The 72,089-nt window shown below is 47.3% G+C and overlaps 1 protein-coding gene across 1 annotated transcript; it reads right to left on the bottom strand.

Annotated features, from left to right (window-relative positions):
* Positions 1 to 12,643: 12,643 nt before the first annotated feature.
* On the bottom strand, positions 12,644 to 50,856 carry LOC137525562 (mitogen-activated protein kinase kinase kinase A-like). Its single transcript, XM_068246699.1, has 5 exons — positions 50,746 to 50,856; positions 42,326 to 42,515; positions 28,542 to 28,674; positions 13,827 to 13,934; positions 12,644 to 13,735 (listed from the first exon to the last, which is right to left on the bottom strand). Coding segments are annotated over exons 2-5 (669 nt in total). The 5' UTR covers positions 42,328 to 42,515; positions 50,746 to 50,856; the 3' UTR covers positions 12,644 to 13,309.
* Positions 50,857 to 72,089: the final 21,233 nt, after the last annotated feature.

The raw sequence follows: 72,089 nt of genomic DNA, 5'->3' as shown, positions 1-72,089 counted from the left end.
TCATTGCCAGCTTGTTCTACAAGTGCTGCATCCTTTACGCCTTCTGTTGAGTTGGTAACAGATCCGCCACTTTGTGCCTGTACCGAGGGTCGAGAAGCATGGTCACCCAGTACAGGTCATTCCCCTTGAGTTTTTTGATACGGGGGTCCCTCAACAGGCTGAACAACATGAAAGAGGCCATCTGCACAAAGTTGGATCCAGACGTACTCTCCATCTCCTCTTGCTATTCCTGAGTGAAGTCACGCAAGTCCTCTTCCTCCCCCCAGCCTCAAACAATACCACGGGAACGTGGAGCAGCAGAAGCCCCCTGTGACGGCTGCTGCGGTTGACCTTCTGCCGCCGCCTCTTCCTTCTTCACAGAAATACCTTCCTCATCCTCATCCGAGTCTGACTCCTCTCCTTCCCCACACAACTCCTCCTCTTCCTCCCCCCCCCCCTCTGTGCTGCCACAGGTGTCGAGGAAACATCTGGTTCAGATGAAAATCGCTCCCACGACTCCTCCTGCCGTAACTGTTCCTGTTCACGCTCCTCCACAGCGTCATCCACCACTCGACGCATGGCACCCTCCAGGAAGTAAGCGTAGGGGATCAAGTCGCTGATGGTGCCTTCAGTGCGACTCACCAGGTTGGTCACCTCCTCAAACGGCTTCATGATCCTGCATGCATTTCGCATCAGTGTCCAGTTGTTGAGCCACAACATCCCCATCTTCCCAGATTGTGTCCTTCTACTGTAATTATACAGGTACTGGGTGACGGCTTTCTCCTGGTCTAGCAGGCGAGAGAACATGAGCAGGATGGAATTCCAGCGAGTCAGGCTATCGCAAATGAGGCGTCTCACCGGCAAGTTGTTTCTCCGCTGAATGTCCGCAAAGTGTGCCATGGCCGTGTAAGACCACCTGAAATGCCCACACAACTTCCTGGCCTGCTTCAGGTCGTCCTCTAAGCCTGGGTATTTTGAGACAAATCTTTGCACGACCAGATTAAGCACATGTGCCATGCAGGGTACATATGTCAGCTTTCCAAAATTCAACGCAGAAAGGAGATTGCTGCCGTTGTCACACACACCGCGTTGCTGATCTCCAGCTGGTGCGGGACAGCCATTGCTCCTCCTCTTTGTTAAGAGCAGCCAGGAGAGCTGGTCCAGTGTGACTCTCCGCTTTGAGGCAAGACATGTCTAAAATGGTGTGACACCGTCGTACCTCGCATGCAGTGTAGGCTCTGGGGAGATGGGGCTGTGTAGCTGGAGAGGAGGAGATGGCAGCACCACTAGAGTTGAACTGCCACTCAGCCAAGGAGGAGGAGGATGACAGCGAAGAGGATGTAGCAGGAGGAGAAGGAGAGGAGGTGGCAGGAGGCCTGCCTGCAAGCCGTGGAGGTGTCACAAGTTGGTCCGCTGCACAGCCACGCACTCCCTGCTTGCCATCGGTCACCAGGTTGACCCAATGTGCTGTGTACGTAATGTAGCGGCCCTGCCCATGCTTGACAGACCAGGCATCCGTGGTCAGGTGGACCCTTGACCCAACGCTCTTCACAAGAGATGACATCACTTGCCTCTCATCTGCACGGTACAGTTTGGGTATGGCCTTTTGTGAAAAATAATTGCGGCCTGGTATCTTCCATTGCAGTGTCCCAATGGCCACAAATTTACGGAAAGTCTTTGACTCAACCAGCTTGTAAGGTAGTAGCTGGTGAGCTAATAGTTACGCCATGCCAGCTGTCAGACACCGGGCAAGAGGGTGACTGGCAGAAATTGGCTTCTTCCGCTCATTAACTTCCTTCACGGACATCTGGTTACTGCTGTGGGCAGAGGAGCAGGAACCGCTTAAGGGCAGAGGCGGTGTGGAGGAGGGTGGCTGTGAAGGTGCAAGGGAGAAAGCGGATGAAGACGATGCACCTGAAGGAGGAAGAGGAGAAGGAGGGTGGCTTGTCTTTTGGGTGCTGCTTTTCCTCAGGTGTTTTTCCCATTGGTGTTTGTGCCTTTTCTCCAGGTGCCTTCGTAAGGCACTTGTCCCTACGTGAGTTTTGGCCTTTCCACGGCTCAATTTTTGGAGGCAGAGAGAACAGATGGCTTTGCTCCGATCTGAGTCTTTCATGGACTCTTCTCCTCCTACTCCTCTCTGGCTCCCCCTCTGAACTGTCCCCCTGGTCATCTCCTCTATTGGGAACATACGTGGCATCTGTATAATCGTCATCATAATCCTCCTGCCCAGCTTCACTTTCCTCAGACACCTCCACAACTGCACCAACATCAGGTGCTTCATCATGCCCCTCCTCACACGTTACATCCATACTATCGCCACCTAACTCAGACGTATGAGGTGGGGTAACTTGCTTGGCGCCTTCATCTTGTTGTAGCAGTAGTGGCTGTGAATCAGTGCTTTCCACACCAAATAACTCCTGTAAGTGTGTCAAATGCAGCGAATGTGGTGCTTGTTGCAGCGCTGGTGGCTGCGGGAGATGAGGTGTTCTGTGTTAAATACTCAAGCACGTCCTCACAATTTTGGGAAGTGATGGCACGTGCCATCTTTTGAGCACTGTACTTTGGGCCAGGTCCGCACGAAATCACAGCAACACCACCTCGCACAGACCTGCCGGTGCCAGGTGGCCTTCCTCTGGGTCTGCCTCTACCTCTTCCTCTACCTGGTTTGTCCATTTTGTCCATCTCGGGGGATGCTAGGTATATGCAGTGACGTGGGTTCACTCAACCCAAAGGCAGTTATATGCAGTGAGGTGAGTTCACTGAACACAAAAGGTAGTTATATGCAGTGAGGTGAGTTCACTAAACACAAAGGTAGTTATGTGCAGTGAGGTGAGTTCACTGAACACAAAAGGTAGTTATATGCAGTGAGGTGGGTTCACTGAACACAAAAGGTAGTTATATGCAGTGAGATAAGCTCATTGAACACAAAAGGTAGTTATATGCAGTGAGGTGAGTTCACTGAACACAAAGGTATTTATATGCAGTGAGGTGGGTTCACTGAACACAAAAGGTAGTTATATGTACTGAGGTGAGTTCACTCAACACAAAGGTAGTTATATGCAGAGAGGTGAGTTCACTCAACACAAAGGTAGTTATATGCAGTGAGGTGAGTTCACTGAACACAAAAGGTAGTTATATGCACTGAGGTGAGTTCACTCAACACAAAGGTAGTTATATGCAGAGAGGTGGGTTCACTCAACACAAAGGTAGTTATATGCGGAGAGGTGAGTTCACTCAACACAAAGGTAGTTATATGCAGTGAGGTGAGTTTACTGAACACAAAAGGTAGTTATATGCACTGAGGTGAGTTCACTCAACACAAAGGTAGTTATATGCAGTGAGGTGAGTTCACTCAACACAACAGCTAGTGATATGCAGAGAGGTGAGTTCACTCAACACAAAGGTAGGTATATGCAGTGATGAGGTGAGTTAACTAAATACAACAGGTACTAGTAGGTATATGCAGTACTGTGTAGTACAATGTGCAGCTCCCTGTCACACACACAGATAGTCACTGAATGTGCTGCTGGGCTGCTGGCAGTGGCACACACTGTATGAATTGGCAATGCTGTCTATGCAACAATACAAGTGTCAGTTTGACACACAGAAAAAAAAAACACTGCAGGATTAGCTCTGAAAAGAGCTGTTGAATGAGGGGTGCTATTTAAGCAATAAGATTCAGCCAGGAGCAAGTTAACAAGCCAAGAGCCTGACTAATCTGTCCCTAGGAGAACAAGTCTGTAGCAGCTTGCCCTATTCTGACTAGTAGCAGGCACACAAGTGAGTGTAATGGCCGCCGGAGCCTGCCTTATATAAGGGGGGTGGGGCTCCAGGGCAGAGTGTAGCCGGATTGGCTACAATGTGCCTGCTGACTGTGATGTAGAGGGTCAAAGTTGACCATCATAGAGCATTATGGGGCGAATCGAACTTCCGGGAAAGTTCGCATTCGCCGAAGTTTCGCCATCCGAAGTTCGCCTGGAACCGTTCGCCGGCGAACCGTTCGGGACATCTCTATCAGACACCTCCAAAAGTGCACCAAAACCAGGTACTTCGTCATCATCACACCTTACGTTCATAGTGACGCCTAACTCAGACATATGAGGTGGTGTTACATTCTCAGCGCCTTCATCTTGTAACAACAATGGTTGTGAATAAGTTAATACCCCACAGACATGTGTGAATGACTCCTGTGAATCTGATGTTGTGTGGCTGTGGTGCTAGTAGTAGCAGGGGTGACTGCCGGCTGAGTGTTAAGTGGTGTGCCAGCATCAGAGCAGGAGGAGGAAGATATGTCATGGTTAGAGGCGGAAGCTGAGGTGTTCTGTGTTAAATAGTTAGGTACGTCCTGACAATATTGGGGGTTGATAGTCCGTGCCTTCTGAATAGTGATGTCGCGAACCCTGTTCGCGAACTGCAATACACTTCAATGGGGATGTGAACTTCAAAATTTACAAAAATTTCTACTGGCTAAAAAAATGATAGAAAACATGTTTTATAGGTTCTAATACCTGGAGCACCCTTTATCTATTTCCTCCTCCCTCATCTGCCAGGGATTTCCAGTATTTCAAAAGCCAGCTTACATACTGGGGCTGGGGATTGAACCCAGGTCTCAGTGTATGGTAGGTAACTAACATATCCATTATACCACCAACACTTCTAGCTGAAGCTAGCTGAAGCTAGCTGAAGCTAGCCTAGCATGTACAATTTATGCTCAATCCAAAAGAAAAATAACATTTATATCATGCTTTTCTCCTGGCAGACTCAAAGCACCAGAGCTGCAGCCACTAGGGCACACTCTATAGGCAGTAGCAGTGTTAGGAAGACTTGCCTAAGGTCTACTACTGAATAGGTGCTGGCTTACTGAGCAGACAGAGCCGAGATTAAAACCCTGGTCTCCTGTGTTAGAGGCAGAGCCCTTAACCATTACACCATCCAGCCACTGCTTAAGGGTATGTATGTATGTATGTATGTATGTATGTATGTATGTACGTATGTACGTATGTCCGTATGTACGTATGTAAATTAGACAAGACAAATAACATTTATATCACGCTTTTCTCCTGGCAGACTCAAAGCACCAGAGCTGCAGCCACTAGAGCACACTCTATAGGCAGTAGCAGTGTTAGGAAGACTTGCCTAAGTTCTCCTACTGAATAGGTGCTGGCTTACTGAGTCAACAGAGCCGAGATTCGAACCCTGGTCTCCTATGTCAGAGGCAGAGCCCTTAACCATTACACCTTCCTGCCACTGCTTAAGGATATGTAGCATGGCCTTGCTTTTCGTGTTCAACAGTTGTCCAATGAGAACCCCAGATAGCCAGGTAGATTAATCTCTCTCTCTTTATCTCTCTCTCTCTCTCTAGTAGGGATGGTCACTCACCAATCATGAGCCCCCTAAGAGTCCCTACAATGCTAGAAAATTTGCCACTGCTGAGCCATTGCCCTTTGAAAAAATGTGAGATTTTGGAAAGTGAAATAGGAAATTTGGAAAGCCAATGGCAAAATTCAGCACGTTTGCACCCCCATAACTCTTTTGATTTATCACCCACTGACTTTAGCAGTTAATAGCACAGGTCCCTTACATCCTAGCAACACCAAATTTGCAGGATATGTTAAAAAAGATAGTGGGAAACAATATTTAAAAAAAAAATTAAAATGTTTATTTTTGGGAAATGTTCTGAGTGTGGGAAATCTGAAAAAAAAAATGGCGTGGGGTCCCCCCTCCCGAGCCTCTGTAACCCCTTGTCCCGCATGCAGGCTGGGGTAGCCTGCATAGGAATGCAGAGCCCTGGCTGACTGGGGCTTCGCACCCTGAGCTATACCAGCCCGCATGGTCCATGGTATGGGGGGCTCTGGGGGAAGGGGTGGACAAGCCTCCCCCTCCCCCCGGAGCGCTTGTCCAATCCATGGATAAGGGGCTCTTCCCCACCTCCGGTGCCCCAGGATATCCGCATCCGGGTGGATATCTCCGATACTGGGTTTGGATATCCGATTCTATTCGGATACCAAAAAGTTCGGATTCGGATATCCAATTCGATCCAGATTTCTAGGTATCCAGATCTGAATTCAACTTGAATGTTGAAAAGGGGCATCCGAGCAGCACTGGTGTGGATCCGCTCACTCATGGTGTGATCGAGCGAGCGGCCCACGTTCGCCATAGCAAATCGGTGCAGTGCTGGGATCACCGTGCTGAAGAAGTAGTGGCGGCTGGGGATTTGCCACTCCGGGATCCTGTAGTGTAGGCGTGCTCTCATGTCACTCCCCTCCTGCACAAAGGAGTATGGCAGGAGCTGGGAGCACATGGCCTGGGCAAGCAACGCGTTCAGTGCCCGGATGCGCCTGTTGGTGGGAGGCAGAACCTTGGTCACACCGGGGAACGACTCGCTGAGCAGGGTCTGGCGGCGTTTGAGTGCATGGGAGGATGACGAGGCAATTGTGGAGGGCTGCCCAGGGGGGGAGGAGTGCCTTTCTGTGCTCCTGCTGCTGATGTTGGATGAGCAGGAGGGTGGGATGCTGCTGCTGCTGAAGGCTGTGCAGTGGCTATCTGGCTGTGAGCACTGCCTGCGCCACTGTCTCTCAGCCTCAGAAACTCAGTGCAGTCATCAAGATGCCTGGTGTCCAAGTGGGTCTGCAGGCACGAGGTACCCAACTTGTTCAGATCACGACCTCTGCTCAGGCTGGCACCACAACTGTGGAAAATGGCACAGGTCTTATCGTCATCGCACACAGTGAAGTACCGCCAGACTGGGGATTTTAACTTGCCCTTCAAGCTTGAGGGCTGAGGAGGTTTTTTGCCTTTGGAGGGCTGTTTTTTTTTCGCTTTGCTTGGAGGAGGTTTGGTGCGGGTGGTGGTGGTAGCGGCTGAAGCAGCAGGCCGTGGCTCCTGCCTTCCATGCCCTGTGCCGGCCGCCATGCTGCTGCCGCTCCTCTGTGCCTGAGATGCCTCCTCCTCCGATGATGAGCTGCCTTCACCCAACTGTGGTGGTGACACATAGGGACAGTCCTGCACCTCCTCATCATCATCATCCCCAAACATCTCCTCTGAGCCCCCAACCAACTCTTCTGCCCCAGCATCCTCTGCAGCATGCCCCTCTTCCTACTCAGGAAATTCAGATTGTTGTGCGCTGACAACAAACTCCTCCACCTCAAACTCCTCCTCCTTGCATGTCCCCATCATCTCCTCCTCAAACTCGGCAACTACATCCCTCAAAGCGCTTGCGGTCCCTGGGGTGAAGAGCGAGCTCAGTGAGGGCAGGCTGGTCGCTGGGGTCGACGTGACCTAAAGCGGTGGTGGAGGCCTGCTGCGGACCGGAGTGCTGGTGGTGGTGGCACTGGTCTCGCTGACGCTGGAGGTCTGGCTGGAAATGGTGGCTTGCTGCTCTGCCATCATTTCCAACACAGCTTGTGCCTGACTCTCCGCAATGGGCCGGGGGGATGACCTGTCTCAAAGATGGGCGCAACACGCTGCTGTTGCGCCTCTGCTCCCTCCTCCACAACTCTGCGGTCCAGTGGCGGGCGGCGGACCAGTCACAGACCTGCTGGTGCTGGAAGTGGCTGCAGCAATGGCACTGCCTCTCCTGGTGGTGCCCAGACATCTCCATCTGTCAGTCATTGTACAATAATAGACTAATACAATAAGGAAAAGAGAGAAAAATATATATATATATATATATATATATATATATATATATATATATATATATATAGAAAGGGCGTAAACTTTTATAAAGAGTCTGGGTTGGTGCCAAAAAAAAAATCAAAGTGTTTTTTTTTCTTTTAACTAGTAGTACTAGTAGTAGTGTAGTAGTCAAAGACTAGTAGTCAATAACTAAGTAACTAATGTGACAGACAGTGACAATAAAACTTCTGTCACACAATAAAGCCAGGCAGACGCACGCAGGCGCAGCAGTCAAAATCACAACAGATGCTGGCCTGTCTGCTAAGTAACTAACAAAACAGTACTGCAGCTGCGTCAAAAAATCAACTCACAGACTAGAAGTACAGATTAACTAAACTAGTACACAACTACTACAGTGGTTTGCAAAAGTATTCGGCCCCCTTGAAGTTTTCCACATTTTGTCATATTACTGCCACAAACATGAATCAATTTTTTGGGAATTCCCATTGAAAGACCAATACAAAGTGGTGTATATGTGAGCAGTGGAACGAAAATCATACATGTTTCCAAACATTTTTTACAAATACATAACTGCGGGTGTGCATAATTATTCAGCCCCCTTTGGTCTGAGTGCAGTCAGTTGCCCATAGACATTTCCTGATGAGTGCTAATGACTAAATAGAGTGCACCTGTGTGTAATCTAATGTTAGTACAAATACAGCTGCTCTGTGACTGCCTCAGAGGTTGTCTAAGAGAATCTGCCTCAGAGGTTGTCTAAGAGAATATTGGGAGCAACAACACCATGAAGTCCAAAGAACACACAAGACAGGTCAGGGATAAAGTTATTGAGAGTTACTAAAGCAGGCTTAGGCTACAAAAAGATTTCCAAAGCCGTGAACTTCCCACGGAGCACTGTTCAAGCGATCATTCAGAAATGCAAGGAGTATAGCACAACTGCAAACCTACCAAGACAAGACCGTCCACCTAAACTCACAGGCCGAACAAGGAGAGTGCTGATCAGAAAGGCAGTCAAGAGGCCCATGGTGACTCTGGACGAGCTGCAAAGATCTACAGCTCAGGTGGGGGAATCTGTCCATAGGACAATTATTATATGCACTGCACAAAGTTGGCCTTTATGGAAGAGTGGCAAGAAGAAAGCCATTGTTAACAGAAAAGCATAAAAAGTCCAGTTTGCAGTTTTCTACAAGCCATGTGGGGGACACAGCAAACATGTGCTCTGGTCAGATGAGACCAAAATGGAACATTTTGACCAAAATGCAAAATGCTACGTATGGCGGAAAACTAACACACCATCCGCACTGTCGAATATGGTGGTAGCAGCATCATGCTCTGGGGGTGCTTCTCTTCAGCAGGGACAGGAAAGCTGGTCAGAGTTGATGGGAAGATGGTTGGAGCCAAATATGGGGCAATCTTGGAAGAAAACCTCTTGGAGACTGCAAAAGACTTGAGACTGGGGCGGAGGTTCACCTTCCAGCAGGACAACGACCCTAAACATAAAGCCAGGGCAACAATGGAATGGTTTAAAACAAAACATATCCATGTGTTAGAATGGCCCAGTCAAAGTCCAGATCTAAATCCAATCGAGAATCTGTGACAAGATCTGAAAACTGCTGTTCACAAACGCAGTCCATCTAATCTGACTGAGCCAGAGCTGTTTTGCAAAGAAGAATGGGCAAGGATTTCAGTCTCTAGATGTACAAAACTGGTAGAGACTTACCCTAAAAGACTGGCAGCTGTAATTGCAGCAAAAGGTGGTTCTACAAAGTATTGACTCAGGGGGCTGAATAATTACGCACACCTCACTTTGCAGTTATTTTTTTTAAATGTTTGGAATCATGTATGATTTTCGTTGCACTTCTCACGTGTACACCACTTTGTATTGGTCTTTCACATGGAATTCCAATCAAATTGATTCATGTTTGTGGCAGTAATATGACAAAATGTGGAAAACGTCAAGGGGGCCGAATACTTTTGCAAACCACTGTAAATATAATCCCTAGTAGTAGTAGTGTAGTCTATACAGTAGTCGATAACTAAGTAACTATGTGACAGTGTGAAAGTAACAGACAGTGACAATAAGTCTGTCACACAATAAAGTCAGACAGACGCACGCAGCCGCAGCAGTCAAAATCACAACAACAGATGCTGGGCTGGCCTGCCTGCTGCTAACAGTAACTAACACAGTACTGCAGCTGCATCACTAAATACACTCACAGACTAACAGTGCAAATTAACTAAACCAGTAGAACACAACCACTAACTATAATCCCTAACCTACCTAAGCTAGTAGGCTAAGGCTACCTAGGCTAGCAGGCCCTAGCCTGCACATAGACCTAACCAGGGCAGCCATCAGGGAGGGGACAACTGACACTGCAATGAGGGGCCCAGGGCTTGTGGGGGCCCTGCACCCCCCCCCCCCCCCCCAAAGCGCTGGAAGGGCCGCATGTGCTGGCTGCGGGCCTGTGGCTCATTAACCAGCACACCGTGTTCCAGCACTGAGAGAAGAGTGACATCAGCGCTTGAACGTGGGGAGCAGATGAGTGAGCCCGCTACAGCGAACTTTCTATACTGGGGCACCACCTATATCTGGCTACAGGCTACTTATACTGGGCCACCACCTATACCTGGCTACCTTTACTGGGGCTGGAACCACCTATACCTAGCTACCTATACTGGGGCACCTCCTATACCTGGCTACCTATACTGGGGCACCTGTACCTGGCTAACCTATACTGTGTCTGCAGCACACTTCGCGCACGGACATGGGGGTGGGGTGGCTAGTGGGCGGGCACAGCAACCAGTGAGTAGGCCCGGGGGGGGCCAAGCCTGATGATGTGTGAGGGGCCCCAAATTTGTGATGGCGGCCCTGGACCTAACACTAGCCTAGCACAGTACAGTATATACACTACACTAGCTTACTGAACTATAACAATCAAATCACTAACTATCTAATAATCAGTACAATAAATGTGTTCAGGAGGTGTAAAATTGCAAAAAACGCGGTGTCAAAAACAGTAGGAAAGCACTTGCTCTGACGAACAGCAGCACTGGAGATGCTCTCAGTACCGCAGAGTCACAAGCAAGGACGGGCTCCTCAAGATGGACGCCGCCTTTTATAAAGGAGGGGAGGGTCAGGCTCCCCTCCTATGATTGGTTGCTAGGGCCTTGGATGGGGTCCTTCTGATTGGCCCAATGACGTCATCCCCTGGATACCGCAATCCGAATTCATGATCATGGGTTAACACCGTGATCATGGCCAAATTTGAGTGTAGAACTTCGGGTACATTCGAATTCGAATTTGTGATCGGTATCGATCTCCGGATTTGAATTAGAGTCCAGATTCATGAAAAACAAGCCGTGATCACGGGTAATCCGTGATCACAAATTTGTGACGAGCAACCCTGGTTGCTAATATAAGTGTAAATGAGTGATTGTGACATTACAGGATCATTTAGCATTCAGAGCATTTTTTTTTTTTTTTTATAAATGCTAAATTTAAAACAACCTGAGATTATTAAGAAAAAATTACAATAATAATAAAAGTAGTTCCTTTTACATTCTCCATGAGATTTCAATAACCCAAGTGGTATTTTAACCACTTCAGCTGGCTGGCTGTTTTCACCTTAAAGAGACTCTGAAGTCTCAAGAAAAATATCTTTTTATTTAAAAAATTTGCTTAATATGTTTGCTTTACCTAAACCGCCATATTCCCGCTGCTGTAATGTATCTAAATCCCCCAAACTCCCTGGGGGGCAATACGGGCAGCGCTTCCATGAGAGACAGAACTATGAGCCGAAGCTCTGCCTCTCAGCGCATCTATCAGCCTGGATTGCCGCCTTTCCCCGCCCCTCTCAGTCTTCCTTCACTGAGAGGGGCGGGGGAGAGGTGGAGATACGCGGCTGATTGACGCGTAAGGAGGCAGAGCTGCGGCTCATAGCTCTGCCTCCTATAGTAGCAAAATCCACGACGAAGAAAGTTGTGAATTTTGCAGGGAGAGGGAGGTGGGAGTTAGGGGAGATTTAGATAGATTACAGCGACGGGAATGCGGCGGTTTAGGTAGGGCTAGCATATTAAACACATTTTTTAAATAAAAAGATGTTTTTCTTGAGACTTCAGTGTCTCTTTAACTGCTTGCAGACCATGTTGGTTGGAAACTACGTCCTGTAGAGGGCTGTGCAGCTCTGGCAAGACGTAGATTTCAACTTGTTTACCTCCAGCTCCCGCTACTACCGACGATTGCGGCACTGTGCAGTTGCCGCAGGCCCCTCTCTCTGCTGTCTCTATGACAGCAGAGCTCTGTGAGCCAGTCAGGAGCCGCTTTCATTGGCTCACTTTCCAGGTACTTTAATTGGCTCAGTTGCCATTCACCAATTACTGTTGTTTAACCACTGACATATCTATGTCCCGTAGGACTTCAGTTCCTGCCCCGGGACATAGATATTCATCTATTGTGGTGAATGGCCATCGCACGTGCCCACGCTTGCTCCCACATGCATTCTCATTGCCACCCGTTAGTGGGGAGAACAATGAATGGGAACACAGCGTCAATGATCGCCAGCATCAATGAGATGCCTGCAGTCATTTTAATAATAATGAAAGTAACACATACGTGCATTACTTCCTGTTAGCGTACTAACAGTATGCACAGGAAGATAATGTGCAAAAACATCTTGTGACCAAATAATAAAACTACACCTACAGTACATACATTTATTTTAATAAAAAGACCAACACATACATTTAAAATTAACCCCTTACCTCCCACAGTCTCCCATAGTTACCCTAATAAAACCTTTGCATAAAAAAATGACAATTAAAAAAATACATAAATAGTTACCTTAGGGATTTATCATCTAAAATGCGAAAAATTTGATGCTGGAGTCTCCAAAGAAGCATCAGCACCTCCAAGTATTAAAGCTCTTAAAACATACAGTAAGCGCTTTTATTCAAAATCCATTAAAAAAGATGCTGACCCTTCTTTGGAGACTGCATGGTACCGTCTGAGGGGTACTGAAGGACGGCCAGGTCATAGCACTCCATTTCCTTTTGAAGTACATGGGTGCTGATCATACCAGGAAAATTTAAAGCATAGGACAGTGTTTGAGACATGTTTATTTACAATTAAAAAATATCCTTCACAAATATAAACCAGACACAATTAGGGCGTACTTCACAAGCGTTTAGTCGTGTCTGAAGATACCTCAGTAAATAAGATCTCCGTGTGTTTGAATAATGTATAATGTGCTTACACACACCTACAATGTAAGAAGGTACATTGATCGCCACATTGACTTTAGTGAAAGAAAAAACTTAGCAACACTAAGGCCTGGGGCCCACTAGAGATTGCAAATCACCCTCAAAAACACTAGCGTTTTTTAGAACAATTTTGCTATTAAAAACAACAATTTCCAGAGCGTTTTCAGAGAGCACAGTTTTGTCCCCTGTGTTTTTGGCAAATCGAAATGGCCGTGTGGAGTCACTGCCATGGGCTTTCCTTAGCCTAGCGCTTTTGGAATCACAGGCAATTCCTAGAAAGGAGAAATTGCTGCTGAAACACCTCCAGTGAGCCCCAGGCCTTACTCATAATTAATTACAACTGAATTCATATTTTATGTATTTGCTCCATGATCATGTTTGGTTGAATTCAAGCTTTGGAAATCGTCCTCACATATGACCATGGCTGGTAACCTCATTACCATGCATAGCCATAGCGTTTTACAAGATCCACGCCTTCCATATTTTTTATAGCGACAACCATGTCGGCGGCAGATGGTCGCTGCTTTGGTTCATAAGAGAAGCAGGATTTCAAAAGAGGCAGCTGTTTTAAATTCATTAAAGCTAATGGTCGTGGTACTTGTTTCAGGAACATATTATGAAACATTTCTGTATATGTTGTCCAAGGTTTTTGCTTAGTGAAAAGTTCAACAACTGTAGCTCCAATTGACCACATGTCAGACATTTTGTTTGCTGGCTTTCCTTGCATGAGGCATTCAGGGGCCATGTACGCAACAGTCCCTCCACTTGGTCCAATCTTCTCATACATATCTGGGCAAATGGCTATTCGAATATTAGCCATGCCCCAGTCTGTTAGAAGAGTTTTTTTTGTTCTTGCTTCAACCTATAAAATATGATAAATATGTTGTCTCCCAACAGTATTGGAAATAAATCTACAGTATAAATCTATAATTTAAAGGCAGTGCTACACTTACTAGAATATTAGCAGGTTTAATATCTTGATGTATTATATTTTTTGAATGGATATATTGCATGGCTTGCATCACCTCTAGGCCAACATATAATTTATCTTCATTTGAGATCTATAAAAAGAAAGAAAAAATAAAAAACAAAACATAAAATATCCAGCTCCTAGCTTGTCCCTCTGGTGGCCAGACCAGAGTATTTTTTTTTTTTTACTTGTCTCAAGCTCCAGAAGACTTGAGAGATAATATTTAGATCACCTTAGAAAAGCACACAGAGGTAAAGGGAGACCACATGGTGTAATATTGTCACATTGGCAAGTATGAAGATGTGAAGGAGTACTCACAAAATTAGGTTCCCATTCCCCCCACCCATATAGATAGCCAGATGTGCCCCTTCCCAGTACAGGTAACCAGTTGTGCCCCCAGTATCAGCTCCATTTAAAAAATAGCTAGGTCCCCCTCCCCATATAGATAGCCAGTTTTGCCATTAGGTACACACCATAGCTTGATGTGTACCCTGGTATTAGATCCCTCCCATACCAAATGTGCCTCCAGTCCTCCAGTATTGCCAGCCCTCTCTCCAGTGTGCCCTTTACTATTAGGCAGCCCCCCCCCCTCATATTTACCAGCCCCCGCCACATTAGGCAGCCCCCCTGCCCCGATCAGTAAGAAAAAAAAAACCTGTATAGAAAAGCAGGACTCACCTCCCAGGATCTAGCAGAGATCGTGCAGCAGGAGGCACTGTTCACAGCTCCGCAGTCACAGCTCCGTATTGCTGTTTACACTGGGTCCCTGCTTGATGACGTCATCAAGCTGGGACCCACTGTACACGGCAGTACGTGGTTGGCTGCGGAGCGGTGAACAGCAGTTCCTGCAGGATGATTGCCGATAGATCCTAAAAGGTGAGTCATGCTTTTCTTTGCAACTTTTTGTTTACTGTTTGTGACATGGAGCAGGGAGGAATGATCAATGCAAATGGGCATAGCATTGATCATTCCTCCGTAGGAAGTCCACTAATTGGCTAAGAGAACTCCAGTTCCCTCAGACCAATTAGTACAGAAGCATGCTGTGTCAGGAGCGCGCCCGATCGTCCACAGCACTGCTTCTGCTAAAAATCATATATCTACATCCTAGTGGCTTGGATGAAGTTACACAGGATGTAGATATACTATAGTAGAGGAAAAAGTGGTTAGTCAGTGATGTAGAATGGGAAGATGGATGGCTTTTATGCACAATAAATGCACAGTTCTTCATACTAAAATAGACTATTCAAAAGAAGCAGTTAAATTCTAGGGGCCTGATTCACAAAGCGGTGCTAACAGTTAGCACGCTGGTGAAAAGCCCTTTATCACGCCTAAACTCAGTTTAGGCATGATAAGTTTAGGTGTGATAAGTTTAGGTGTGATAAGTTTAGGCATGATAAATTTAGGTGTGATAAGTTTAGGTGTGATAAGTTTAAGCGCCAACTGGGTTAGCACCACAGTGCACAGCTGATCAAAAGTTTTGTGCTAGCAAAGTCTGGTGCACTTCGCATAGAGTTTATTGGCGCTGCTTTGCGTGCAGGGCTTTATGCGCAATCTAAACATATCTAAACTTAGCATGCCTAAACTTAGCATGCCTAAACTTAGCATGCCTAAACTTATCACACCTAAACTGGCTTTTCACCAGTGTGGTGCAATGGTTATCACGCCTAAAGTCTCTAACTGGGTTAGCACCGCTTTGTGAATCGAGCCCATGAACTTAAAAGAAGTAGTTAAATTTTATTTAGAAAGGGATGGTTACATGTGTCAAGAACAAATAGAGTTTATATTGAATTCTACAGTTATAACATCTATATCGACTCATAACTATTTCTTGTTTGGGGATAAGTGCCATCTGCATCATTGTGTTGGGAAAGATATGGGGACCATATTTGCACTTGGGTTTACCAATCTGTTCATGCCTGCATGGGAGGAATCGCATACCTGGTCACATGTAGTGTCGCTTGTGAATTTTCGTCAAAGTAATTTTGCATTGAAAATGCTATTTTTGATTTTGAGAATATATTTGCAAACATACATTATATTTTTTGGAACATGGTCAAAGGAAACACATTTTTTTCCCGATGCGTCCATTTGCAAAACATTTGAAAATCACACCTTTTAACACAAAAAAAAAAACCACAAAAAAAAAAAAACACAAAAAATGACGGCCTTTAATGCGAAAAGTCAAAATTATTTTCAAAGGAATTTTTGCTGAAAAGTCCTTATTTTGAGGGAAGGGAGGAAGAGGAGGAAGAGGTCGGCACTACAGTACACTAGGCAAATAGGAGGGGTCTTCGGCAGGAGCTTCAGCCTCTACACACGGAGACAGCGTGCTCTGGCTTGTGGAAAGGAACAATTGAAGGCAGGTAGAGAAATGCAGAAAAGTCGGCACTGCTGGTACTTCGTACATTTATTCTTCACAAGTGGCAAACATCATGAAATACGTGCATGAAAAAAGTATTAGACATACCATATTGTTGGAGGCTGTGACAAGTGGTGGGTGCAGGGCACAGAGTAGCCTTACGGCCGTTTCGCGCTGGCAATGCGCTTCTCCGTAGAAGCGCATTGCCAGCGCGAAACGGCCGTAAGGCTACTCTGTGCCCTGCACCCACCACTTGTCACAGCCTCCAACAATATGGTATGTCTAATACTTTTTTCATGCACGTATTTCATGATGTTTGCCACTTGTGAAGAATAAATGTACGAAGTACCAGCAGTGCCGACTTTTCTGCATTTCTCTACCTGCCTTCAAAGTCCTTATTTTACATTATTTTTGCGGAAATAATGCAAAAAGGATATCAGCATTTTTTTTTCTCAGCGCTGGTTACATTGCAGGATTTTATAGATTATATAATACTGATGGGGGAAGGGGATCTACCATCCCTTGGTGATTACTGCAATTGGCTGAATGGGCAGGATGGTCTGAAATGTGTTTTCTTCAGTTACTGTTTTTCAAATATGGTGTAGAAGCTTGAAGAGAGGCACCAAAGTAGGGTAAAACAGTGTTAAAACTGTTTTAAAGAGGAGGTAGTGGTGGACTTACCTCCCCAGTAGACCAAACAGACACAATTCTGTTATTTCATACAAAATATTGCATTTAATAGGTATTCCAAATTGCAACACATTTCACAGGCACAATCCTGCTTCATCAGGCAAATTGAGGAGAACAAACTAGTAAGGGTCTGGTATACAGCCAAGCATCTCTGATAGAGGCGCTTGGCTGTATACCAGACCCTTACCTCTGTTCAAGCTTCTATCTACACCATAGTCTAGTCCACCCAAGGTGGTGGGGCGTTACCCTTTTTTCCTGTCTACAGAGAACGACTTCTTAAACCAGAGTGGGGTCGGATCATAATCTCCCCACCCGCCTATACAGTGGTTGCCTGTGTGGTAACCCACTCTTGTGAGTATAACTGCCCTAAGTCATAAACTCTGTTTATTTGTGACTTGCAAACATACTACACCATATTGGGCTCTTGGTCTCCTTTTCTTTTTCCTGCGTGCAAGCTTCCTGACCTCTTCTATTTTTCAAATAGGCAGTGGCAGTAAATTTACATATTGAAAGTGTCAATGTAAATATGTGTTTGAGACAAGAAGTCAGTTTAGTTCTGATCTGGTGGATGAGGACATCTTCTCTACATTGTACTTCTTATTTCACCGGGGAAGGGGGGCATCTGGGGTCCCCTTGATATTAAAGAGGGCTTTCAGATTTCAGCACAAGTCACTGGCCTCAATTCACGGAGCATTATCAAACGTTTACCAAACACTTTATCAAACGTTTGATAATTTACCTCATGGGTAAAATCTCACTAAGGTGTTATATATTTGTTGAACGTTTTATCGGTAAAACATTCGATAAATATATAACACATTAGTGAATTTAAAATGAGATTTTACCCATGAGGTAAATTATCAAACGTTTGATAAAGTGTTTGATAAACGTTTGATAGTGCTCCGTGAATTGAGGCCACTGTGTGGGGCTTACTTCCCTAGCTGCACCACTTTGAAGGAGGTGGGGATGCACCTCTTATATATAATGTCAAGTAAGGGTATTCTTCAAATGGCTCTATTTGCAGAGTATCTTATAGGAGATTGCCGGAAGACATTCATGGGGACAAGGCATTAAAAATGTTGTTATTTTGTATGTACTTTGAATTCCAGTCAATCCAAATGTAAACACCATCTCAGAAACAAGCCTTAGTGATTCTGTCCTAGCATGTACAGCTTAATGAAATCCCATGCAGCTGTAAATTGGCGCTTTGAGTCCGCCAGGAGAAAAGCGCAATATAAATGCTATTTGTCTTGTCTATTTGTCTAAATTAAAGGATCTACACCTTCAGAGCCCCACAATGTAAGCTATTCTCTTTAACCATGTGCAGTCTTGGGACCACCTAAAAACTTAGTTTTGGTGATCGTTTAGGCACAGTGCCCTTAAACCAAACATGTAAGATAACATGCCTGCAATTATTAAACATTGTTTAACATAAATTAATTGTTCTTTTCTATTCCTCTTTCAGGGGGTAAATGTCCCATGAGGAATGAATGTAAGGACAACATGACTTCAAGTGTCCAAATGTGGTTATGGTCTTTTTGCTCCATATCTTACCACAAATTACACAGCACCATAACCATTCATATCAGTTAAAAAAAAAATGGATTTAATTTGTTCCTCTGTGTACAGAGCACTTTATCAAGCTGGTATAATTCATTCTTTATACTAGTAATAATCACCACAAATACATTTTGCACACACAATCTCATTGCTGGATCAGTTCAATACTGATGGGTTTTTCCCCTTATGGACCACGGAAATTTTCCCCTTTCAGGGCTCGTTCCTTTCATTCACCAATAACTTAATCACTACTTATCACAACAAAATGATTTATGTCTTGTTTTTTTTTTTGTCACTAATTAGGCTTTCTTTGGGAGGTACATTTTGCTAAGAATTATTTTTTCTTAACCACTTTCCCCACCACTACAGTATATCTACGTCAGCTGTGGCACCCTCCAAGCCACAGCGACGTAGATATACTGACCTGCTTGCAGCACTTTTGTGCAGGAACAGGTGCGCTTCAGAGCACACCTCCCGGCACTGTCAGCTGCCTTACTAATTTGCAAAAGGGAACATGTTCCCTTGTAGCCAATTAGTGACCCCCACGTGGATGAATGATCACCGCTGTAGCAAACAGCGTGATCATTCATCTCTCCCCCTCCGTGGTCGGAATGTAAAAAAAATGCCCCTGCAAGATGAATATCTTACTTGAACTGGTTCCTGCAATCATCATGCAGCTCCAGCCTCCATGCACCGCTCTTCACTCAGCCCTGTGACACTGAATATCCGGGTCCCGGCTTGATGACGTCATCAAGCCGCGACCCGGTGTTCGGTATCACAGGAAGCGCGGTGAATGGAGGCTGAAGATGCAGGATGATCGCAGGAACCAGTTCAGGTGAGCTATTCATCTTGCAGGGGCTTTTTTTTAACGATCTGGCTGGGGGGCATAGTGCTAAGGGGGGGGGGGACATCTGGCTGCCCATAAGAGGGTGGGGCTCCAAATCTGAAGGGGGGGGGGGGGTTGAAATTATTATTGGGTCCCATCAGGGTAATGGGGTGGGGGATTTCATAATGGGGGCACATCTGATGGTCCTGAGGGACATAACTTAATGCTGGGGGGCACATATGCAATAATGCGGGGGCGCTAATCCTGGGGGAACATCTGGCTATAATGGGGAACACTGATCCTGGGGACACATCTGGCTATAATGAGGGGGGCTTTATTGGGATACGCAGCTGTATATATATATGTGGGGGGTCGCAAATGCGGGGACATATCTGGCTATAATGGAGGCTGATATTGGGGGGCACATCTGGCTATACTGGGGGGGTCTGATACTGGGCACACATCTGGCTATCTATCCTTGGGGGACTTAATACTGATGGCATGTCTTTTACCTACTGTAGCACTTTGTATTTTTTACTAGAATTGAAGAAAACCTGAGAAATAATGCAATTTTAACGGTTTTCCCTCTTTTTTCCCGCTAAAATGCACAGAAAAAAAAAATTCTTGGGACAAAATATCCCCCAATGAAAGTATTTAGGTGTCGTGAATAGGGATAAAGTTATTGCTGATTGAATAGGGACATAGCTAAAACGTCAAAACTGCTCTGGTCAATAAGGGGAAAACAAGTTCTGGATGCAAAGTGGTTAATGCTTTTTAATGGGAATAATAAGAAAATATTATTTCTCAGTTTTCAGCCATCATAGTTTGAAAATAATACATGCTACTGTAATTAAATCCTACATGTTTTATTTGCACATTTGTCCCAGTTATTACTCCATTTAAATTATGTTCCTGTCACAATGTATGGTGAAAATATTTTATTTGGAAATAAAGGTGTATTTTTTTTTCAGTTTTATGTCCATGACTAATTACAAGCCCAGTTTTTGCAAAACTGATAGTAATATACCCTCATGATATACAAGTTGAGTCCCTAAGTTAACTATTTATGTATTTAAAAAAAAATAATAATAAAAGTGTTTTGTTTTGGTAAGTATGGGAGAGGAGGTTTGGGGTTAATTCATGGGTATTTTATGTATTTTCATTTAATGGGATGTGTATGTAGGTGTAATTTTACTACTTGGCCACTAGATGCCCCCACTTTATTCTGATTGTGTAACATTTACTGCATACACACGTTACAGGAAGTAATGCGTGTATGCTTTCACTTTCTGTTTTGTCAATGAACACAGCATCTCATTGATGCCAGTTTCCTTGATAATGGGCACTTAGATCAATGAATGGAAACCGTACTAACAGGTGGCGAATGTGCATGGGAACATGCGCAGGGATGTGCACATGCAGCGGCAGTTAAGGCGAGATACGTATATCTATGTCCCTGAAGCTAAGATGAAGTCTGCAGGGGCGTAGCTATACTGTATCTTTTTCATTAAGTGGTTGAAAACAAGCCCCCTAGTACTATCTTTTCTTGCAATTTTGCATAGTGTTGTGTTGATTTAATTTAGTAATTTATTTAAAAAGAAGAAAATGAAAAGAGAAATGCGAGAAGGTTCTTCTGTGAGCCAATATAGTGTAGTATTTATTTATTTATTTATTTTATTTATTTATTTGTTGTATTTATAAAGCGCCAACATATTACGCAGCGCTGGACATTAATTTAGGTTACAGACAATATTTAGGGGTGACAAACAGCAATATGACAATACAGGAATACAAGAAAACCAGATCACACAGCACAGTATGAGTACAAGGTAATGCTTAGTCAGTCACTGGATGGGAGCATGGAGTTAGGCAAGTTAGGTTCACTCAAATGCATAGCATGGGTGCACAGTAATAGAGGTGCATGATCAGGTAGGACACAAAAGGAGTGAGGACCCTGCCCAAAGGCTTACAATCTAGAGGGAGAGGTAGGGACACGAAAGGTAGGGGACCAGAGTTCGGCTGGGTTTAGAGCAATTGTGAGGGGTGGTAGGCAAGAGTGAAAAGGTGAGTTTTGAGGGCCTTCTTGAAGGTGTTGAAGGAGGGGGCTGCCCTAATGGGTGGAGGTAGGGAGTTCCATAGTGTCGGAGCGGCTCTTGAGAAGTCTTGGAGGCGTGCATGGGACTGGGTGATGCGGGGGACGGTCAGGCGAAGTTCATTGGAGGAGCGGAGTGAGCGGCTTGGTGTGTATCTCTGAGTAAGATCAGAAATGTAGGTTGGACAGGTTTTGTGGATGGATTTGTAGGTCAGACACAATATCTTGAATCTGATTCTGGACTGGATAGGAAGCCAGTGGAGGGATTCACGGAGGGGAGTCGCCCTGGTGGAGCGATGGGAGGAGTGGATAATTCTGGCAGCCGCATTCATGATGGACTGCAGTGGGGCTATTCGGGTCTTAGGGAGTCCAGACAGAAGGGCATTGCAGTAGTCGAGGCGGGAAATTATGAGGGCATGGATGAGGAGTTTGGTGGTGGCAGGGGTCAGGAAAGGGCGAATCTTACAGATGTTACGAAGGTGGAAGTTGCAGGACTTTGTGAGGTTTTGGATGTGGGGAGTGAAGGAGAGTGCGGAGTCCAGGGTGACACCCAGACAGCGGGCTTGAGAGGTAGGGTGAATAGTAGTGTGGTTAACAGTGACCTGCACATCTGGGAGGTCCAGGGATGACCGGGGTGGGAAGATCATAAATTCCGTTTTGTCTAGATTTAGTTTTAGGAACCTAGCGGACATCCAGGAGGAGATGGCAGATAGGCAGGAGGAGACCTTGTCCATGGTAGTGGTGGATATGTCAGGGGTGTGGAGATAGATTTGGGTGTCATCTGCATACAGATAATAGTTAAAACCCATGGAGGAGATAACCTTGCCAATGGAGGATGTGTATAGGGAGAACAGTAGGGGGCCAAGGACCGAGCCTTGGGGGACTCCCACTGAGAGGTGGTTGGGGGTGGACGAGGACTCATTGAAGGAGGTCGTGAAGGAGCGGTTGGAGAGGTAGGATGAAAGCCAGGTCAGGGCGAGATCGTGAATGCCCATGGATTGGAGGGACTGGAGGAGTAGGGGATGATCTACTGTATCAAAAGCTGCTGAAAGGTCAAGGAGGAGGAGAATGGTGTATTTACCTTCAGCTTTAGCTAAGGCAAGGTCATTGACCACTTTGGTGAGAGCCGTTTCGGTTGAGTGGGCAGGCCGAAATCCAGATTGCAGTGGGTCTAGTAGTGAGTTGGCATTGAGGTACTGGGTCAGGCGTTTGTGAACCAGACGCTCAAGGAGTTTTGAGGCGAAGGGGAGGGGGGAGATCGGGCGGTAGTTGGAGGGTAGCGAGGGGTCGAGGGAGGGTTTCTTGAGCAGAGGCAGTACAGTGGCCTGCTTGAAGTCTGAGGGGAAGGTGCCTGTGGATAGGGAGAGGTTAAACATGGTAGTGAGGACTGGGGCCAGATCCGTGAAGTGAGGCTGAAGTAGATCAGAAGGGATAGGGTCAAGGGGGGAGGTAGTGGTATGGGAAGTCTGCAGTAGGTGGTTGACCTCCTCAGTGGTAGTAGGAGTGAAGAAGGTGAGGGGAGGATAGGGTGGAGAAGGAGTAGGTTGTGAGCAGGTGGGAGGTGAAGATTGAAGATTGGATATTTCCTGACGGATGGAGACTATTTTGTTGGTGAAGTGGGTGGCTAAATCTGTGGCAGAGAGGGAGGAAACAGAAGGTGGGGGGGTGGGTTTAAGCAGGGAGTTGAAGGTGCTAAAAAGACGCCGGGGATTGGAAGCTTGTGCTCCGATGAGCTTGGTAAAGTATTCCTGCTTCGCATGAGCAAGGGCAGTGTGGAACTGCTGCAGGTTAGTCTTGTACTGTAGGAAATCCTGGTTTAGTCGAGTTTTCCGCCATTTTCGTTCAGTGGCGCGTGTTTCCCTCTGGAGGTTGCGAGTATGGGTAGTGCGCCAGGGCTGGGGGTTAGGGGGTCGGTTGCGGCGGAATATTGATGGAGCAGCTTTCTCTAGGGCTGATGAGAGAATTTGGTGATACTGAGCTGCAGCAAGATTAGGACAGGTTAGGGTGGGGAGAGTGGAGGATAGGCCATGGAGGGAGTCAGCAAGGACGCCAGGGTTGAGCTTGCGTAGGTCTCGCTGTCATCGACCAGGTGGGTGGGCGGGTAGTTTGGAGGTGCCTTCCGTGAGGAGGTTGAAGGCGAGAAGGTAATCAGAAATCAGAAAGATCAGAAATCAGAAACTTTTATTTCGCCAAGCACGACTGGGTCGTGCCCGGAATTGGGCTTGGCACTTACAGGGTACTGATACACGGTACACAGTAGTTACAGATAGAGGACATGCAGTAGTAACAGAACATTATACAGAAAAACAGAGCATTAAAGAACATGTATGCAGAGGGAGACAATGGCATAAGTTACAATACAATAAAAAAACAACCAAAAAAAGTACGCTTGAGCTATGTGCAAAGTGCCTCAGTGCGTCTTGGTATTTTGGGGTGGGGATAGGCATTTCCATGGCGAGAGTTCAGGAGGTTGACAGCAGAGGGAAAGAAACTGTTCTTATGTCTTGAGGTCCTGGTGTAGATGGATCGGAACCGGAGCTTCCGGCTCGAGGGGAGCTGATTAAAGAAGCGGTAGCCTGGGTGTGAGGGGTCGTTGGCGATCTTTAATGCTCTGGTGTTCAGCCTGGAGTGGTAGAGGAGGTCCAGAGTGGGAAGGGATCTTCCGATGATCCTCTCTGCAGATTTGATGACCCTCTGCAGTTTGAGCTTGTCGCTGGCGGAGGAGCTGGTGTACCAGACCAGGATGGAAGAGCATAGGACGGATTCGATCGTGGCTGAGTAGAAATTTGTCAGCAGTTTTTGGGCCATACCGAACTTTTTCAGTTGGCGGAGAAAGAAAAGTCTCTGTTGGGCTTTCCTCTGTGTTGAGGTCGTGTTGGTGTTCCACCTCAGGTCATTGGAGATAGTTGTGCCCAGTAGGCAGACACTGGGGACTCTTTCCACTTCCATGCCATCCATGTGGATTGGAGGCGGGGTAGAAGCGCTCCTCCTGAAATCAACAATCATCTCCACCGTTTTTGCTGTGTTTAGGACCAAACCGTTCTCTCTGCACCAGCTGCATATGCTTTCGACCTGGTGGCGGTACGCCTTCTCATCGTTTTTGGTGATGAGACCCACAATGGTCGTGTCATCGGCAAATTTGATTACTTTTACCGAGTCCGAAGTGGATTTGCAATTGTTCGTATACAGAGAGAACAGGAACGGCGACAGGACACAGCCTTGTGGGGCCCCTGTGTTGGTGATCCTAGGTTGTGAGGAGATGGTGCCTAACCTAACGACCTGGGACCTGTTGGTGAGGAAGTCCGTGATCCACAGGCGTAGGGTGGGGTGGACTCCTAGCGCAGCGAGATTGTCCTGAAGTATTTTAGGGCTGATAGTATTGAATGCTGAGCTGAAGTCCAGTAGGAGGATCCTGGCGTAGGAGTCCGGTCTATCCAGGTGATCATAGACGTGCTCCAAGCAGATGTTGATGGCGTCATTTGTGGACCTGTTCGCTCTGTACGCGAACTGGTGCGGGTCCAGCAGTCCCTCAGTAGAGTGCTTAAGGAGAGGTAGCACCATGCTTTCAAAAGCTTTCATGATCACGGATGTAAGTGCCACGGGCCTGAAGTTGTTGAGGTCGAGGATGCCCTGCTTTTTGGGGACCGGGATAATGGCAGACCTCTTAAAGCACGCAGGAACTTTGCCTTCCTGGAGGGACCTCGTGAAGATGGAAGAGAGGGTGGGAGCGAGCTGGCGAGCACAGGTTTTCAGGCAGGCTGGCGACACACCGTCCGGACCTGAGGCTTTCCTAGCATTTAGCCTTAGCAAGTGTTTCAGTACATCCTCCTCCCTCACTGATGGTGGGGGTGAGTAAGGGCCTAGGGCTACCGTGGCAGATTGTGCAGGTGGCTGTGGGAGTCCTGCAGGTGCTGGCTGACTCTCGAATCTGCAGTAGAAGTCACTGAGACTCTCGGCAAGCTCAGAGCTCGGTGTGGCGTGCTGAGGGGGGGGCTTGTAGTTGGTGGCAGCCTTCAGTCCCTTCCACACGGCTCGTGAGTCGTTTGAGGAGAGGTTCTGTTCCAGCTTTTCCGCGTAGCCCCTCTTAGCGGACCTCAGTTCTCTGTTTAGGTCGTTTCTTGCCTTCTTGTATTCCACCTGGTTGCCGGACTTATGTGCGGCTTCTTTGCTACGACGTAGTTGTCGTAGTCTTTTTGAGAACCACGGTTTATCATTTGGATACAGTTTGAAGGTTTTTGTTGGGATACAGGAGTCCTCACAGAAGCTAATGTACGAGGATACATTGTCTGCCCACTCGTCCAGGTTAGGCGATTCCAGAGCCTTCCAGTCTGTGCAGTCAAGGCAGGCCTGAAGTTGAAGTTTAGCCTCACTTGACCACACTTTGGAGGACTTAGTGACAGGTTTTGAGGTTTCCAGGCGCCTTTTATAAGTAGGTACCAGGTGGATGATGCAGTGGTCAGATGAGCCTAGGGCTGCCCACGGTGTCGCTTTGTATGCATCCTTCAGGGCCGTGTAGCAATGGTCGAGGGTGTTGGCACTCCTGGTGGGGCAGGTGATGTGCTGATGGAAGCGGGGCAGCTCTTTGCGGAGGTTTGCCTTGTTAAAATCCCCCAAGATAATGAACAGCGAGTCCGGGAGGGCCGTCTCCCACTGCATGATGGTATCACTGAGATCACGCAGGGCAGCATTTACCTCTGCATCAGGAGGGATATACACACCCACGAGGACGTAGGAGGAGAACTCCCTGGGCGAGTAGGTTGGCCTGCAATTGATGAGGAGGAGTTCAAGTTCTGGTGTGCATTTCTTGGCCAGTACAGAGGTGTTTGAGCACCAGGCGGAGCTGACGTAGAAGCAGATGCCACCCCCTTTCTTCTTCCCAGAGAGGGTGCTGTCCCGATCTGCTCGGATGAGGCTGAAACCTGGGAGCTGGAGGGCACTCTCAGGGATGTCGTCGTGGAGCCACGTTTCAGTAAAGCAAAAGACTGGGGTGTTGTTACCGAGTTCCCTCTTGTCGCTGAGGAGTCTCAGCTCATCTAGCTTGTTGGGGAGGGAGCGGACGTTAGCGAGGAGGACCGCAGGGATGGCTGACCGCAGGCCCCTCCTCTTCAGCCTTGCCCGGACGCCTGAACGACAGCCCCTGCGGCGCTGGCTAAAGGGAGGCCAGGGCGCAGAAGCAGTGATTTCCTGGACGTGGCTCCCAACAGAGTTGTACAAGAGCCCATCCTCCGGGTGTGCGGCTGTGATATGTTCCCATTTCAGGAGCTGAGCTCTGGAGTAGGTGGTACGAGGGGGGAGGGGTAGCATATGGGGCATGGATGGTAAGCAAAACTTGTGCAGGCGAGTGCGATAACTGACTATCAGCAGTGTGACACAGATGTAAGAGGCGAGTGCAATAACAGTCTATCAGCAGTTGACACAGATGTAAGAGGCGAGTGCAATAACAGTCTAATGGTAATGGTAATGGTAATGGTCTGAGGGTGGAAATGGTGCGATGTCGAGGTCTGCAATGGTGGTGGATTTAGTGAATATAAGGTCGAGAGTGTGACGTGCAGTGTGAGTGGGGGCGTTGGTGTGTTGTACTAGGCCATGTGAGTTGGCTGTGGTGAGTAGCCGGGTCGCAACAGAGTTCTTGGGTTCATTGATGGGTATATTGAAATCCCCGAGGATGATGGTGGGGAGGTCAGAGGAGAGGATGTGTGGGAGCCAGGAGGCAAGGTTGTCGAGAAATTGTCGTGTGGAGCCCGGAGGGCGGTATAAGACTGCAACAATGGCTGGGAGGGGATTGTAGAGGCGGATAGTGTGGGCCTCAAATGATGTGAATTGTAGGGAGGAAGGTGGAGTGAGGACACGGAATGTGCAGGATGGGGAGAGGAGCAGACCCACCCCTCCCCCGGTCCTGTTGTCTGGTCTAGGGGTGTGACTGAGGTGAAGCCCCCCGTATGAGAGGGCAGCCTCTGCGGCAGAGTCAGAGGGGGTGAGCCATGTCTCAGTGAGTGCGAGGATGGTGAGGGATTTGGAGAGGAAGAGGTTGTGGACCTCTGTAAGTTTATTGCGGACGGATCTGGCATTCCAGAGACCGCAGGGTAGGGGGAGCATGTGCTTGTGAGTGGGATGGATGGAAATGAGGTTGGGGCGAGGATGGGTGTTGAAGTTATTTGTGGACAGAGAGCTGTGAAGCGGGTCAGCAGGGGATGCTTGTCTGGCAGCAGGCTGTGGCCCAGGGTTAGGCGATATATCACCAGCAGCAAGTAAGAGTAGGAGGGAGAGAGTAAGCAAATGTGAATGGGATTTAAATGTTTGTGAGGTTTTTGAGCTGCTGAAGGGAGAGAGAGATTTCAGGAGAGCTAACAGTTCATGAGAAGCTGAGTAAGGTGAGCAAAGCAGAGCAGATGAAATGAATATGGAGTGAGGTACACTGGGAGGATGCATATTGCAATGCAACTTGTAGATGTTTGCAGACAGGCAGAACATAAGAAAAAGTGCAGTAAACATGGTAAGTGTCAATGATTATCAGCAGGAAATTTCCAACTCCTAAACAGTTTAAATGAGTATGCAGTTAGTGCAAGCAAACCTGTGTACATAAAGAGTCTACTTGGTAGTGCAACATATGTCCAGCAGTGGCATTTTGAGCAACAGCATTGGAGGCAGTTGTGGATGCAGAGTAGTAGTTTCCAGCAGAGTCCTTTGGCTGTTGATTCCTGTTTGAATTCCTGGGTGAATTCTAGTATGTTAATTGGTCACAGGAGGGTAATAGATGTGAATACTCACTAAAGTGTGCTACAGCAGTGGGTAAAACAAACCTGACCCCACTTGGGTTAAAAAAGTTGGAAGTAGGACAAAGTCCAGGGGAAAAAAAATCTTCCAGTCGGTGTGGTAAAAAACATTTATGTTTCAGAGGTGCCAAAAGGAAACAGAATACGTAAAAACAGTTTAAAAAGAGGAGGTAGATATAAACGTATCTCCTCTCAGAGAAAACACTCAAGAGGGAAATAGATAATAATTAGCTTTTAATATAGAAATTTTTATTTTTTTTATAGAATGCAAAGCATTTCTCGGGACTAGTTTCCCACTTCATCAGGCAAATATCGAAAGAAAATTTTCAAAAAGAGCTACAAGCAAGTCCAGTATTTATTTGTTTTACCATTAAAATTATGTATTGGTTAGGACTTACCTGTACAATAGAATTGGCATTGTGAAGTATTCTTTCCAAATTATCTCCATGAATGTACTCATTTGCCAGCAGAATATATGTGTCTGTTTTTGTGGTTGCCATGAGCTTTACTATGTTGGGATGATGTAATCCCCTAAATAAGAAAATAATGTTAAACTTTTTTTTTTTTTTTTTTTTTTTTACATCCTGTTTAACCACTTGAGGACCGCCCCCAGCCGATGGGCGGCGGCAAAGTCCGGGCCCAAACGACCGCAATACGCCCATCGGCGGGTGCGGCTGCGGGAGTGGCTATGCGGCGATCGCGTCATTCGTGACGCGATCAGCCGCCGGGGACTCGCTCCGCCCACCGCTCGTAGTAACCCGCCGGCCGTTCGGAAGCGCCGGCGGGTTACTAGCACCCGGATCGCCGCTGCACGTATGTATAATAGGCTTTGTAATGTATACAAAGCCTATTATACTGGCTGCCTCCTGCCCTGGTGGTCCCAGTGTCCGAGGGACCACCAGGGCAGGCTGCAGCCACCCTATTCTGCACCCAAGCACACTGATTTCCCCCCCCCCTGCCCCCTGATCGCCCACAGCACCCCTCAGACCCCCCCCCCTGCCCACCCCCCAGACCACTGTTTGCACCCAGTCACCCCCCTAATCACCCATCAATCACTCCCTGTCACTATCTGTCAACGCTATTTTTTTTTATCCCCCCCCCCCTGCCCACTGCCCCCTCCTGATCACCCCCCCACCCCTCAGATTCTCCCCAAACCCCCCCCCCCCAGACCCCCCCCCCCCGTGTACTGTATGCATCTATCCCACCTGCTTACCTGTCAATCACCTGTCAATCACCCGTCAATCACCCGTCAATCACCCCCTGTCACTGCTACCCATCAATCAGCCCCTAACCTGCCCCTTGCGGGCAATCTGATCACCCACCCACACCAATAGATCGCCCGCAGATCCGACATCAGATCACCTCCCAAGCGCAGTGTTTACATCTCTTCTCTCCTCTAAACACCCACTAATTACCCATCAATCACCCATCAATCACCCCCTATCACCACCTGTCACTGTTACCCATCAGATTAGACCCTAATCTGCCCCTTGCGGGCACCCAATCACCCGCCCACACGCTCAGATTGCCCTCAGACCCCCCATTATCAATTCGCCAGTGCAATATTTACATCTGTTATTCCCTGTAATAACCCACTGTTAGGGATTGCGGATGGGAGCTGTTGACCGCACCACTATGTTGATGGACCACCCAAGCACAGAGTCTAAGTGACCACGGGTCTTCACCCACGACCCCTTGAGGGGGAAGCAGGACCACAACCCTTTGAGAGGGAAGTGGAGCTTCGCTGCCTAGTGCCCACCAGGTTGCGCTCGGGATAGCCCCACAGTGGTTTGGAGAACAGGAGAAGACTCGATGTGGAGAGCCAAGTAACTGAGTCTTGAGGTTGAGATACAAGCCGAGGTCAGGGCAGGCGGAGATCAGGATGGTTGGAGACAGGCCAGAGGTCAGGGCAGGCTGCAGACAGACGTAATCGATAACACAAGCCAGGGGTCGAGACGGGCGGCGATCAGGAGAAGTCGGGGTCACAAGCCAAGGTCAATATCAGGAAAACAACAGAGTATACTAGCAGGTTCACGGGTACAAGCTGCAAGAACAAACAGCACTGCTCAGAAGGGCAGAGCTGTTTAAATAGAGGCTTGGGCGCCAAAATTAACGCCTGCGCATGCGCGCAGCGCGCCGCGCAGAAGGCGCGTGAGCGCAACCTTGCGCGCGCAAGCGCACAACCTCGTGCGCGCACAGCGCACGCGCGCAGTGCTGCGCGCGCAGCGCCCAACGCCATGCGCGCCATGACAGAAGGCAGGGACTACAAATCCCAGCGTGCTCGCGCGCGCGTGCGTAAGGGCCCGCCCGCGGAGACGCTGGAGAGGACCAGGACGGTAAGCATGACATTGCCCCCCCCTAGAGGCAACCTCTGGGTGCCTTCTGGACGAGGTTTCCCAGGAAACTTGGTGTGAAACTGCTTAATTAGTCTTGGTGCATGTATGTTTCTCGAGGGTTCCCAGGAATTTTCCTCAATACCAAACCCCTTCCATTTTACCAAATACTGGAAAGATCTCCCTCTTCTTCTACAGTCCAAGATCCTTTCTACTTCATACTCCTCGTGACCATCAAGTAGTATAGGAGGAGGAGGAGAAGGGGAGCGATTAAAACAGTCAGAGACCACTTTCTTAAGACAGGAGATATGGAAGACTGGGTGTAAGTTCATAGAGTTCGGAAGCTTCAGCTTGAACGCTACTGCATTAATGGCTCTTTCGATGGGGAAAGGACCCACAAACTTAGGGCCCAGTTTCCTGGAAGGACAACGAAGATGTAGATTGTTGGTAGATAGCCAAACCAGGTCACCAGGGGAAAGACTAGGACCTTCTTTACGCTTCTTATCAGCCCAAGATTTGGACCTTTCCTGAGATTCCAGTAGAACAGATTGCATCTTCTTGAAATTTTCTGCCAAAAAAATTAGCCTATCTTGAACAGTAGGGACTGAGGATTCAGCTATGATTCCAGGTAAGTGTACAGGGTGATAGGCAAAATTAGCAAAAAATGGGGATTGTTTTGTGGCAGCGTGGACGGTGTTGTTATATGCAAACTCGGCTGTAGCAAGTAGATTGGACCAGTCATCTTGAGAAACAGAGGAAAAACAACGTAAATATTGTTCGAGAGTTTGGTTAGTCCTTTCAGTCTGGCCATTGGTTTGAGGATGGTAACCAGAAGAGAGGTAAGAATTAATGTTCAAAAGTCTGCAAAGTTCCTTCCAGAACCTAGAGGTGAACTGTGTTCCACGATCAGACACAATTTCAGAAGGGAGTCCATGGAGCCGGACAATCTCTTTTAAGAACACTTGAGCCGTTATAGCAGCGGAGGGAAGTCCCTTTAAAGGCACAAAGTGGGCCATCTTGGTAAAACGATCCACCACTACCAAGATGGTGGTAAACCCTTCAGATGGAGGTAGTTCGACTATGAAGTCCATGGCTATCTTGTCCCAAGGTCGTTCTGGAACGGGTAATGGGTTAAGTAGACCCCAGGGTTTGGACCTGGAACTCTTTGATCTGGCACAAGTCTCACAGGAATATATAAATTGTTTACAGTCCTTGGACATGGTTGGCCACCAGAAGGCCCTCCTGAGAAGTTCCAAAGTTCTTGTAACCCCAAAGTGTCCTGCTAGTTTGTGATCGTGACAGCTGGCCAACACAGTCTGACGGAGTTCGGAGGGAATGAAAGCTCTATTTTCATGAAGGAAAAGGCCGTCCTGGAAAACTAGGTCAGGTAAAGTAGAGGTGATCTGCTTGATCCGAGCCAATAACCCAGTCTGGAGAAGGAGGAAATGATTGGCTGACAGGATGGTATCGGATGCAATAGTGGCTGCAGGATCGTCAGGGAACATGCGTGAGAGTGCATCCGCTTTGGCATTCTTGGCACCAGGACGAAAAGTTAAGTGGAAACGAAATCTGGAGAAGAACAGAGCCCAGCGGGCTTGTCGAGGCTTCAATCTCTTGGCTGAACGTAAATACTCCAAGTTCCTGTGGTCAGTAAATATAAGGATGGGATGCTCGGCCCCCTCTAACAGATAGCGCCATTCTTCCAAGGCTGCCTTGATTGCTAAAAGTTCTCTGTCAGCAACATTATAATTCTTTTCAGAAGGACTGAGTTTCCTAGAAAAGAAGGCTATCGGGTGGAGGATGGTTTTAGGACCAAATCGTTGGGAGAGAATGGCCCCTACTGCTACCTCCGAGGCGTCTACCTCCAGGACGAATGCTCGGGAAGGATCTGCATGCTTGAGGATAGGAGCAGAGGTGAATAACAACTTTAATTCTTCAAAGGCGGACTGAGCTTCAGAAGACCATCTAAACGGAAGATTGACCTTAGTCAGGAGCGTAATAGGAGCCACAGTCTTAGAAAAATTCTTAATAAATCTCCTATAGAAATTGGCGAATCCTATGAAACGTTGAACTGCTCTGCGGTCTGAAGGTACTGGCCAGTCTAGGATAGCAGACACTTTTTTGGAATCCATTTCTATACCTTCAGCAGAGATCCGAAGACCCAAGAACTGGATACAGTCCTGCTCGAATTCGCACTTCTCGGGCTTGGCATAAAGTTCATGTGTGCGTAGGCGAGAGAGGACTCGTTTGACATGGATCCGGTGTTCTTCTAATGAAGATGAAAAGATGAGGATATCATCAAGATAAACAACGAGAAAATCATCGATAAAGTCTCTTAACACGTCATTGATGAAACGTTGAAAGGTTGCTGGAGCGTTACAGAGGCCAAAGGGCATGACTAGATACTCGAAATGACCATAACGGGATCTAAAGGCAGTCTTCCATTCGTCTCCTTCCTTGATTCGCACCAGATTATAGGCTCCCCTTAAATCAAGTTTGGTGAAAACCTTGGCAGATCGTAACCTCTGGAATAGCTCGGACATCAAAGGTAGAGGGTAGCGATCCTTGATGGTAATTTCATTGAGGGCTCGGTAATCAATACATGGTCTCAGGGAGCCGTCTTTCTTTTCCACGAAGAAGATGCCTGCCCCTGCTGGGGAGGTGGAAGGTCTGATGAAACCTTTCTTAAGATTGTCCTCGATGTATTCTTTGAGCACCTGTGACTCTGGCTCCGAGAGAGGATAGACCCTGCCGTACGGAATGGCTGCTCCGGGTTGCAGGTTCACCGGACAGTCATAAAGACGATGCGGGGGAAGAGAGTCAGCCCCTTTCTTGTCGAACACATCTAAGTAATCGTGGTAGACTGTAGGGATCAAGGAGGCCTTCTCAGAGTTGGTGCAGAGTAGACGGCCGATGCTTGGAAAGCAGAAACGGGAGCAGTAGGAGGAGTTGAAGCACACCTCCCCGGAAGCCCAATCAATCAGTGGATTATGGCTCTTGAGCCACGGCATTCCCAGAATGGCAGGAAACAGCGGGGAAGGAATCAAATCGAAGCAGAGGTATTCCTGGTGGTCATTCTTGATAGTGATCAGCAGAGGGAATGTCTCTAAAGTAACTGGACCAGAATGAATAGCTGATCCATCGGCAAGCTGGACAAGTAAAGGTTTGTTCTTTCGACGAATGGGTAGCTGGAGTTCTTGAGCAAGGTGGAGATCGAGGAAACAGGAGCAGGCTCCAGAGTCTACGATGGCTTTGAGCTTAACGTTCTTTCCTCTGGGACCCTGTAGAAGGAGAGAAAGAGGAATGTGAGCCGGGGAAGCTAAGGGACTGTGGAGTTCCATTGGATGAAAGGAGTCAGGCTTACTTAGAGGGCGAACAGGGCAATCCTGAAGAAAGTGTCCTGTAGCTCCACAGTATAAGCAGAGGTTGGCAGCTCGACGTCGTTGTCTTTCTTCCGGAGTTAGCGGAGAACGGGCAAGACCCAATTGCATGGGCTCGGGCTCATCCATTGGCAGGGTATTAGAGGCTGCGGAGGAAGAGGGGGATGATAATGGAGCAGGAGGAAACCAAGAGGTACGGGATATTCCGGCTCTTTCCTGGCGTCTCTCCCTCAGGCGTCGGTCGATCTGAATGGAGAGCTGGATAAGTTCCTTGAGAGTGGCTGGGATTCCCACACGGGCAAGTTCATCCTTTACTGCTTCAGACAGACCCAAACGAAACTGGGACTTGAGTACTGAGTCATTCCAGTCCAGATCACCAGACCAACGACGAAAATCAAGGACATACTCCTCTACGGATCTTCGACCCTGGCGAAGGGCCCGTAAAGCGGCATCAGCTGAAGCTTCTTTACTAGGGTCGTCATATAATTCAGCCATTGCTTCAAATAATGATGCAGAAGTCTGCAAACACTCGTGACCTTGTTCCATTAGTCGAAGGGCCCAGGCCTGTGGTTCTCCTTGAAGAAGGGAGATAATGGCTCCAACTCGAATACCTTCATCAGCGTAAGTTCGGGGTAGCAAGGAGAAGTGTAGGTAGCAAGCGCTTCTGAAAAGTCGAAATTTGCTTCGGTCACCAGAGAAGCGTTCCGGAAGAGGTAATTTAGGTTCAGGAGCGGGTGACTCAGGGATTGCCGGTAGCTGAGCAGGAATGCCGGCAGGAGCTGGAGCTGGAGCTGGGGCAGGTTCAGCCGCGGTTCCTGGGGCCGGTAGGTTAGTGAATTGGGCCCGCATCTCCGCACAGTCTCTCTGGACCGATTGCACAGACTGGGTTAGTTGCTGCACCAGATCACAAAGGAGATCAAACGGGGTTCGCTCTCCAGAGCCGTCCATAATGGCTGTTTGTTACTGTTAGGGATTGCGGATGGGAGCTGTTGACCGCACCACTATGTTGATGGACCACCCAAGCACAGAGTCTAAGTGACCACGGGTCTTCACCCACGACCCCTTGAGGGGGAAGCAGGACCACAACCCTTTGAGAGGGAAGTGGAGCTTCGCTGCCTAGTGCCCACCAGGTTGCGCTCGGGATAGCCCCACAGTGGTTTGGAGAACAGGAGAAGACTCGATGTGGAGAGCCAGGTAACTGAGTCTTGAGGTTGAGATACAAGCCGAGGTCAGGGCAGGCGGAGATCAGGATGGTTGGAGACAGGCCAGAGGTCAGGGCAGGCTGCAGACAGACGTAATCGATAACACAAGCCAGGGGTCGAGACGGGCGGCGATCAGGAGAAGTCGGGGTCACAAGCCAAGGTCAATATCAGGAAAACAACAGAGTATACTAGCAGGTTCACGGGTACAAGCTGCAAGAACAAACAGCACTGCTCAGAAGGGCAGAGCTGTTTAAATAGAGGCTTGGGCGCCAAAATTAACGCCTGCGCATGCGCGCAGCGCGCCGCGCAGAGGGCGCGTGAGCGCAACCTTGCGCGCGCAAGCGCACAACCTCGTGCGCGCACAGCGCACGCAGCGCCCAACGCCATGCGCGCCATGACAGAAGGCAGGGACTACAAATCCCAGCGTGCTCGCGCACGCGTGCGTAAGGGCCCGCCCGCGGAGACGCTGGAGAGGACCAGGACGGTAAGCATGACACCCACTGATCACCTGTCAATCACCTATCAATCACCCCCTGTCACTGCTTCCCATCAATCACCCCCTGTCACTGCCACCAATCAATCAGCCCCTAACCTGCCCCTTGCGGGCAATCTGATCACCCACCCACACCAATAGATCGCCCGCAGATCCGACATCAGATCACCTCCCAAGTGCAGTGTATACATCTCTTCTCTCCTCTAAACACCCACTAATTACCCATCAATCACCCCCTATCACCACCTGTCACTGTTACCCATCAGATTAGACCCTAATCTGCCCCTTGCGGGCACCCAATCACCCGCCCACACGCTCAGATTGCCCTCAGACCCCCCCTTATCAATTCGCCAGTGCAATATTTACATCTGTTATTCCCTGTAATAACCCACTGATCACCTGTCAATCACCTATCAATCACCCCCTGTCACTGCCACCCATCAATCACCCCCTGTCACTGCCACCAATCAATCAGCCCCTAACCTGCCCCTTGCGGGCAATCTGATCACCCACCCACACCAATAGATCGCCCGCAGATCCGACATCAGATCACCTCACAAGTGCAAGGTATACATCTCTTCTCTCCTCTAAACACCCACTAATTACCCATCAATCACCCCCTATCACCACCTGTCACTGTTACCCATCAGATTAGACCCTAATCTTCCCCTTGGGGGCACCCAATCACCCGCCCACACGCTCAGATTGCCCTCAGACCCCCCCTTATCAATTTGCCAGTGCAATATTTACATCTGTTATTCCCTGTAATAACCCACTGATCACCTGTCAATCACCTATCAATCACCCCCTGTCACTGCCACCCATCAATCACCCCCTGTCACTGCCACCCATCAATCAGCCCCTAACCTGCCCCTTGCGGGCAATCTGATCACCCACCCACACCAATAGATCGCCCGCAGATCCGACATCAGATCACCTCCCAAGTGCAGTGTATACATCTCTTCTCTCCTCTAAACACCCACTAATTACCCATCAATCACCCCCTATCACCACCTGTCATGGTTACCCATCAGATTAGACCCTAATCTGCCCCTTGCGGGCACCCAATCACCCGCCCACACCTCAGAACGTCCTCAGACCCCAGCCCTGATCACCTCGCTAGTGCATTGCTTGCATCTATTTCCCCCCTCTAATCACACCTTGAGACACCCATCAATCACCTCCTGTCACCCCCTAGCACACCTACCCATCAGATCAGGCCCTAATTTGCCCTGTGTGGGCTCCTGATCACTCGGCCAAACCCTCAGATCCCCCTCAGACCCCCTTCCGATCACCTCCCCAGTGCATTGATTGCATCTATTTCCCCCCTCTAATCACACCTTGAGACACCCATCAATCACCTCCTGTCACCCCCCTAGCACTCCTATCCATCAGATCAGGCCCAAAACATCCTGTCATCTAAGAGGCCACCCTGCTTATGACCGGTTCCACAAAATTTGCCCCCTCATAGACCACCTGTCATCAAAATTTGCAGATGCTTATACCTCTGAACAGTCATTTTGAGAAATTTGGTTTCCAGACTACTCACAGTTTTGGGCCCGTAAAATGCCAGGGCAGTATAGGAACCCCACAAGTGACCCCATTTTAGAAAGAAGACACCCCAAGGTATTCTGTTAGGTGTATGATGAGTTCATAGAAGATTTTATTTTTTGTCAAAAGTTAGCGGAAATTGGATTTTTATTGTTTTTTTCACAAAGTGTCATTTTTCACTAACTCGTGACAAAAAATAAAATCTTCTATGAACTCACCATACCCCTAACGGAATACCTTGGGGTGTCTTCTTTCTAAAATGGGGTCACTTGTGGGGTTCCTATACTGCCCTGGCATTTTAGGGGCCCTAAACCGTAAGGAGTAGTCTAGAAAACAAATGCCTCAAAATGACCTGTGAATAGGACGTTGGGCCCCTTAGCGCACCTAGGCTGCAAAAAAGTGTCACACATGTGGTATCGCCATACTCAGGAGAAGTAGTAATATGTGTTTTGTGGTGTATTTTTACACATACCCATGCTGAGTGGGAGAAATCTCTCTGTAAATGGACAATTGTGTGTAAAAAAAATCAAAAATGTGTCATTTACAGAGATATTTCTCCCACCCAGCATGGTTATATGTAAAAATACACCACAAAACACATTATACTACTTCATCTGAGTACGGCGATACCACATGTGTGACACTTTTTTGCAGCCTAACTGTGCTAAGGGGCCCAAAGTCCAATGAGTACCTTTAGGATTTCACAGGTCATTTTGAGACATTTGGGTTCAAGACTACTCCTCACGGTTTAGGGCCCCTAAAATGCCAGGGCAGTATAGGAACCCCACAAGTGACCCCATTTTAGAAAGAAGACACACCAAGGTATTTTGTTAGGTGTATGATGAGTTCATAGAAGATTTTATTTTTTGTCACAAGTTAGCGGAAATTGATATGTATTGTTTTTTTTTTTCACAAAGTGTCATTTTTCGCTAACTTGTGACAAAAAAAAAATCTTCTATGAACTCACCATACTCCTAACAGAATACCTTGGGGTGTCTTCTTTCTAAAATGGGGTCACTTGTGGGGTTCCTATACTGCCCTGGCATTTTAGGGGCCCTAAACCGTGAGCAGTAGTCTAGAATCCAAATGCCTCAAAATGACCTGTGAATAGGACGTTAGGCCCCTTAGCGCACCTAGGTTGCAAAAAAGTGTCACACATGTGGTATCGCCGTACTCAGAAGAAGTAGTATATTGTGTTTTGGGGTGTATTTTTACACATACCCATGCTGGGTGGGAGAAATCTCTCTGTAAATGGACAATTGTGTGTAAAAAAAAATCAAACAATTGTCATTTACAGAGATATTTCTCCCACCCAGCATGGATATGTGTAAAAATACACCCCAAAACACATTATACTACTTCTCCTGAGTACGGCGGTACCACATGTGTGGCACTTTTTTGCACCCTAAGTGCGCTAAGAGGCCTAAAGTCCAATGAGTACCTTTAGGATTTCACAGGTCATTTTGCGACATTTGGTTTCAAGACTACTCCTCACGGTTTAGGGCCCCTAAAATGCCAGGGCAGTATAGGAACCCAACAAATGACCCTATTTTAGAAATAAGACACCCCAAGGTATTCCGTTAAGAGTATGGTGAGTTCATAGAAGATTTTATTTTTTGTCACAAGTTAGCGGAAAATGACACTTTGTGAAAAAAAACAATTACAATCAATTTCCGCTAACTTGTGACAAAAAAAAAATCTTCTATGAACTCACCATCCTCCTAACGGAATACCTTGGGGTGTATTCTTTCTAAAATGGGGTAATTTGTGGGGTTCCTATACTGTCCTGGCATTTTAGGGGCCCTAAACCGTGAGGAGTAGTCTTGAAACGAAATTTCTCAAAATGACCTGTGAAATCCTAAAGGTACTCATTGAACTTTGGGCCCCTTAGCGCAGTTAGGGTGCAAAAAAGTGCCACACATGTGGTATCGCCGTACTCAGGAGAAGTAGTATAATGTGTTTTGGGGTGTATTTTTCCACATACCCATGCTGAGTGGGAGAAATATCTCTATAAATAGACAATTGTGTGTAAAAAAAATAAAACAATTGTCATTTACGGAGATATTTCTCCCACCCAGCATGGGTATGTGTAAAAATACACCCCAAAACACATTATACTACTTCTCCTGAGTACGGCAATACCACATGTGTGGCACTTTTTTGCAGCCTAACTGCGCTAAGGGGCCAAAAGTCCAATGAGCATCTTTAGGCTTTACAGGGGTGCTTACAATTGGGCACCCCCCAAAATGCCAGGACAGTGAACACACCCCACAAATGACCCCATTTTGGAAAGTAGACACTTCAAGGTATTCAGAGAGGAGCATAGTGAGTCCGTGGCAGATTTCATTTTTTTTTGTCGCAAGTTAGAAGAAATGGAAACTTTTTTTTTCTTTTTTTTGTCAGAAAGTGTCATTTTCCGCTAACTTGTGACAAAAAATAAAATCTTCTATGAACTCACCATGCCTCTCACTGAATACTTTGGGATGTCTTCTTTCCAAAATGGGGTCATTTGGGGGGTATTTGTACTATCCTGGAATTTTAGCCCCTCATGAAACCTGACAGGTGCGCAGAAAAGTCAGAGATGCTTGAAAATGGGAAAATTCACTTTTGGCACCATAGTTTGTAAACGCTATAACTTTTACCCAAGCCAATAAATATACACTGAATGTTTTTTTTTTATCAAAGACATGTAGCAGAATAACTTTCGCGCTCAAATGTATAGGAAATTTTACTTTATTTGAAAAATGTCAGCACAGCAAGTTAAAAAAGTCATTTTTTTGCCAAAATTCATGTCTTTTTTGATGAATATAATAAAAACTAAAACTCGCAGCAGCAATCAAATAGCAGCAAAAGAAAGCTGTATTAGTGACAAGAAAAGGAGGTAAAATTCCTTTAGGTGGTAGGTTGTATGACCGAGCAATAAACCGTGAAAGCTGCAGTGGTCTGAATGGAGAAAAAGGCTCTGGTCCTTAAGGGGCGAAAAGACTGTGGTCCTCAAGTGGTTAAAGTAACACCCACTATGCGAACTGCAGCTACAAATAGCAGCTGCAAAGCGCCCGTTATTTGTAGCCGTAGTTAACCTTGCAGTCAGCAATTTTAAATAGGATGGGTCTGGGGGGAAAGGTTAGCCGGGGGGGAGTTCAAGCTAGTTGACCTTGGGGGTGGTTATGGTTAGTTCTCCACCAGGGGGTTAAGGTTAGGTGTCCACACAAGGGGAGGTCTAAGGTTAGGTGCCCACCAAGGGGATTAATGTAAGGCACTAGGGATGTTCATTTGGATTCTGCTAAATTGAAATTTCCACACTTCTAAACAGATATCTGCATTTCCAATTGGAATTCAGAAATCGGAAAACGGAAATCTAATTTTCCTCAACTCAGTAATTTTATTCCAATCACAGAACGCCAAAACATTGGACCAATCAGAGAATGCTGAATTTTTTTCGCACAAATTGGATTACACGGTAATTTTAGACCAATCACAAGATTCAGTTTTTCTGATTTCCGATTTTACAGTTTCCTAGATCTAGTCATACTTGTCTCTGTGGAAGCTGAAAGCTTTAGAGACCTTTTTCACTACATCAGTTGCTGTCAGTTATAACTGAAAGAACAACTGATGTACAAGTTAATGTCCATGTTACCCCATGGCTCAAGCACTATTACTGGTTAATTGAGTGATGACATGGAACTGTTACAGGGTTATCACCATTTTTAAAAGAGACAATGGAGAATTCCATTGATCACAGTGGGACATTTTTTTTAGTTCAGGTTTGTTTTAAGGGCTCCAAGTCATAACTTTTTGTGAAGCAAACATGGCACTCCCAGGGCACTCACCCAGGGCCGACAAAAAATATGTGGGTCCTGCAGACACATTTACTCCACTGACAGGGTAACGATACCAGGTTCACAACAGGAGTACAGAGTACAAGGTACATTTTCCTGTGGTTCCACCAATCTGGTATATCTGATCATGTGTGCTAAATGCTCCAATGTTATGTACGTGGGAGAAACTGGATAAACTCTGCACAAACGTATGAATGGACACAGGCACACTATTAATGATACCAAATCTGGACTCCCAGTTGCTACACACTTTCGGTCCAACGGACACAGCATGGATGATCTTCGTGTCACTGCCCTGAAGGGTGGCTTCAAAACATCAAATGATCGATTAATAGCAGAAACAAAATTTATAAATCGGTTCAAAGCTGTGCAGAACAGTTTGAATAAGGACAACAACTTCTTATATTGGTATGAGACTGATGATATTTGAACTTTCTCAGCCATTCTAGCTGAACTTGTGAACTAAGAATTTACGATACCTCTGGGTCAATCCTAATCCCAGGTCTGTGAGCAGGGAGTAAACAAGGATCCTTATCTTAGCTAATAACCTCTAAAAACCATTTAGATGGTCTGTTTGAATTAAGGCATCTTAATGACATGTATTTATGCTTGAAAAAAAATATCTGTTTTCCCTTTTGATGTTGCATGTATAAAGCTGTCTGTACCACCAGTTTGCAAAATAACAGGATATAAGCCCGACGAAGGCTGCAAGGCCGAAAGCTTGCTTATTTTTATTCATTTTTAGTTAGCCAATAAATGGTATCATCCTGATTTAAAACTTCTTGCTTTTACTGATGGCTAACACGGTACAATACCCTACTGCTACACTCTAATAGGTTAGCATGGGAAGCATCGTAGTTTTTCACATGCAAAGCGGGCTTATCGCGCTAAAAGTTTGCACACGCGAGACACACGCAAAATGGCTTGCGTGCAAGTTTGCACGTGCAAAGCTTTTAGGCGAGATAACTCAGTTATCACTCTTTTGTGAATCACGCCCTATGTATGTATGCTCCTATGCTACATGGAGGTGGTAAAAATTGGCCTTAGATCTTTCATTTTCCAAAGTTCTTATCTCACGGGTGTACCTAGCATTACCAAACTTAACCCCCTGATTGTGGGCAGAAATGTAACATCATTTCTTTTACTACTCTGGCAATTACAATTAATCAATAGTATAGCTCAGGTAGTAAAGATATTCTATACAGCAGACAAGAAGGGTCTTGTGCACACAAGTGATTGAAAGTCCAATGTATTGTGCTTGAGGGACAATGCAGTTCTTCTTGTTTTACACTTCTTTAGATTTGATCTTCTTACATCATTTTAAAAACATTTATGCAAAGCAAAATATACATTAAAAATAAAAAAGAAGAAAAAAAAAACTTACATGCTCACTTGAATTTCATGGAATATATCATTAAAGTCTCCCTTAGCACACAAGATTTTCTTAACAGCAGCAGCTGTGCCTTGATAAGAGCCTTTGTGCACCGTCCCAAAGGCTCCAGCTCCAAGTATACAACTCTCATCAATCTGTATTTCTTCTTTATGTACAAACTGCACCTGAGGTAATGGTGCTGCTGTATATAAAACAGATCCAAACTCATAATTAAGAAGGCGTTTTCTGAGTTCATGAAAACTGAATTTTTGTTTTAGTCATTTGCATCTCTGTGCAACACATGAAGAATTTTACTCATATTTAGATATAAAGGGGTATAAACTGCAGCAAACAGAATGACATGCGTTGAGTTTTACTGCGTGATGAGTATATATATTTCAAAGTGTAATGCTTTTTTTCTTGGATGTTTTTCTGTCTATTTGAAACTGCCTCTCCTTTCACTTATGGTCTAAAATTTTAGTTTTTAGAAATTTACCTATTTTTATATTACCTGAATTATTTAAAAGGGACCAATAAACACATGCTAGGACTTATATGAACAGGTAAGAAATCAATAACTTTAGAATCCCTATTCATCAAACCCAAAAATCAAGGAGGTCTAGGATTCAACCATCAAGAAACACTTTTCAAAGCAGTAATCCTAGGTCAAATACAAAACTAGTGCTTCAGTTCATATAAGGTGAAATCAAGGGGGGCGATTCACAAAGGTTACTTATTTTTCATCTTAACTGTAAGGAGTGCTAATGCAAGAGACAAACAAATAAGGAGAGATGGTTCATGAGATAAATAGATAAGGAGAACTAAACCATGAGTTAAGTTAGATAAGGAGAGCTAAACTATAATTTAAGTTAGACGAGGAGAGCTAAACCATGAGTTATGTCAAATAAGAAGAACTAAACCATGATTTAAGTTAGATAAGGAGAGCTAAACCATGAGTTAAAGCGGACCCAAACCAAACTTTTTTTTAATTAAAAATATTTTGTTGCACCACTCTCGGATAGACAGAAGCAATGAATGGTGAGAACAGTCCAACAAGACAACAAACCTAAACACTGCTCAAAATCCACTAAGGAATTCATGCAGAGGAACAAGTACAATGTTCTAGAATGGCCATCTCAGTCCCCAGACCTGAATATAATTGAAAATCTGTGGTGTGAGTTAAACAGAGCTGTCCATGCTCGGAAGCCATCAAACCATCTGAATGAACTAGAGATGTTTTGTAAAGAGGAATGGTTCAAAATACCTTCAACCAGAATCCAGAATCTCATCGGAACCTACAGGAAGCATTTAGAGGCTGTAATTTCTGCAAAAGGAGGATCTACTAAATATTGATTTCATTTCTTTTTTGTGGTGCCCAAATTAAGCACCTGCCTAATTTTGTTTAAACAATTATTGCACACTTTCAGTAAATCCAATAAACTTAATTTCACTTCTCAAATATCACTGTGTGTGTCTCGTACAATTCAGTGTTCCTCAATCCTGTCCGCAAGGCCCACTAACAGTGCATGTCTTATAGAAATCCACAGAGGAAGTTAATCAGCTCTGCTGAGAGACTAATTACCTCACCTGTGCATGTTTGTGGTTTTCTGCAAGACATGCACTGTTGGTGGGCCTTGCGGACAGGGTTGGGGAACACTGTCCTACATGATATATTTAACTGACATTTTTTTATCGTAACAACCAACGATTTATACAGGAAAATAATGACGATTAACAAGGTTGCCCAAACTTTTGCATCCCACTGTAATTTAACAGAAAAGCACTGTGAATGAGGCCCAAGGTTTGGCGCAATATAGAGCCACAGGTTTTTGCAAATAAATTTCAGAGAAGTCCTAATATCATACATTAGACCATAACCTTCTGATCCCAGCATTTAATGCTCTGAAATTGTCCGTCAATTTGGGGTGTAATCTATTGATAAAGAAGAAATCCTCAAGTGTTGGTAAACAAAGACCTGAGTCCTTAGATAGAGTCACTAATAATGCAAGCAAATTAGGATACATGCACACCTTATGAATAAATTAGGAAACAAGACATGAAAAGATAAAATTTGAGGTACAAGTGCACTGCTGCAAAGTGTATGTGTATAATCAATGACAGTGTTACCAAAGCACATTGCAAAAGACTTATAGATACAGAGTACAAGTAGAATATTGGTAAAATTACTGATATTCTACTACTTAGTTATGATGGCAAAATAAGGGTAATCTTTACCAATATTTTACTAAGTCCTAATTTAACCCTAATCTTACATAGAACCCTCCCTCTACATATTCCTAACCCTAAAACCCCCCGTGGGCCTAACCTCAATCCCCCCTGGTGATGCCTAACCTTAACCCTAAGGACCTCATAATTACAGGTTCCCATAATTACCGATTGGTAATGACACTTATGAATCCTAAACAGAATTGCTGAATCCCCTTATCTACAGGGGCTGGCCAATACAATACTGCTGAAACCTTCTGGGGGTGCATAGCCAGACCCTCTGATGAAATACAAAATCCCAGGAAATGAACCTTCTTCTTCTCAAATTAAAAATTTTCAGCCTTGGTGTACAACCCATGAGTCTGCCAAGCACATTTCAAACATTATTCCAATCTGAGATGTAGTCCAGGAAGTCTTGAAAAATATCATTCATCAAGTGCTGAAAGGTGGCCACAGCATTGCAAAGACCGAAAGGCATCCACCCTAAAAATGACTGAAGTGGGAACGAAGGGCAGTCTTCCATTCATCCTCTTTTCTGATGCAAATAAGTAGTAAGCTCCTCACAAATCCAGCTTAGAGAACATTCTAGCAGTCCCCAACCGCTGAAAATGATTCAGGATTTGGGAATAAAGGGAGTGGATAAGAATTCTTAATGGTTACCTTGAAAATCGATGCAGAGGCATAAGGAGCCATCTTTCTTCCCTACAAAGAAAATTCCTGCGTTGACAGTTGAGGTTTTAATTAACCTCTTATTTTGGTTCTTATCAATATACTTCTTCAGGGTCTTTAACTCAGGATCAAGATCCAATAATGTAAAAGTCCTTCCATAGGGAATCTTGACTCCAGGGAAGGGTTCAGTCGGACATATGGTGAGGTGGACGCACATTAGCACCTTTCTTACCAAACACGTTCAGAAACTCATGCTATGGAGATGGAACCATTGTTACTTTATCAGTGTTAATACTCAACATAACACCGTCAGCAGGGGAACAGAACTTAGAACAGTATTGTGAGAAAAACTGAACCACTCCATTGGACCAGTCAATGCAAAGATTATGAGCACGTAGCCATGGTGCTCACAATACAACAGACTGATGAAGAGAAGGGATAAGGTCAAAACAAAGATTCTCCGTATGGCCTCCAAGTGTTGTTATTAACAGTGGTGCTGTTATGTCACAGGACCAGTCCCTAAAGGGGAGAAGTCAGCTAAAGTAATAGGAATAGGACTGACTCTAGGTACTATCGGGATACCGGTCCTTTTAGCAAAAGTTAGATCCATAAAGCAGGAACAGGCAAATAATTCACAGTAGCATGAACATTAACAGGTGTTGGGAGTCCCTGTAAAGTAAGCGGGAGGTACACATAAGTTGCTGACAACGTTACTTTCTGATCCTCCTTGGTCCCAGAAAATGATGACTTACCTCAAGATCAAGTGGGGCAACCAACAATGAAATGGCCCCGGATATCCAAAATAGAAAAACAGATTAGCCTCAGATTAGTCTTCTTCTTAGACCACCCAGCTGCATACGTCCTGGTTCACTCTCCATTCCCCTATTGGGGAGGGAGGCATTGGAAGCAGGAGGACAAATCAGGTATGTTTAAGGATGCATTTTCTGTCTCTCTTGAGCCCTCTTCTGGAAGCGTTAATAAATCTTGATCACCAATTGCACAAGATCTTCAGATGTTCTGGTACCCCTACACTACCCAACTCATCCTTAAGGTTTTCTAAAAGACCCTTCCTGAACTGATCTGTAAAAGGAGGTTTATTCCAAAAGATGTAATCGTTCAGCAATAGAAACATATTCCTCCACTGGCCTTCTCCTTTGACAGAGGGATCACAGAGCTGCCCCTGTGGATGCAGTACATCCAGGGTCATGACAAAATTCTGCCTTGACTGTGAAGAAAGTGGCTACTGACTGAATGGCTAAATGATTCTGATCATGTAGCCAAAGAACGCAAGCTTGAGGCTCTGCTTGTAAAAGGGAAATTATCATATCTACTTTTAATCGTTTGCTCGCTCATGAATGTTCTGGGTAACAGAGAAGTATATGTGACAAGCACTCTTGAATGTCCTGAATTTGCAACAATCACATGAGAACCAATCTGGAAGAGGCACCCTAGGTTCAGGCACTGGAGCTAGCATGAGGATCAGAGGAGCAACCAGGACAGGAGCTGGCAGAGAAGTTAATTCAGAGGAGGTTGACAAAACTCAACAGAGTTCCTCGAGCAGCAGGACCTGCTGCTGTTGATTTTGAATTGTGGAGACGAAGGAGGATACCACATTGTACAGGTGTTCAAAGAGTCTCCAACCCGGAAGGGTTCATGTTTGGTTGGTGTATGCCCTACGTAGGTTGTTTTTCTCAGTACCAGATGAATGTTGGCGGGGATGTGGGGAGAAGGGAACCTTGGCACAAATTTTTTGGCATTGCCCAGTTATTCACCTCTTTTAGATGGACATAATGGACATGACACCTAAAGTATTATGCAAACATGTTCCCATGAATCCTTAGACCTATACTCTGGGGAAAACTCTTATGGGTCTTAGATGCCATATACAAAGAATGCTTAACTACATACTGATTAGGAGCTAAGCTCCTAAAAAAAAGATGGAAGCAGAAGGAAGCCCCAGTATTAGGGGATGTGGTGCAGCATAATGCAAGGGTGAGGCTTATGGAGTATTTAAGATCCCAGGTAAATAAAATTTTGCACAGTTCTCTAAAGAGTGGTTCTCTCTACCATGAGGACCAGCAGATTTAGGGTGATAAGTAAACACTTATTGTTTACATTTTGTCAAGCTGAGGAGCTATACTATATTGGCAGCTAGTGATTTGATAACTTTCAGCGATGTTATCTTTCAATTTATTTTTCTCTGTAAAAAACTATGGTAATTTCTGCTTAAGTCTATAAAACTGAAAAACAGGGTCACGTATTGAGAAAGACAACCGGGAATGTCTAGGATTGATGACATTTTACTATCTATCTATCTCAAGAAATTGTTCTTATAATGTCTGCATATTTTATATGATGTGACCCTTTATCAGGGTCCTATTGATGTTGGTACCAGGGCCTGAAGTCTAAGTGAGCACGGGTCTTCACTCATCACCAGTGCACCCCACAAGGGATGATGGGCCACCACCCCTAATGGGTGATACATTGCTGTCTGGTGCTCACCAGGTTGCACAACTAGGACTGGCCCACTGGAGATGAAAAGAACAGGAGGGGTTACCTTGCCATAAGGGAAGAGAATCAATGTGACAGGACTGACATGACAGGACCAGCATGAAAGGACTGGCATGATAGGAGTAACTGGCAGGACATGCATGACAGGACTGACTACCAAGACTGACAGAACTGGTGTTTCAGGGCTGGTGTGACAGGATTGACTGGCATAGCTGGTGTGACAAGACTGACTAGCGAGACTGGCAGATCTGGCATTACAGGACTGGCGTGACAGGACTGACTGGCAGGACTAGCATGCAAGAATTGACTAGCGAAACTGGCAGAACTGGCATGAAAGGACTGACAGGACAGGACTGGCTGGCAGGACAGGACTTGACTGACAAGGCTGACTGACTGCGCAGGAACAGCATGGACACACACGATGGCTGTAAAGATGCAACAGCACTGGGCGCTTGTTTGGTCAGGGTTTAAATACCCTGACCTACGTGCCAGTGCTGAAGCCACCCCCATGACCAACGTACAAAAGGGCTAACAGCGTGCAGGACTAGTAATATGCAGCTGCGCCACCCGTTCCTGAATGCGCCAGGATTGAAGTCTGCCAGGCTGGCGTCCAACAGTGGATGCGAGATCCTTGCTGGAGCAGTAAGCGTGACACTCTTTCAACTAAAACTTCAGTAACAAATAGTAATACAAAAAATATAAACACATGACACTGATGTATAATACAACAAAAAGTTAAGATTTCTAAACAATAGGATTTTGCTTTTGAATAGACTTTCTGCCAACAGTTTGTCATGGTATTTATAAAAAGTTGAAATAAGACAGAAGACATATCTCATCACATTAGATAAGTGAACAGCCTTAAAGAAAATCTAAATTGAAATAATAATAAAAATAATAATAATAATAACAAAAAAAACAGTTTAACTTACCTGGGGCTTCTTGCAGCCCCCTGCAGTCATCCTGTGCCTGCGCCGTTACTCTGCGATCCACTAGCCAGCTGTATCAGCGTTTTATCAGCTGTATGCATGGCCCCAGGCTGTGCACCTCCTTCTGCCGCTTCAATGCATGGTAGGCAGCATTGGGACATAAGCAGTACGTAAAAATCGCTACTGCACAAGCGCAGAAAGCTCCTGTCCACGGGAGCTTGATCAGGATGCGGGAAGAGCTTGCAAGGAACTGGAGGCAAACAACAGCATGTATTGGCACCTGGGGTCAGTCAGGCAACGCGCCCACCAACTTTTACTATTAACAGAATGCCATTATCACAAGGATCAGCAGTGTGGTATCTTCTGTGTGTCACTATCTGCCTCTGACAACAGCATTGCCATTTGCAACCTGTACCATAAGATACTTAATCATGGGAACCTGGGTACTCACCTAGGTAAAACTGCTTTGCAAAGACACATGACCTCCCACCACAAAGCACTATGGGAGCAACACCAGAAGAAAATCAGAACACACAGTGAAAGTCACTCTCCTCATGATCCAGCTTCTTCATTGTCTACCTCTGCGCTCCTTGTCCCTTCTCATTCACCCTGGTACCCAGCAGAATTTTTTTCACAAAAGGGAATATCAAACCTATATCGTCATGTGCAGAGCCAAATCAACGAATCTCTGGCACACAGTGTTTGGGGAAATGTTCATATGAACACTGACACATGGTCTTAAAGCACGGTCAGGGAAAGTATATAACCTACACTGCCTACTGGGTTAACCTGGTGACAACTGGGAAGCATGCAACCCATGGCTCTACAGTGGAGTTGGTGTCGCCGACACAAATTTCATGCAGGCCTGCCTCCTCCACCTCCTACTACTACTCCTCCATCCTCTTCAGTCTCTTCCTTGGCCAAGTCCTCCTCTTTTGCTCTGCAGTCACAGGTCGATCATTGGCTGACCCCACACCAACTGAACATCGGAAAAGTGGTCTGTGACAACAGAAGCAATCTGTTGGCAGCATTGAGATTGGGCAAGTTAACACATGTGCCCTGCATGGCACATGTTCTAAATCTGACTGTTCAAAGCTTTGTGTTGAAGTACCCATGATTTCAGGACGTCCCTAGGCAGTCCAGAAAGGTGTCTAGCCATTTCAGACATTCTTACATAGCCATGGCGCTCCTTGCGGACATTCACCGGCGACACAACATGCCAGTGAGGCATTTAATTTGTAACAGCCAAACTCACTGGAATTCCACGCTAATGATGTTTGATCGTCTGCTCCAACAAAAATATACCATCAATTAGTATCTCTATGATATGGGTGACTAGAACAAATTTGTGTTCTAGTCTTTTATATTTATATGCAGAATGTCTGCCAGGCTTTTATTCTGGCATATTTTGATGAGTTACGTCTTAAGAATTGGAGGCCTAAAATTCTTGAAAAAAAAATGTACCGCTTTTGACTCATAATACCAGACAGAAATGCACCGCCAGGGAGGTTAGGTGTCAACTAGTAAAACAATTATTTGCTCACCTGTTGTTATCACTAAAGCTCGCTGTGTTTTTTTGCGATGTGGTAAACAAGACGTTTTGTCTGTCAGTGTGAACAGGGCCTAATCCTTACACTACCTGATTGACATACACACACACCGGACATTTTAAAGCGCTTTATTCCACAAATTTAGAAATGTAATTTGTTTTCTGCCCTTTAAAGATTAAAACACAACTCTACATATTTTTTTTCCAGGAAATGTTTCCATGCATCCCCCTCTGGCATGCCACTGTCCAGATGTTAGAACCCTTTAAACAACTTTTAAATATGTTTTGTAGCCAGAAATAGTCCCTTTAGGTGTTAGCGTTCACCTGCCCCTTTGAAGTCTATGGCGGTTCGCCGGTTTGCAAACGGAAGCTGAATTGTTCACGGACTGTTCGCGAACTGATTTCTGGAAAGTGTGTCCACCACTAGTCATCTGGTGTTTACTTTTTGCTGTTTTATAGGAAGGCTATTGATAATCTGTATACATTTGTCATAATTATATCAGGTTATGTTAAAGCAGATGGCTTTATGACTTTGCAAGGGAACTTACCTTCCTCAAACTTCTTCCTCTGAATCTGCTGTTTTTTTTGTTCATCCTTATTACGTTCTGGTTTACCATTCCCAAATAAACCAGGTTTACCAGGTATTTCTTTAGCTAAACCAAACCTTCCTGTTGAGAAAGGACAGGGTTATTTTATAGATCCGCACAGAATAGATGCATAGCATTGTAACAGAAATCTACTAGGAAAAATACATTGATATCCATGAATACTATCTCCATACAAAACGTCTTACCAGCTGCACTACCTGTCTATTTTCTGTCTGTTTCCTTTTTAAAAGAACAAATAGGCAGGGATGCTCAAAAAAACGTATTCGGATGAAATCCGAATAGGTTTATTCGGATTTTATCCTGCTAATTAAATCACCTGTGCGTGTGGGCAAGGGGGGGGGGGGGGGGGGAGGGGGTTAATCTTACCCATCAGACATCTTCTTTGATCCGTTCCTCTGCGCCTCCCACGATGCGTTCCAAGCACGTCATGTGACTACAAACACTTCCTCCTTCAACCCGGAAGGAGGAAGTGTTTGTAATCACATGACCATGGCTTGGAAAGCATCGTGGGTGGTGCCGAGGGACAGATCAAAGAAGACGTCTGATGGATAAGATTAACCCCCCTCGCCCACCCGCACAGGTGATGTCATTAGCAGGATAAAACCTGAATAAACCTATTCGGATTTCATCCGAATACGTTTTTTTGAGCATCCCTGCAAATAGGAGACTTCTAGTATATAGCAACATTATGTCATTGATTTTTTTTAAAGGTAATATATACTACATAAAATGCAATATATGTATCTGTGCAAAAGGTTTTAAGCAGATGTGAAAAATGCAGTAAACAAAGAATGCTTTCAGAAATATAAATGATTTTTTATTGTTATCAATTTACAGAATGCAAAATAAACAAATAAAAGTAAAATATAAATCAAATCAATATTTGATGTTACTACATTTTGCCTTTAAACCAGCAAACCAGCATTAACTCTTATAGGCACACTTGCACAGTCAGGGATTTTGTACGATTATAGTCAGGTGTAGGGCAAACCAATTACACCAAACAGGTGCTTATAAACATCAATGTCACATGTAGGTTGAAACACAGTCATTAACTGGAACAAAAACAGCTGTGCAGGAGGCTTAAAACTGGGCGAAGAACAGACAATCTCTGGTACAAAGGTGAGGTTATGGAAGACATGGCAAGAGCACAGCAACAAGTCACAAGGTAGTTATACTGCATTAGCAAGGTCTCTCCCAGACAAAGATTTCAAAGCAGTTCCGTTCATGCTCTTTTAAAGACGTACAAAAAAACTGGCAACGTTGATGATTGTAGACGCAATGGTGGATTAAGGAAACTTGTGCAGCAGATGAAAGACACATCAAGCTTATGGTCCAGCATTGCCATCAGCTTCGAAATGTCAGAAATCAGATGGGCCCAGGTACACTCATCTACTGTTCAGAGAAGTGTGGCCAGAAGTGGTCTTCATTGAAAAGTTGCAGCCAAAAAGCCATACCTTCAACACCAAAACAAGGCCAAGTGACTCAAGTATGTACAAAATCATAGGAACTAGGGTGCAGAAAAATAGCAGCAGGTGCTCTAGAATAATGAGTTAAAATGTGAAATATGTGTGGCTGTTTGTGAAGGCAGTTTTTGGGTTTAAGGTCTGGAGAGTGGGTACAATAATGAGTGTCTGTAGGCAACAGTAAAACATGGTGGAGGTTCCTTGAACGTTTGAGGCTGCATTTCTGCCAATGGAGTTGTACATTTGGTCAAGATTAATGCTGTTCTCAATGCTGACAAATACAGGCAGATATTTATCCTTCATGCAATACCATCAGGGAGGCGTATGATTGGCCCCAAATTTATTCTGCAGCAGGACAATGATCCCAAATATACAGCCAAAGTCATTAAGAACTAGAATCAGAATCAGAATCAGTTTTATTTCGCCAAGTACAGCAGAGCTGTAATCGGAATTATTTGTGGTACACATGGCATAGACAGAGTAAAGACAGACAGATTATAACCAGACACACAAAAACACATACAAAAATAGAATGCAGTAGTCAGTTCGTAACGGCCATTTCACTGCTGTGCAGTACAGTCCGGTGAGAATAAGAAGGTGCTGGTGAAGGGCCAGGCCATTTACGGATAAAGAACCAGGGGCAGGCAGCGGCGGGAACCGGGTGACCAGCCCAGCAGTTAGAAATGCAGGCCGGGCCAGGGAAGGTTGGAGTTCAGTAGCCGAACAGCTTGGGGGAAGAAGGTGTTCTTCCGCCTGGTAGTTTTGGATGGTATAGTCCTGTAGCGGCGGCCTAATGGGAGGAGCCTGAAGTAATGGCTGCCTGGGTGAGAGGGGTCGCGGGAGATCATGGTTGCCCTCTTCCTCATCCTAGAGGAGTGGAGGAGATCAAGAGGTGGAAGAGGAGAACCGATGATCTTCTCCGCATCAGTTATGACTCTCTGCAGCTTGTGTTTGTCGCTTGCCGCTGCGCCCGCATACCAGACAATTACAGAGGAGCAGAGGATGGATTCTATGGTGGCGGTATAGAAGCTGGTCAGCAGCTCCTTGGGCATACCAAATCTCTTCAGTTGGCACAGAAAGAACAGGCGCTGCTGGGATTTCTTCTGAATTTTGGTGGTGTTTAGCCCCCATTTCAGGTTGTTAGTGAGAGTCGTGTCGAGGAACCGGACCGATGACCCCCTAGAGACTTCAGTCCCTCCAATGAGGACAGGTGGGAGGGGTGGAGGGTTTCTCCTGAAGTCTACGACTAGTTCAACAGTCTTTGCTGTGTTGAGGACTAGGTTGTTGTCACTGCACCAGTTGCATATCCTCTCGACTTCGCTGCGGTATTCGTGCTCCCCGTTGCTACCAATAAGGCCGATGATGGTGGTGTCGTCTGCAAATTTGATGACCTTCACAGAGCCGGCGGATGAGATGCAGTTGTTAGTATAGAGGGAGAACAGTAGAGGTGATAGAACACAGCCTTGTGGAGCCCCTGTATTGGTGGTCCGGACGCTGGAGTAGTAGTTGCCAAGCTTCACCTGCTGCGTTCTGTTAGTCAAGAAGTCTTTGATCCATGCTCGGAGAGTAGGATCAATTCCGAGCTGCGTCAGATTGGTGATCAGGATGTCAGGGCAGATCGTGTTGAACGCTGAGCTAAAGTCTAGGAACAGAACCCTAGCATAGGAGGCGGGGCTGTCCAGGTGCTCAGTGATGTGGGCCATGCTGACATTGATGGCATCCTCCACGAATCGGTTTGCCCTATATGCAAATTGGAGCGGGTCTAAAAGGGCGTCCGTGGACCTCTTCAGGTGGGAAAGGACCAGCCGCTCAAGGAGCTTCATGATATTAGAGGTTAGGGCCACCGGACGGAAGTTATTTTGCTCAGTACTGCCTGGTTTTTTTGGGACTGGTACAATTGTAGACCTCTTAAAACAGGAGGGGACTGTACCCCCCGATAAGACTTCTTAAATAAGGAGGTGAGCACAGGGGCTAGCTGGTCGGCACAGGTTCGCAAGCAGATAGATGACACTCCGTCTGGGCCGGAAGATTTCCTGGGGTTCAGCTTGCGGAGGTCCCGGAGTACCTCTGATTCTCGAACGGTACCAGGCGCCAGGGAGACGAGTTCACCCATGGGGGGAGGGGGCGAAACTGCGTGGCTCACGGGCTGGATGGACTGGATGGGATGTTGCTCGAACCTGCAGTAGAACTCATTGAGCTCCTCCGCCAGTCGAGGGCAAGGGGTCACCGTCAGGGGTGCCGATTTGAAGTTCGTGGCTGCTCTCAGGCCCTTCCATACCTCTCGTGTGTTGGTTGACTGGAGGCAGAGCCCCAGCTTTTCGGCATAGGCCCTTTTTGCCAAACGCAGTTCTCTTTTCAGGGCGTGCCTGGCCTCTCTGAATTCCTCTGGGGAGCCGGACTTGTGCGCTTCCTCTTTGCGTTTCCGAAGCCGGCGAAGTCTGTCGTTAAACCAGGGCTTGTTGTTGGGATAGACTCTGAAGGACTTAGACGGAATACACGCTTCTTCGCAGAAGCTAATGTAGGAGGTGACATTCTCGGCCCATTCATCAAGGGTGGGTGCCTCCAGAGTCGACCAGTCGGTGGTTTCAAAGCAAGCTTGGAGCTCCAGTTTGGCATCTGCTGTCCATATTTTTGAGGTTTTGACGATGGGCTTTGAGGTCTCCAGGAGCCTCCTGTAGGTGGGGATCAGGTGTATTGTGTTGTGGTCAGAGTTCCCAAGGGAGGCTCCTTGGATGGCCTTGTAAGTACACTTGTGGACCGTGTAGCAGTGGTCTAGGATTTAACAATTCCTGGTAGGACAGGTGATGTGCTGCTTGTAGCGGGGCAACACGTGTCGAAGGTTCGCCTTGTTGAAGTCGCCCAAGATGATGAACAGGGCCTCCGGGAGGGCTGTTTCCCAGCGCGAGATACAGTCGCTGATTTCTTGCAGGGCAGTCCTGGAGCATGCGTCGGGAGGAATATAGACCCCAACGAGGACAAGGGAAGAGAACTCCCTCGGGGAGTACCGAGGCCTGCAGTTTATGGCAAGGATCTCAACATCTGGGGTGCAGGCCTTGTGGAGAGTGATGGTGTTGGAGCACCAGGAGGTGTTTATGTAAAAGCAGATACCACCCCCTCTCGTTTTCCCAGAGAGGGCTGCGTCACGGTCTGCTCTTAGGAGGCTGTGGCCTGGTACATGCAGAGAGTCGTCGGGGATGCTGTCGCACAGCCAGGTTTCGGTGAAACAGAGAACAGGGGTATACTTGCTGATCTGGGGTTTGCTGCCGAGTAAGAGGAGCAGCTCGTCCAGTTTGTTGGGGAGTGAGCAGACGTTTGCTAGTAGAATGGCAGGGACAGGGGAGCGTAGGCCCTTCCTTTTGAGTCGGACCTGGGCCCCCGCCCTCCTACCTCTGTGGCGGCGTTTGTTTGGGGCTCTTCATTGATGTAGGCTCTTCATTGTAAAAAAGAAGTGGTCCTGAAAGTGATGGTATGGCCCCCACAGAGCCCTGATCTCAACATCATCAAGTGTGTCTGGGATTACATGAAGAGACAGAAGGATCTGAGGCAGGGCCGGGCTGAGGCATAGGCTGGAGAGGCTCCAGCCTCAGGGCGCAGTGTAGGAGGGGGCGCAGAATTCATTCAGCTGTCATTTCTTTCTGCTTCAAACATAATTAGGAATACGAAAAGGGGATACATGGCAGTGACTGCAAGCCATATAACTAGATATTAAGGTGTTGGGGAGGTTGTGGGCCCTGTGGCGCCTCTTAGTCTACTAGCAATCAGTGTGTGATGGCTGGGGTGGCAGGGATGGAGGGGCGCACTTTGGTGTCTCAGCCTTGGGTGCTGGAGGACCTTGTCCCGGCTCTGATCTGAGGAAACCTACATCCACAGAAGATCTGTGGCTAATTCTCCAAGGTGTTTGGATCAACCTACCAGGTGATTTCCTTTAAAAACTGTGGGCAAGTGTATCAGAAGAATTGATGCTGTTTTGAAGGCAACCGGTGGTCACACCAAAACCTTAAAAAGGAACTCAGTGAAAATAATGTAATAGAAAAGTGCTTAGTTTTTACAACTATGTATAAATGATTTAGTCAGTGTTTGCTCATTGTAAAATCTTTCCTCTCTCTGATTTACATTTATCACATGGTGACAATTTTACTGCTGTCAGGTGATGTCACCGGAAGGAGATGCTGCTTGCATTTTTGGCAGTTGGAAACAGTTGTTATTTCCCACAATGCAACAAGGCTCCCACAGTGTAATGTGCTGTGAGGTGCTGACGTCACACTGTGGAAGGGGTTTCACCACAAAATCAGCCATACAGAGCCCCCTGATGACCCGTTTGAGAAAAGGAATAGATTTCTGATTGGAAAGAGGGTATCAGCTACTGATTGGGATGAAGTTCAATTCTTGGTTATGGTTTCTCTTTAAGAATAAGCATTTTAAAAAAGAGTAATGTAATAACCCCAAGTGTGCTTGAATTTTAGTAATATTTCACAAAGCTATAACTTTTGCATAAAAAAAGTGATTGGATTTCAGGGATAAAATTTCAATTTGCTAGACTCCATGAATTATCTGTATTTATTCCACAGCTTTTGTAAACTTTTAGTAGTTTAATGAAAGATGAAACTGTAAATTGAAAATGCTTGTACCTACTGGTATGTAGAAGATTAGTTAGTGTTAGTGTAGTAGTTAGAGTAGTTAGTGTCCCTGTATACTGGAAGATGCTGTGTAACAGGAAACTTGCTTCTACTTATAGCTCACGCCTCCCAGCCTCTTCCCTCATGGAGAAGTATTGCTAAGGCAACGGCCGATGCTTCATATGGAAATTGCCCTGAACTGTGTAGATTATCACTGGCCCAATGCCGCTGTTGCCACAACCTTCACACGATTCACAAAGGATCCTCACCCTCCAGTACAAAAAGTTTGTATTAGCTCTTTTTAAGTCTCATAAAAGCAGTACATGTGTCAAGTCTGCCATGGCAACGCCATGAATCAGAAGATTCTCTTTCAAGTCATCAGACAAATGCACATCAACAGTTCTGCAGCTTCTCCTTCTATATCCACAAGGAGGACCTGATGGGAGACTGTGAGTAAGACAAAAACTTCAACGCTCTATCCACCAGAGGGATCCAAAGATACAAAAATTCACACAATTATTTAGAATAAATATTTCATCAAAAATTGTTATTTAAGGAGTAAAAATTAACCTAAAAATTAACCACAGAATAATCACAGTCACCTCGTGTGAAAATTTTGAAAATAAGCTCTATATCAGTAGCTCATTTTCATGACCCATGCACTAAGCCAATCAAAGACATACCTACCACGTCCGCCAGTGCCACAGCAACATGTCACTCTCTATGAGGGAGGAGCTGAGAAGTTTGCTCTAAGGAGAAGAGAGCTTCCCTTAACTCACTATCTTCCGGTATACAGCGGCTGCACAGGGACACAGGTAAAGTACAAAGGTATCCCATTCATTATAAAAAAAGGGAAGCTGCAGAAGGGTGCCCACTGCTGGTACAATCTCCTAAACAATCAACCGTATGGTGTCGTTTGATGGCAAATTATAGTTTTATCGACCATTATGTTGATCCCAGTTTCAGAACGATTCTTTTAGTCTAATTGGTTTGCTAATCATTTCCCCCGTCTAACAGTAGGAACAAAAGTTTTATATTTGCAGTTCCATCTCACTTTAAAGGGGCACTATAGCGAAAATTATGCTGTTCCATTATCCCCACATATGGACAGCATACATTTCATCATAGAGTTTGTGTTAAAACATATCTAACATCCCTCTACTCTTCTACACAGCTGAGCTGCATAATTAGATCAGATATCCCTGATAAGAAAGTGTTGGACTGCTAACAGACCTACACACACACACACATACGCACGCACGCACGCACGCACACACGCACACACACACACGCACTTTTTGGCCTCCATAGCTTTCTGAGAGGTTTTTAAAAAACGCTCCCATTGACTTACATTAAAATTGGAATAAAATTGCACTAAAATTGTGAATGCAGTAAAATTGTGTGATTTGACCGCGATTTCGCAGCAATTGCACTGCGATTTTACTGCGATAATGTAAGTCAATAGGGGCTTTTTTTAAGAAGCTCTCAGAAAACTCTGGAGGCCAGAAAACGCTCAGAAAAGCGCTTATAGTGTGTCTGAGCCCTAAAGCTGATTTATAACTCACACACTACAGAGCCTCATGCTGTTGCTTTTCATATTTTAACTAGCTAATTAAATAAATAAACAGGCTACTAAATAGTTACTTATTTAGCTAGTTACATGTGAAAACAAAAGTAACTCAGTAGTTTGTGTCAGCCAGCCTCAAATCAGCTGTTGAGCGTCTGCTAGTTATAAATCATCTGTTACAGTGTCTGTTTAGCAGTGCAGTTCGATGCTTACAGCATGGAAATTATGACAACTCAGCCCTGTAGGAGGGCAGAATTAGTGTTATCAGTAGGGCTGCTCAAATCCGGATCTGGGAGATACCCGGATAGTTGCTCTCCGGATATCTCCCAGTAAACCTGTGCTTTCAAGCTTACCTGTCTGACGTCTTCTTCGTCCATCCCTGGCACCTCCAACGAGTTCACAATCTAATTGTGCCATAGTCATAGTGTAATGTCCTACGATATTATTGTTGTGTATTTATATAGCACTGACATCTTCTGCAGCACATTTATAGAGTACAGAGTTTCAAAACGGTTACCTCCATCTACATCCTGATGACTCCTTTTCCCCCAAAATCCCTCATAATTTGCAGCGATGTGCTCAGTGCCCCAACCCGTTAACCCTCACATCAAAAAAATTGGTTGTTTGTGGGGGTTGTTTTTGGTGTCTTTAAATAATTAGCGCCAGGTATCAAATTCCCTAGGTATTGTTATATTGCAATCCTGTTTGTCCAGTTCACACATTAGCTGTTGGAGACAGATCTGCTGGTCCTAGTAGTGCACCAACCATAATCCAATCCTTCACCACCACTACTGGCATCTAGTATCCATTACTGCTCCAAATATAAGGACTCAGTGCAGAATCAGTGTTTTTTTGGTCACTTAACTGTCATTTAACTACTTCAGCCCGACCATAGGGTTTGGAAAACTGTGATCACCTACACTCTCGCGAACGTGCGCACAAGCATTGCAGCCAGTGGTGCTCACCGGCAGGTCGTGATCACGCTTACGCGTGGATTCACGACCATTTTGACGCATTCCGCCTCGGACACGGAAAGCCGTGAATAGATTTTCAACCACGGAAATCTGCTTCGGCTTCGCGTGAATGCGGACAGAAATCCGCATTCACGCTTGTGAAACCCGGCGCTGAAGTCGTGGTTAGCGGAAATGCGTCAAATTATGCGGAAGTGACACATTGCAGGCCAATCAGAGGGCCCCAGCCAGGCCCTAGCAACCAATCACAGGAGGGGAGCTATGCCCTCCCCTCCTGAATATAAAGCGGCGGCCATGATGGAAAAGCTCTGTCCTTGCTAGACTGTGGTGCTGAGAGGATTATCTCCAGGCCATTGTTGAGCAAGTGCATTTATTGTGTTAAAAAACAAAGCGTTTTTTTTGCTAACACTGCTCTTATACTGTACACAGTTAGCTAGTCAGTGAGTGATTGCTGTAGTTAGTTGTAGTCAGTGTAGTGTAGTGGGAGTGTGGGAGTCTAGTGATTATTTAACTGTGTGTAGTGCAGGCAGGTTTAGTGCTGCAGTGTAGTCAGTGTAGTGGGAGTGGGGTAGGGTTGCCAGGTGTCCGGTTTTACACCGGACAGTCCGGTTTTTGTGCGCTGTGTCCGGTGCAAAAAGGCATGCTAAACCGGACAATTAAGTTGTCCGGTTTAGAGCCCCCCCCCCGCAGCGCAGGAGGAGAACAGCGCAGCAGAGAGAGAGCTGGGAGCAGCGGTGGAGAAGGGGGGCAATCTCCCCCCCCTTCCCTCACCTTAGGGTGCTCTCTCTCCCCCGCTGTCTCCTCCAGGATGATGTGCAGGCTGGCGAGTGGCTGCAGGCGGAACTTACCTCTGTGTCGCTCCAGCGCCGGAAGTTCGGGTCCCGCAGCCGCTGAGATTCGAGTTCGACTCAAAAAAGATCCGGATCAAAGATCCGAATCATTCATGAGCCGGACAACACTAATCAGTCTGAATAGTGTTGATCGGCTCATGAATGATTCGGATCTTTGATCCGGATCTTTTTTGAGTCGAATCTCAGCGGCTGCGGGACCCGAACTTCCGGCGCCTGCGACACAGAGGTAAGTTCCGCCCACAGCCACCCGCCAGCCTGAACATCATATTGGAGGAGACAGCGGGGGAGAGAGAGCACCCTAAGGTGAGGGAAGGGGGGGAGATTCCCCCCTTCTCCACCGCTGCTCCCAGCTCTCTCTCTGCTGCACTGTTCTCCTCCTGCGGGGGGGGGGGGGGGGGGGGGGCGGGGGGCACCTGGCTACCTATTCTGGGCACATATAGCCCCTGGCTACCTATTCCGGGCACATATACCCCCTGGCTACCTATTCTGGGCACATATAGCCCCTGGCTACCTATTCTGGGCACATATACCCCCTGGCTACCTATTCCGGGCACATATAGCCCCTGGCTACCTATTCCGGGCACATATAGCCCCTGGCTACCTATTCTGGGCACATATAGCCCCTGGCTACCTATTCTGGGCACATATAGCCCCTGGCTACCTATTCTGGGCACATATAGCTCCTGGCTACCTATTATGGGCACATATACCCCCTGGCTACCTATTCTGGGCACATATACCCCCTGGCTACATATACTGGGACATATATACCCCTGCCTACGTATACTGGGACATTTACACCCCTGCCTACATATACTGGGACATATATACCCCCTGGCTACATATACTGGGCACATATATCCCTGGCTACATATACTGGGAACACTGGCTGTTTGTCATTATGTGCATTTAGTGGTGAAAAGCTGTCTCTTTTGTGCATTTACTGGTGAAAAGCTGTCTCTTATTATGTGCATTTACTGGTGAAAAGCTGTGTCTTATTATGTGCATTTACTGGTGAAAAGCTGTCTCTTGTGCACTTACTGGGGAAAAGCTGTCTCTTATTATGTGCATTTACTGGCGAAAAGGTGTCTCTTATAATGTGCATTTACTGGTGAAAAGCTGTCTCTTATGTGCAGTTACTGGTGAAAAACTGTCTCTTATGTGCACTGGACCAGTACTACTGGTGAGGACAGTTAGTGTCATGGCTATGTACTCTGTAATGTGCTGCAGAAGATGTCAGTGCGATATAAATACTATAATTTTTTTTAAAAAAAAGCCCATTGCTTAGCCCCACTCTACATAAAAGTGCGATTCTGACTCCGCCCCTAACTCCACCCCTAACTCCACCCCCTGTCCGGTTTTCTCCATCAGCCGACCTGGCAACCCTAGAGTGGGGATTATCTGTGTTTAGTGCAGGCAGGCAGGTTAGTGCAGCTGCAGTGTTCACTTGTATATTCCAGTGACAGTTATACACTTGTACTATTTGCAGGCAGCCAGTCACACCACCGGCGCCGCCACTCTCTGCCAGCGCTGTTCATTCATTCTGTCAGTGACCTTGTGCCGTGCCCAGTGCCCACTGCTCGCTCGCTGGCATATAAGCATCTCATTACACAGTGTGACATCCTTGTGTGCCCACTGCATCCTTCAGTGACCTAGTTGTATATCCAGTGCCCACTGCTGTGCCCACTGCATCCTTCAGTGACCTTGTACTGTGCCCACTGCATCCTTCAGTGACCTAGTTGTATATCCAGTGCCCACTGCTGTGCCCACTGCATCCTTCAGTGACCTTGTACTGTGCCCACTGCATCCTTCAATGACCTAGTTGTATATCCAGTGCCCACTGCTGTGCCCACTGCATCCTTCAGTGACCTAGTTGTATATCCAGTGCCCACTGCTGTGCCCACTGCATCCTTCAGTGACCTTGTACTGTGCCCACTGCATCCTTCAGTGACCTAGTTGTATATCCAGTGCCCACTGCTGTGCCCACTGCATCCTTCAGTGACCTTGTACTGTGCCCACTGCATCCTTCAGTGACCTAGTTGTATATCCAGTGCCCACTGCTGTGCCCACTGCATCCTTCAGTGACCTAGTTGTATATCCAGTGCCCACTGCTGTGCCCACTGCATCCTTCAGTGACCTTGTACTGTGCCCACTGCATCCTTCAGTGACCTAGTTGTATATCCAGTGCCCACTGCTGTGCCCACTGCATCCTTCAGTGACCTAGTTGTATATCCAGTGCGCACTGCTGTGCCCACTGCATCCTTCAGTGACCTTGTACTGTGCCCACTGCATCCTTCAGTGACCTAGTTGTATATCCAGTGCCCACTTCTGTGCCCACTGCATCCTTCAGTGACCTAGTTGTATATCCAGTGCCTACTGCTGTGCCCACTGCATCCTTCAGTGACCTTGTACTGTGCCTACTGCATCCTTCAGTGACCTAGTTGTATATCCAGTGCCCACTGCTGTGCCCACTGCATCCTTCAGTGACCTAGTTGTATATCCAGTGCCCACTGCTGTGCCCAATGCATCCTTCAGTGACCTTGTACTGTGCCCACTGCATCCTTCAGTGACCTAGTTGTATATCCAGTGCCCACTGCTGTGCCCACTGCATCCTTCAGTGACCTTGTACTGTGCCCACTGCATCCTTCAGTGACCTAGTTGTATATCCAGTGCCCACTGCTGTGCCCACTGCATCCTTCAGTGACCTAGTTGTATATCCAGTGCCCACTGCTGTGCCCACTGCATCCTTCAGTGACCTTGTACTGTGCCCACTGCATCCAGTGATTCATTACTAGCAACATGTCTGGCAGGGTTTCGCGGGGTGAGAGGAAAGGGAGTTCAATTGCCTCAGCCACTTCTGGGACTGCTCCACGTCCAGGGAGAGGACGCCCAGCTGTACGTGGTCGTGATGCAGCAGAAAGGGGGGCAGCAAAGCCTGGGCCGAGTCAGCGGACGCCATTGTCCAAATATTTTAAAGTTTCTGGTCCCCGTGTGGTGGTTGAGCAAATGGAACCTGACGTACTCATGGACATCATGACTTCCTCCCAGACCTCTACTGTGAGCACCACTCCAAGCAGTAGCAGCAGCAGCCAACATCCCACGCTTGTTGTGACATCCACCCCAGCACCCACTGGTCAGCAGCCCTCCCAGGATGACAGCGTTCTGTCCCTCAGTCCGGCATCTGGGAACCTGCTGATGCAAGAAGCTCAGGACTTACTGGGGACTGATGTGGCAGAGATTGAGATCGGGCCACAATCACAAGCGTTGTTGAGTTCTGGTGATGAAGAAGAGGGGTCTGTGTCTGGGGATGTAGGGACAGAAGAGGAGGCGGGGGAGTCAGAGGAAGAGCTGGATTATGATGATGCTGCTGATGATGACGACGTTGTGGACACTAACTATGTGCAGCCTGCTGAGTCCGTGGAAGAATGGTCAGAGCAGGATGACGAGTCACCTCGGCCTAGGCAAGGATATCGCCATATGTCAGGCAGGGGCAGGGGCATCGGCAGCAGTGGGCATGGAGGAAGTAGACAGGACACTGCTTCAGCCGGCACCACCACCATGCAACCCCCGGCAACTACTACCACACATTGTTCCGCTGCACTCTCTGCTAGTGGGGGCTGCAGTAAATTAAAGTCACCAGTGTGGGATTGCTTTGAGGAATGTACTGATGACAAAAGGTATGCGGTGTGCAGGTTATGCAGCAAAAGATTGAGCCGTGGGAAAAGTCTGAGCAAGATGGGTACCTCATCCCTCCAGGGCCACCTGAGAAGCCGCCACTGCCGCGAGTATGCGGAGTTTAAGAGGAAGCAGGCACTGCTGGCAGGGGTTCCTGAGAGCAGAAGGCCCACCAGCGCAGCAGCATCATCCCTCCCTCAGGGTCGTGAATCCCCCACAGCAGCAGCAGTAGTAGCACGCAAGCGCTCTTCCACCTCAGCTACTCAGGACACAGACATTGAGGCTGGCAGCCAGTGTTCGTCTCTCTCCTCTGTCTCCCCTGCATCCCAGCGTCGTCAGACCCTGCTGAGCGACACCTTTCAGGGTCTGACCAAGCCTCTGCCTCCAAGCCACAGGCGGATCCGCAAACTAAATGGCTTGCTGGCCCGGGCCATGGCATCACAGCTGCTTCCCTACTCCCTGGTGCAGGAGGGGAGCGCCATGCGGACGCTGCTCCAATTTGGCATCCCCGAGTGGCAAGTCCCCAGTCGCCACTATTTCAGCAGGAGCGCGATCCCAGCACTCCACAAGTTTGCGGTGGAAAACATGGCCCGTTCCCTGGACTACTCTGTGGGCAAGCGGGTCCACGTGACCATGGACTCGTGGAGTAGCAGATTTGGGACAGGTCGCTACCTGTCCTTTACGGCCCACTGGGTGACACTGATGGAAGGGAGGGAGGACAAGAGCGCATCTGCCCAGCTAGTGGTGCCACCACGCGGGATCAGGGGGGATGCAGAAGGGTCCTGTCACGACACTCCCTCTGCACCCGGAAAGCAAGCCCGTCTCGGCAGCAGCAGCGCCAAGCCTCGGCACTGCCAAGTTCTTTTAAAATTGGTGACCCTGGGGAAGGAGAGGCTTACGGCCACCAACGTCCTGGCCGCCCTCAGGAAGCAGGAGCGGAGGTGGCTGACCCCCAGAGGCCTGGAAGTGGGGTATGTGGCAGCCGATAATGGGGCCAACCTGGTGGCAGCAGTGCAGCAGGGAAACCTCCAGCACATCCCCTGCTTGGCCCACGTGCTCAATCTTGTGGTGCAGCGCTTCTTGCGCACCTACCAGGGGATGAGCGAGCTGCTGCAGGATGCCCGGGCGGTGGTACGCTTTTTCCGCCTGTCAGCCACTGCCTCTGCACTCTTGTCCACCTTACAGCAGCAGTATGGAAGGCCACAACACCGGCTGATCATCGACATGCCAGTTCGCTGGAATTCGACTCTGGCCATGTTGGAGCGGCTGTGTCAGCACAGGCTGGCTCTTAGGGCCTACATGCTAGACCCAAGTGTCCCCAGCATCCAGCAAGTCCCCATGATTACTGCCACTCAGTGGACACTGATGCAGCAAGTATGCCTGGTGCTGAGTCCCTTCCTGGAGGCAACCAAGATGGTCAGTGAGGAGCGGGCCTCTGTGTGCCAGTGGGTGCCCTTGGTTTGTCTACTGGAGCAGGCAATGGACAATTTAATTGAGCGTGGGGATGAAGCCCTGAGGCAGTTGGAAGAACAAGAGCAGATGGCAGCACAGTCCACCTCAGAGGAGGGCTCACAGCAGGTAGTGGAAGAGTTGGAGGTCCCTAACCTGAATGAGGAGGAGGAGGAGGAGCAGAGTGCAGCAGGTGTTGTACGTGGATGGCGGTTTGAGGAGGACAACGACATGGCACAGGAAGAGGACAGGCATGCGTTATGGGACAATGGCGAGGACGAGGAAGATCTTGCTGGCAGGGCCCACTTGTTTCCCATGGCTGTGCACATGTTGCGCTGCCTTCGCAGGGACCCCCGGGTGATCCAGATGCGTTCAAGGGAGGACATCTGGATTACCTTGATGCTTGATCCCCGTCTGAAGGGGAAGCTGGGAGACTTAATGACGCCATCCACCACCGAGCAACGCACAAGGGAGTTGAAGGAGGCCCTTGTGCGCAGACTACTGGAAGCATTCCCCCAGCCTTCCACCCCCACTGTAACTGCTCTGCCAAGCCAGCAAGAGGTACCTGCCATTGCCACTAGCAGCACAACAACAACCACCAGCACCAGCAGCAGCAGCAGCAACTGGCGCCCCGGAGACCTGAAGAGCCTAAGCAAGAGCATGTATGCAGTGCAGCAGCCCAGAACAGAGGTGCCCGCCACAGCATCCACCACCAACCAGCACAAGCAACGACTGACCACCATGGTGTCTGACTATATGGGGTCATCCAGCGGGCTCAATGACACCGACAGCCCCGTGGACCCCTTGGAGTACTGGGTCAAGAGACTGGACATCTGGAGCGAGCTTTCCCAGTACGCCCTGGAACTCCTATCCTGCCCTCCTTCCAGTGTCCTCTCAGAGAGATGCTTTAGTGCGGTCGGTGGCGTGGTCACAGAGAAGCGCTCTCGGCTCTCCCACGCCTCTGTGGACAAACTCACCTTCCTGAAAATCAACCAGGCTTGGGTGGAAGGTGAGTTCCTGGCCCCTATTGTCGGACACAGGGGGACATGAAGTGGCTGCTGCATGTGCTGTTGTTAACTATGCCTGCCTTTATAAAGACAGTTACTACCTGCCTAGTGCCTACCTTGGTTAATTTTTTGGTGTTATGGTACTACTACCAGTAAGTTGCCATGGTCCTCCTTCTGAGCTGCTGAACTGACCACCCGCTTTGTCCTCCTGACTCAGTCGCTACTACACTCTGCGTTCACACTGCCCGGGTCACTGGGTGCATTTAATTTTTTGGCCAGCACTATGATGCTGTGCTACTACTACTACCACCAGTATGTTGCCATGGTCCTTCTGTGCTGCTGCTGCTGAACTGATCGCCCGCATTGTCCTCCTCCTCCTGACTCAGTCGCTTCCACCAATGTACTCTGTCTGCGTTATCACTGCCCGGGTCACCGGGTGCATTTAATTTTTTGGCCAGCACTATGACGCTGTGCTGCTACTACTACCACCAGTATGTTGCCATGGTCCTTCTGTGCTGCTGCTGCTGAACTGACCGCTCGCATTGTCCTCCTCCTCCTCCTGACTCAGTGGCTTCCACCAATGTACTCTGCCTGCGTTATCACTGCCCGGGTCACCGGGTGCATTTAATTTTTTGGCCAGCACTATGACGCTGTGCTACTACTACTACCACCAGTATGTTGCCATGGTCCTTCTGTGCTGCTGCTGCTGAACTGACCGCCCTCATTGTCCACCTCCTCCTGACTCAGTGGCTTCCACCAATGTACTCTGTCTGCGTTATCACTGCCCGGGTCACCGGGTGCATTTAATTTTTTGGCCAGCACTATGACGCTGTGCTGCTACTACTACCACCAGTATGTTGCCATGGTCCTTCTGTGCTGCTGCTGCTGAACTGAACGCCCGCTTTGTCCTCCTTCTCCTCCTGACTGAGTCGCTACCATGGTACCACCAATGCACTCTGTCTGCGTTATCACTGCCCGGGTAGCCGGGTGCATTTAATTTTTTGGCCAGCACTATGACGCTGTGCTGCTGCTACTACCACCAGTATGTTGCCATGGTCCTTCTGTGCTGCTGCTGCTGCTGCTGCTGCTGCTGAACTGAACGCCCGCTTTGTCCTCCTCCTCCTCCTGACTCAGTCGCTACCACGGTACCACCAATGCACTCTTTCTGCGTTATCACTGCCCGGGTCACCGGGCGCATTTAATGTTTTGGCCAGCACTATGACGCTGTGCTACTACTACTACCACCGGTATGTTGGCATGGTCCTTCTGTGCTGCTGCTGCTGCTGAACTGACCGCCCGCATTGTCCTCCTCCTCCTGACTCAGTCGCTACCACGGTACCACCAATGCACTCTGTCTGCGTTCACACTGCCCGGGTCACCGGGTGCATTTAATTTTTTGGCCAGCACTATGACGCTGTGCTGCTACTAGTACTACTAGAGTTGGGCCGAACGGTTCGCCGGCGAACGTGGTTCGCGCGAACGTAGGTGGTTCGCGTGCGGGTACCGCACGCGAACCTTTTGCGGAAGAAGTTCGGTTCGCCCCATAATGCACTGAGGGTCAACTTTGACCCTCTACATCACAGTCAGCAGGCCCAGTGTAGCCAATTAGGCTACACTAGCCCCTGGAGCCCCACCCCCCCTTATATAAGGCAGGCAGCGGCGGCCATTACGGCCACTCGTGTGCCTGCATTAGTGAGAGTAGGGCGAGCTGCTGCAGTCTCTCATATAGGGAAAGATTAGTTAGGCTTAACTTCTTCCTGGCTGCATACCTGTTCTGTTCAGTGAGCCCTCAGCCCACTGCATACCTGTACTGTGATCCTGCCACTGCATACCTGTTCAGTGATCCTGCCACTGCATACCTGTTCAGTGATCCTGCCACTGCATACCTGTTCTGTTCAGTGAGCCCTCAGCCCACTGCATACCTGTACTGTGATCCTGCCACTCCATACCTGTTCAGTGATCCTGCCACTGCATACCTGTTCTGTTCAGTGAGCCCTCAGCCCACTGCATACCTGTACTGTGATCCTGCCACTCCATACCTGTTCAGTGATCCTGCCACTGCATACCTGTTCAGTGATCCTGCCACTGCATACCTGTTCTGTGAACCCGCCACTGTATACCTGTTCTGTTCAGTGGACCTGCCACTGTATACCTGTTCTGTGAACCCGCCACTGTATACCTGTTCTGTTCAGTGGACCCGCCACTGTATACCTGTTCTGTTCAGTGGACCCGCCACTTTAGGCCTGTCATTTAGCATTCAATGTGATTTCTGCCCTTAAAACGCTGCTTTGCGTCAAATCCAGATTTTTCCCGGGGACTTTTGGCGTGTATCCCACTCCGCCATGCCCCCCTCCAGGTGTTAGACCCCTTGAAACATCTTTTCCATCACTTTTGTGGCCAGCATAATTATTTTTTTTTTCAAAGTTCGCATCCCCATTGAAGTCTCTTGCGGTTCGCGAACTTTAACGCGAACCGAACGTTCCGCGAAAGTTCGCGAACCCGGTTCGCGAACCTAAAATCGGAGGTTCGGCCCAACTCTAAGTACTACCAGTATGTTGCCGTGGTCCTTCTGTGCTGCTGAACTGACCGCCCGCATAGTCCTTCTCCTGACTCAGTCGCTACCACCACTGCACTCTGCGTTCACACTGCCCGTGTCCACTGACTGACAACTCTGCTGCAATGTCATTGCTAATTGCTGCAAAAAAAAAACAAACAAAACAAATTACAAAAACCTCTCTGGGGCCTTTTTGGCGTTAGCCACTCATCCTCCTCCAGCGGTACCTTCGCCGCCAAGTGCCATTGGAACTCGCCTTCACCCCTTTGATTGCTTAACGCGTATATCCCTTTTTAAAACCACGTATTACCAATTAATAGCCCCATTTACAGTGGTGATTTGTCTTTAAAAGCCATTAAAAAAAAAAAAAATGTTGAAGTTATGTTGCCCCTTATCACCTCGAATATCCATGCAATTTGGGGGATTGTAGCATGTATGGGGGCTTTGTTCCGAATGCGGATTTTTTTTGCAACCACGCGGATTGCCGAATTCGTGGATGAGGCACATCCGAGCATCCCTGATTGCAGCCACTACACACTACTACACAAAGAAAGACTGCCGCCAAGAGGAATAACATTTATGTCCTGGGTGTGTCAACTGGTAAAAGCAATGATTTGCTCACCTGACCTTATTACTAAAGCTCTTTGCAGTTGCTTGCGTTGCATTAAACACAGTTTTTCTTCTGTCAGTGTGCACCGGGCATAACCCTTACACTACTTTATCGCTGTGTACGCACACTGGACATTTTAAAGCACTTAATTCCACAAATGTAGGAATGTACTGTGATTTCTGCCCTTTAGAGATTAACCTGCTGGGCAGTCTGGAGGAGCTCAGCTCGTCCAGTACCGCCGGAGCCTGCCGCTCAGGCCCTGCTGGGCCGATTTGGCTCAAGTAAAAAGCAGCACACGCAGCCGGCACTTTGCCAGCCGCGTGTGCTGCCTGATCGCCGCCGCTCTGCGGCGATCCGCCGCGAGCAGCGGCGAAAGAGGGTCCCCCCAGCCGCCTGAGCCCAGCGTAGCCGGAACAAAAAGTTCTGGCCAGCGCTAAGGGCTGGATCGGAGGCGGCTGACGTCAGGACGTCGGCTGACGTCCATGACGTCACTCCGCTCGTCGCTATGGCGACGAGGGAAGCAAAACAAGGAAGGCCGCTCATTGCGGCCTTCCTTGTTTATTCTAGGCGCCGGAGGCGATCGGAAGAACGCCTCCGGAGTGCCCTCTAGTGGGCTTTCATGCAGCCAACTTTCAGATGGCTGCATGAAATAGTTTTTTTTTTATAAAAAAAAAACCCTCCCGCAGCCTCCCTGGCGATCTTATCAGTAGAGATGGGCCAAACGGTTCGCCGGCGAACGGTTCCAGGCGAACTTTGGGGGTTCGCGTTCGCCTGCATCAGGCGAACTTTTGCGGAAGTTCAATTCGCCCCATAAAGCTGTATTGAGCAAAATGTTTCGCCTCCATTTTACTGTCAGAAGACATGTTATTGTGAAACACACTGCTTTCAGTGCTAAAGACCCCATCCACCTTCCCTTCAAGCTAGGTCCTTTTATACCATTTGACTCAGTTGTCTGCCTACACTAATTAGTTATGGGACAGCTGCTACACACTCTGCTAGGGAGATTTTAATTGGCCTCCTACCTCCCTCCCTTCTCCCCTCTACCGGAGGGAGGAGGGTCTCTTCTGCCAGGGAATTATACTATTTTAAAAACCAGTATACATCATACCATAGCCGGGAATCGAACCCAGATCTCACTGTGTGGTGGGCACGTCACCCTAAGCACTGTACCACTACAGTAGTAAGTTAAGCTAGCCTAAAATGTACCATTTCTGCTCAACGCAATAGAACCATTAGGTTGCTTAAAGGAGAACTGTAGTGAGAGGTATATGGAGGCTGCCATATTGATTTCCTTTTAAGCTATACCAGTTGCCTGGCAGCCCTGCTGATCTATTTGGCTGCAGTAATAATAATCCAAACATTTGTATAGCGCTTTTCTCCTGTCAGACTCTAAGCGCTCAAGAGCTGCAGCCACAGGGACGCGCTCAAGAGGCCACCCTGCAGTGTTAGGGAGTCTTGCCTTGAACTCCTTACTGAAAAGGTACTTGACCTAGCCAGGATTCAAACCCTGGTCTCCCATGTCAAAGGCAGAGCCCTTAACCAGTATACTATCCAGCCACTATAGTGTGCATCACACCAGAAACAAGCATGTAGCTAATCTTGTCAGATCTTACAAAAATGTCAAACACCAGATCTGCTGCATGCTTGTTCAGGGTCTAGGGCTAAAAGTATTGGAGGCAGAGGATCTGCAGGATAGCCAGGTAACTGGTATTGCTTAACCACTTGCCGACCGCACGCTTATACCGTGCGTCGGCAAAGTGGCAGCTGCAGGACCAGCGACGCAGTATTGCGTCGCCAGCTGCAGGCTGATTAATCAGGAAGCAGCCGCTCGTGCGAGCGGCTGCTTCCTGTCAATTCACGGCGGGGGGCTCCGTGAATAGCCTGCGGGCCGCCGATGGCGGCTCGCAGGCTAAATGTAAACACAAGCGGAAATAATCCGCTTTGTTTACATTGTACGGCGCTGCTGCGCAGCAGCGCCGTAAGGCAGATCGGCGATCCCCGGCCAATCAGCGGCCGGGGATCGCCGCCATGTGACAGGAGACAGCCTGTCACAGGCTGCACAGGACGGATAGCGTCCTGTGCAGCCCGGATCTCCAGGGGGGGCCAGGTAGGAGAGGGAGGGGGAGGATTTCGCCGCGGAGGGGGGCTTTGAGGTGCCCCCCCCACAACACCCGGCAGGCCGGAGCGATCAGACCCCCCCAGCACATCATCCCCCTAGTGGGGAAAAAAGGGGGGCGATCTGGTCGCTCTGCCTGCACGCTGATCTGTGCTGGGGGCTGCAGAGCCCACCCAGCACAGATCAGCTAAGACAGCGCTTGTCCTTAAGGGGGGGTAAAGGGTGGGTCCTCAAGTGGTTAAAAGGAAATCAATATGGTAGCCTCCATATACCTTTCACAACAGTTCTCCTTTAAGCAACCTAATGGTTCTATTGCATTGAGCATAAATGTTAAATTTTAGGCTAGTTTCACTTACTTCTGTAGTGGTACAGTGCTTAGGGTGACGTGCCCTCCACACAGTG

This window comes from Hyperolius riggenbachi, chromosome 7, assembly GCF_040937935.1.
Source record: "Hyperolius riggenbachi isolate aHypRig1 chromosome 7, aHypRig1.pri, whole genome shotgun sequence".
Lineage (NCBI taxonomy): Eukaryota > Metazoa > Chordata > Amphibia > Anura > Hyperoliidae > Hyperolius > Hyperolius riggenbachi.
This window is presented reverse-complemented; position numbering and strand designations above follow the sequence as displayed.

Coding starts and splice junctions, on each gene's coding strand:
- LOC137525562 (XM_068246699.1), bottom strand. Junction 13,935..28,541: donor ATGCCAATTCTATTGTACAG/GTAAGTCCTAAC, acceptor TTCTTTTTATAG/ATCTCAAATGAAGATAAATT. Junction 13,736..13,826: donor TTAAACCTGCTAATATTCTA/GTAAGTGTAGCA, acceptor CATATTTTATAG/GTTGAAGCAAGAACAAAAAA.